The following is a 72089-nucleotide window of genomic DNA, read 5'->3' as shown; positions in this document are numbered from 1 at the left end:
AAAATGTGGGACTAACGGGCTATGGGGGAATGGAAAAATTACAGAAGAGGGTTGTGGAAAATTACTGAAAATGGTTTGGAAATGTGGGTTGGGACAATATACATTTTGCAGTGTGGGAACATTGTGCTTTCTTAGACAAAGACTCAGCATGGGGGCTGGGGTCACCTTTAAAGACATGTCCCAACACAGGTGGAAACTAAGCTAGACTTACATCGAGTCTCTTAGCACAGTGTTTGGACAAGTCCTTTGTGCTGCATGGGACTTCCTAGTTCACAGAGTGACTAATTTAAGGTGGTATCTTTGGTTTTGAATGCTGCAGAGCGGAAGCACATGTTTGGACTGATACAGGACCCACAGCTCACTACTGAACAATCACAGACGGCAATACATAATGGTGAAACATACCAAGTTATTCTCAAGAAAACAGCCAGCCTGGTGGATTGGTTAATATTGTAAAGTCTGAGAAGCAGGACAGTTCAGCTCCCCCCATAAATGCTAAGTGGAACACCCTACGTGAAGCATCTGATATGCTTCACATGTAAGCCATGTGGGACTGGCTTTAGGATAATCAAGATACTCACCCACTATATATGCTGGTTACCCAGGTCATGGTAAATGTTGTGGTTAGGGGGCCCTTTTGCATAGGCATCTCATGTTACAAAATAGAGGGGCAGTCTGAAAAGCCTCATAGAATTTGTAATCTCAGCTTCCCCTCATGGGTCTTGTAGGTGCTAAAAAAAAAAAAATACTAGCAATAAAATGGAGAAAGGCAGAAAGGAGAGTTAGGGGACTTGTCCCATGGTTATTAAGAAGTGACATAAATAGAATGGACATTGATAAGGTTAACAAAAGTCTTAATGCAGCACTATCCAAGGCTGTGTAGACCAATGGGACCTCCTGCTAGTCCTTCAACATCAAAGAGCCTCAAATAAATCTGCTCTATTTACCCCCAGTTTAGAAGCATTTTAAAAGCCTGAAAGTAAAGATTACAATGAGAAACTGAATTGAAATCTCCTGAATTAATGGTCATCCAGATCAATTAAGATAAAGATTGACAAATGGCCTAGGTCCCTGAGCTGGACACGTGCTGGGAGCACAAAGTCTTATGAGTGGATAAATGGTCAGGAGTGGAGTAGTTTCTGGGACTCATAGACAAGGGAACCTCATGCACTAGGGTATCAAAACCCACTGGTGCATCCCTAACAGGAGCTGTAATCAGAATGAAAGAATAAAGAAATGTTAAGGGTTGATAGAGTTGAAATGGAAGTTTGGGTGAAAACTGGAATTTTTACAGAAAGTGATTGGGTCTCTGTGTCTCTTTCAGCTGAATGTATTAAATGGATGGATATTGTGTCTGGTAGGGGAATATTTCCCCTACCTAGTATTGTAAAATACAAGGCATGCCAATCCACCCTTCAAGGAATATTAGACATGCTAAATGAGGACAAATAAGACTGCCCAAACCCACACAGTGTAAAATAAAAACTGGAGTGCTGGTGTGGGAGAATTCTCTGTATGAGAGACCTGTGTGGTGTGTAAACCGGGGTTATGGCAAAAGCCTATGAATGCCCCACAGTAATGACTACTGAGATTTTGGGATAGAGAATTTCCATTTGAGAGGCAGTTACTAGCTTGCTATTGGACATTAATTGAATTGCCTCTATGACTGAAGGTTATATATAATCACATCACCTCACACCCATTAGGATGGTTACTATCAAAGAACCAAAACAAACAAAACCCCACAAAATAACAGATGTTGGCAAGGATGCAGAAAAACTGAAATGCTTGTAGACTGCTGGTAGGAATGTAAAATGGTGCTGCCACTATGGGAAACAGTATGGTGTTTCTTCCAAAAAATCAAAGTAGAATTACCATATGATCCAGCAATCTCTGGGTGTATACATATATCTGGGTATATATCCAAAGACTTGAAAACAGGGTCTCAGATATTTATAAACCCATGTTCACAGCAACATTATTCACAATAGCCAAGAGATGGAAACAACTCAAGTTGCTTCAGATGAATGCACAGATGAATGTATAAACAAAATGTAGCATTTACATACAATTTAACATCAGCCTGAAAAAGGAAAGAAATCCTGACACCTGCTACAACATGGATAAACCTTGAGGACATTATGCCAAGTGAAACATGCCAGTCACAAAAAGACAAATACTGAATGATGGTTCCACTTGTATGGGGTATCTAGAGTGGTCAACTTCATAGGAAGAGAAAGTAGAGCAGTGGCTGCTAGGAGTTGGAGGGAGGAGAAATGAACTGTTGTGTAATTGATATAGAACTTCCATTTTGCAAGATGGAAAAGTTCCAGGGATTGGTTTTGCACAACAATGTAAATATACTTACTACTACTAAACTGTACACTTAAAAATGGTTATGATGCTAAACTTCATGTTATGTGTATTTAACCATAATTTAAAAATTTTAAATAAAAAATAATGACCTTAAAACCTGAAATATCAGTGATATCTTGGGTTTGGTCAGAGAAACATGCCAATGGGGAGAGCAGTGCCCAGAAGTGTTCCATAATAAAATGGAGATGGTTTGTACAGGAATATGCTACCAGAAGAATGCCGAAAGTTACCCAGTGGATTCACAAGCAAGCAACTAGACTTTTCCCCTTGGACTGACTTTGGGACCACATGAGGAGCTCCCAGATTTTATTCTACAGATAGTGCCCTATAAACAGTTTCCCGATTGACCAACAAAAAGCTGCTTGGTTAACGGATAGCAATTCCAAGGTGAACAGACAGCATCTTATTTGAAAGGCTAAAAACTGTGTTGGAGGAAGGTAAAAATAAATCTACTTGGGAGACCGAATCATATGCGGTTTTCTTAGCAGTGACTGAAGAACTGAACAATGATAAAAGCCCCTAGGTTTGAGCTTTTACTGACTCAGGGGTGGCGTCCAATGGCCTGGCCATATGGTCAGGCAGAAGAGCAGTGGAAAACTGGCCAATTAAAGAGATGCCCCTGGGGTACCTAGCTGGCTCAGTCAGTAGAGCATGTGACTCTTGATCTTGGGCTCATGATTTTGAGCTCCACATTGGGCATAGATATTATTTAATAAATAAAAGGGGTTTTTTTGTTTGTTTTTTGTGTTTTTTTGTTTGTTTTTTGTTTGTTTGTTTGTTTGTTGGTAAAGAAAGAGATGTCCCTAGGAGGTATGGCCCTATTGAAATCACTATGAGAATTTGAGAGATGCATTACAAGTAGAATGTGTTGATGCCAATCAGAAGAACCAACTTGCGGGTTCACAAGGTGATTGGAATTCACCAGCAGATAGCCCTGTATTTGTTTGAGGAGGCTACCTGTGTGTATGAAATGAGTGGACATTGGCAGACTCCAGCAATGCAGATAAAGCCTGTATCTAGACATAGTCCTCTTGCACCTCTGAAGCACAAAATGCCATGAACAACTGTTCTGTCTGCCAACAAAAGAGACTACAGATGATATATGGCAGATTCCCTGGGGGCACATAACTGGCAAATGAAACTGATACTGGTAGCCAAGGGGTCTTAATAAGACTAGATACTGTCTTTGAAGTAGACTTTGCTTATCCAGTGGTAGATGCAAATGTTCAGAATACTATAAAAGAACCATAACAGAAGATATTGCACCAATTTGGATCACCAAGTCATATTTCTTCAGACCTAGGAGCATACTTACAGCCCATAATGTCCAACAATGAGTAGAGGGGTATCTTCCTCAGTAATAGTTTGACAGAGAATTGGAATGGGCAATTGAAACATTGGTCATCTGATACAGGGAGATAAAGGCATGAAGGGCTGGCTTACACACCTTCATGAGTATGTGCTCACACTCAACATAAGGAGGGCTAAGGAACGGTCTTCATTAAATACTCGTGTGTGTGTGTGTGTGTGTGTGTGTGTGTGTGTGTGGTGGATCTGGGGATGAGGATTGGAAGAGGATGGTAGAATGACCATGCATCTTCCCAGGGGAAGATGACTAATTACTGTAATTTTTTCTTTCTTCTTCTTATCACCTCAACTTTCTTTCTCTTACTTAATGGGTGCAGGAGCAGGTCTTCAGCTAAGTTCCAGAAGCAAGGATGATTCCTAAGAAATATTTTATTTTTAAAAATATTTTATTTATTAATTTTGAGAGAGAGAAAGAGAGAGGCAGAGTGGGGGGGGGGGAGAGAGAGAGATTGATTGATTGATTACCAAGCATGCCCCACACTGTCAGCACAGAGCCCAATGCAGGGCTCAATCTCACCAACTGCAAGATCATGACCTGAGATCAAGAGTCTGGACACTTAACCGACTGAGCCACCCAGGTGACCCTGTAACTAAATTTTAAACCTTATGTCAGAATTCCTAAGGATCTGATGGGGTATACCTTTACCCTATTTGGGAAAACCATGATTAGCACTGTATGCAGCTATGTCTAATGGTAAAAAATACCCAATAATTCTGTACCTATGTAACCTTACTCTAAATAAATGGGAGTGGACTGAGGAGGAGGTACTTGCTAGACTAATATTGCTGTCTGCAATCTAGAGCTGCACAGTGTGTGAACCTAACATCCCTTCCGAAGGTGGAAAACGTTGGGAATAAATGGAGTGAAAATAAATAAATAAATGGGTTTTATAATGAGGGAAATTCAAAACTACATTAACACGTCAAAAGAGGCTCAAAGCAAGAGATGATATTTTCTCTTAGCTCAGTTAGACCAGATGCCTGAAAAATTAAATATTTTAATAATTAAAATTCCTGAAACTGCAACATTATATTAAATAGATGAGTATTTTATGTGTTTACATCTGTCCCCCATGTATACGTGAAAAAGAATGCTAATGCTATTTTTGACTCCTTTTACAACTACTGGCAGCAAACGGTAGTAGATCTGAACAGTTAATGAAGATGTGAATACTAGTAGAGAAGTGTAGTGTTTAAATGGGGTGTCTCTTGATCAGATAGGGGGCCTCCAAATGTGGGGCAACAATCAGGTGGAAGCCTGTGGCATGGTAGGTGGAAGAATTCACCTGAGGCAGAGCAAAGGAAACCTAAGTTTACACAATACAAAGCAGAGGAACATCAGGCAGAAGAATAGAGAAGAGGCTATCTGCCTAAGGCAGTGGGTGTGGAACACACTGCAAGGGATAGGTGGGCAGGACAGGAGGGGAAAGGCTATCTGCAAGGAGGCAGTGGGTGGGGATGGTTTTTAAAGGGGGAAGGTGAGGGGAGGTATGTCAATGTATGGAATTCTCCTTTTGGTAACTGTGCCTAGTTGTAAATAGCCCATTGGTCAGTTAGGGCCTATGGATATTTTTGAGGTGGGTTGCCTGATGGGCCTGTCTGTATTCAGCCAGGAGGTCATTGTGGGCCCTTTCTACAGTCCTTTGCTCAGGCCTGTTTGCCCAAAAGCCACCTTTACTGGAAGGGTACATTAAAGAAAGGAGAGCTAGGCAAGGGAGTGCAAGGGGATTCCCTATGGAGTATCTCACTGGCTACAGTATCCTCCACGAGAGTAACTGGACCAGGGAACCCTAGATGGGAACCCTAGATGTGGGTAGAGAAGCTCCAAGATGAAAAAAAGAAATCTATCCACTGTCAGGGAATATAGATGACATTTTGAGAAAAAGAATAATCACCTTCCTCCAATAATAATAATCATCTATGCAAAGGGCTATGCCTTGATGAGGAAGAGTTGGAATACAAAGGAACTGCCATGAAGGTCCCCATTTCCTCAGGGTAGAAATAGAGTCAACTGAATGAGATCCCCATCCTTCCTAAGAGGAAGGTCAGGGGAGTATCTCTGGAAACAGCACCAATACCTATGGCCTGAGACCCTAAATTCCTTTCCAGTATTTTCAGGAACTGAATTTTGGTCCAACCATCCAGACACATGGAGTGATCTCATAACTCTATACTATGCCACAGGCTCCTTGACAGTGAAGAGGGAGCTTCCTGGCCACTCTGCAGCTTGGGCACTGCCTTTCTTAAATTTTAATTTTTTTTATTGTGGTAAAATACACCTAACATAAAATTTGCCATCTTAACCATTTTTAGGTATACAGTTCAGTAGTTGTGATGTTGTGGTTTATTATCTATTTTTGTCTTGGTCCATAGTTTCCTGCTCATGCTCCGAAAACCCTTGGCATTTCCTGAGGACCAAGAGCAATAGGACCATCTTTTAATATTTAGTCTTTTGTCACAGATTCTTGAAATAGCTTCAGGATCATAACGGTGAAGAGGGTGTCTTGTTATTCATAACAAGCCCCTTTCAACCACACCTAAGTTTATCATGTTAATGAGATAACTTTTGAAAGGATTTTGGGATGGAGTCTGGTTGCCAAGGGAACCAACCAAAGGATTAGAGGGCTGGAATTTCCAGGCCTACCCCAACCCCAACCTCTCTGGAGGGGAGAGGGACTGGAGTTTGATTAATTCATTGGCTAAGGTGATGGAACTCAATCACACATGTAATGAAGCCTCCACAAAAAAACAAAAGCAGTGGGTTTGGAGAGCTCCCAGGCTGGTGAACAGGAGGAAGTGCTGGGGGAGTGGCACTCTTGCTCAGGGAGAATGTGGAAGCAATGCATCCTTTCCCCATACCTTGCCCTTAGCTTATCTTCCATCTGGTTGTTCCTGAACTCAGGAAGATTTTGTAACAAACTGGTAATCTAGTAAGTAAAATGTTTTCCTCAGTTTTGAGACACTCTAGCAAATTAGTCAAACCTCAAGAGGGGGTTCTGGGAACCCTGCTTCATAGCTGGTGAGTCAGAAGCACAGGTACAATCCGGACTTGTGACTGGTATCTTAAAGAGCAGGGGTGTGGGGCAGTGATGCAGGACTGAGCTTTCAACCCATAGGGTCTGAGACTATCTCCAGGTGGATAGTGTCAGAATTGAGTTGAATTCATTTGGTGAGTGATAGCAGGTATCCAATTTTGGGAAATCCATTTCTGCCCAACTTTAGGAAAGTGGCTTCACAGATTGAGAACTCAGCTTTATTATGAGTGGTCAAATTGCCTAAGCTGAAAAGATGTGGGAACTAAAAAAGTAACGCAAGCTACTTAGGCGCCTGAGCGCTGTCCAGGGTCCTGCTTTCTCTGCCTATGTAGACCAGGGTTGGGGCCGCCTCCTTACCAAGCACGTCCACGCCGCTAACGGCGCCCCAAGCCGAAATCTGAGGGTGCTTGGCTCAGGGACACAAGCTTCGGGAGCAGACTACCCGACCCGCGACTCCCACTCCCCGCAAGCCTGGTCAGAACGGCCCGCGACCCGACGGGTCAAAAGCTTAGGCTCGCCAGCACCTCAGCGCACCCCCCCCCCCCGCGCACCTGTGCACCCTACCCTGGCCTCCCCAACCTGCTGAGCTCGCCTTCCCCCCTCCTACCTAGCCACAACCGCGGACACCCCACACAAATCTTCCGACTCCGTCTCCCTTCCGGGCTTCCTCCCAGGACCTGAGGGCAGATTCGCCAAACTTAATAATTCACAAAAGCCAACTGGAAACGAAGCACTCTCCTCTCCACCAGGGTTGGAATCCAGGGACTACCACGCAATGGGGAGAATGCAAATTCAGGAGTTTCCTAAGAGCAGGGCGTTCCCAAGTTGTGAGAGTCTGCGGTTTTCCCCAGGATAACAGTATCACCAACTTCACGGGGTTGCTAGTAAGTTGGATAGTAATACAGATGTCCTCAGGAGGAGTGGGATATTTTTGCTTTCATTCATTCATAGCCCACATTGCCAAGACACCGCGCTGTGGGCTGGAAATAGAACAGTAAAGAGCTGTGGTCCTGCCCTCGCTGAAATTACACTGTGTTGACAAAACAGACAATAAGGAAATCTTTGTGAAGTCTTAGGAAATAAACATCAATGCTTTGTTAGAAAAGGGGGGCAAGCAGTGGTACTTCCGATTATAGTGCCCAACCTTTCTGACAAGTGATATTTAAACTGCAGTGTAACTGAAAAACAGTATGGAGGTTCCTCAAAAAATTAAAAATAGAACTACCCTACAACCCAGCAACTTCACTACTTGGTATTTATCCAAGGGATCCAGGTATGCTGTTTCAAAGGGACACATGCTTCCCAATGTTTATAGCAGCACTATCAACAATAGCCAAAGTATGGAAAGAGCCCAAATGTCCATCGACTGATGAATGGATAAAGAAGATGTGGTGTGTATATATACAATGGAACATTACTCAGAGATTAGAAAGAATGAAATCTTGCCATTTGCAACAACATGGATTGAACTATAGGGTATTATGCTAAGTGAAATAAGCCAGGCAGAGAAAGACAAATATATGTTTTCACTCATATGTGGAATTTAAGAAAACAGATGAACATAGGGGAAGAGGAGCAAAAATAAGATAAAAACAAAGAGGGAGACAAACCATAAGAGCCTCTTAAATACAGAGAACTAACAGGGTTGCTGACAGGGTGATGGGTATTAAGGAGGGCACTTGCTGGGATGAGCACTGGATGTTATATGTAAATGATGAATCACTAAATATCCCTGAAATCATTATTACACTATGTTAACTAACTTGGATTTAAATTTAAAAAAAAACAATAATAAATAAACTTCAGTGTAAAGGATGGTCCAGAGTTAGGTGCGTTGAAGAGTGGAAGAGCACAGTGGACAGACAGGATCACCAATGCAAAGGACCAGTGGTGAAAAACTTGGGACAAAGAATTGAGAAGAAATCACTAGGTTCTTTAGTGAGAGGAAAGAGGAACCAAATTATGCTGCCTTTTAAATAAGGAGAATTTGGCCCAACTCTCACATAATTCACTTACTCATTCATTCATTCAACAAATATTTATTGGGCACCCACTATCGTGCAGGCACTGTACTGGGTGTTGGAGATTCTGAGGTGAAGACAAATAGGAAAGAGGGATGTTTAATTAAACAACTAATTACATCTGAAAGACAAAAATTATTAACAATATGTGAATTCATAGTCTTTCTTCCTTCTATTTCTATAAAGGAATCTGCTAATTTCCACCCTTTAATCTGCTCTTAAAGGTAACTTATCTTCTGGGAGAGTATGATCAAAAAAAATAAAGGAGTGAAGACTGAAGAGTGAAGAGGAAAAAATTAGAGGGAACATTATGTGCAAAAAAAGAGACAAAATGATAAGCTGAACACAGTATTACGTTTGAAAGTAATGTTAATTGTCAATGGTTTACACTGTGTTTGGAGGTCAAGAGATAAAGCCGAATGTAAACTATCAGAGGCGGAAGAAGAGGGAAAAGACTTGAATATAGTTTTCTGTTTTGCTTTTAAAGAGAACTAGTTTGAGAGTGGTGCAGAGGACAGAGGAGAACACAAGCCAGGAGACAAAACAGGAAATGATGACCTAAAATAAACTGTACTAAGACTAGAAAGAAGAAATATTTTTAACCTGGTTTTCTTATAATTTTTCTCTTTCACTCTTAAAGAAGTGTATTGACAACATAAGGTGATATGAAAATGTTGGGTTTCGGGAGTGAACGGTCAAAAAAGAATTCTTGAGAGGGCTTCAGTACAAAAAAGGTGGTCCCATTAAAGCACAAAGACAGGACCTGTGGGCAGAAACAGCTGCACAGGGGTTGTGATGGATAACTGATTATATACCTATATAACTTCAAGGGATAGCACAAGTCTCTAAGGAATTTGGAAGCAAGGTTTCCAGAAACTTGAGGTGCTATTATTAGGAAAAGGTCATTTATTCCTATCTAGTAAAACCTAGTGAACTATATGCTTGAAGGATGATTGCTAACATATACCTTGGGGGGGTAGAGATAAAACAAGTTTCCAAAGGAATTTTTTATTTTTGAGAGACAGCATGAGCAAGGGAGGGGCAGAGAAAGAGGGAGACAGGGCATACCAAGCAGGCTCCTCACTGTTAGTGCAGCCCAACTTGGGGCCAGAACCCACAAACCTTAAGATCATGCATGACCTGAGTGGAAATCAAGAGTCAATGCCTACCAGACTAACCCAACCAGGTGCCCCTCCAAAGGAATTTTTACATGTTAAAGTAGATTTACATGATCCTGGAGGGGTCAGGATAATGTTAAGCTAAGGGTATTAACAGCGAGGAGGTTGAATTCCTAAAGGAGGGTCACTCTGCCTGTCTCAAGAACTTGTCAATGGGTTGTAAGTTGTAAGGAACTTTTTCTTCTTTTGCCTTTGTTCTACACTTCATAAGGTACCATGTGTTTTTCCCCACACCACCAAATAATTCTCCTCAGACACTGACTGGATATCCTACAAATTCACTCAATACAAACACTACCTAGAGATAGCATCAGATCCCATCAGTTAAGGATGGAGTCCCACAAGACTACCCCCACATCAGATGCTAATTGAAAGTCCAGGTTGTTAACCTGTGCATCAGACTGGCTATAGATAAATCAGTCTGTCAATGACCCCTCCTGCTCAACTATAGACCTCCAATGGTTATTTCTTATTGCATTTTCCTGAGGCATGGATGATAACTGGAACATGCCAACAGCCAGACCAGAAGAGCCTGGATAGTAACTGAATACCTGAAAAAACATACCCCTTCCCTGCCCATGATCATGGGCTGAACATATACCGACCCCCACCTGTGATCACATGTCCTCTGCCCGTTCTTTTGCACATAACCCCCCCCCCAAACCTCTCTCAACAAAGCTCTAAGTGTCCATCTTGCTGTTGGAGAGGTCAGTTGTTAAGGCTTGAGCTCCCATCTGCTGTCACCCAAAATAAAGCTCTCCTGTCTCTTGAGTTATTGGCTTCTCTTATGACTCTTATCAGAATTTGTTTGGCAACAGTGTTGGCACACCCAGCCATAAGCTATGCTTTCCATTTGTGCAGCCCCCTTGGGATTCCCTGGAAGGGAGGAGTTGGCCATGGCAGCATGCCAGGGCTCACCCATTCTTTCCCGAGCAAGTGGCTGTGACAGATCTTTGGTAACACCAAGGCCCCTCCTTGGGTTCGATTAACTCGTTAGAGTGGCTCATAGACTCAGGAAACCAGTATACTTATCATATAGGTCACTTTTAGGCAAACAGGCTAGAGTGATGGTGTGCGGAAAGGGCCCAAAGAGACCACCTGGCTGAATACAGACAGTCTCATCAGGCAACCCACCTCAAAAATATCCAAAGGCCCTAATTAAACCAATGGTCTACTTAAAACTAGGCAGTTACCAAAAAAAGGGAAGATTCCATACATCCCCATATCTCATCTCCCCCCTTTAAAAACAGCCCCCACCCACTGCCTTCTTGCAGAGGGCTTTTCCTTTGCTGTCCCTGCCCACCTATCCCTTGCGGTGTATTGAGTAAATCTTTGTCCTGCCTCAGGTTAATTCTTTCACCTCCTGTGCCACCAGCTTCTATAGATTGCCATCCCACATTTGGGGGCCTCCATTCAAACAAGAGACACCCCATTTAGACATCACACTTACCATTACTGGTCTATTACAATACAAGTGATATATGAACAGCCCAATGGAGTCTGCTCTTAGGGAGCAAGGTCCCTAAGAGCAGGAGCTTCTGGTCCCATGAAGTTTGGGGACTAGGAGGTTGACACATTTGGGTTCACCATCCTGGAAGTTCTTCAAACATTCTCTTGGGTTTTTATGGACGCTCCATTACATAGGCATGACTGATGGAATCACTGGCTATTTCGCTATTGGTGATTCAACCTCCAACACTCCCCCATGCAGTTGAGCTATTACTGAAAACTCCAACCCTCAAATCCTGATTGGTTCCCCTGGCAACCAGCCCATCATCCTCAGGAGATTTCCAGAGATCACCTTATTAACATAAATTCTTGTAGTTGGATAAAAGACACCTGTTTCACCTTTTGGCTCTGAGGCAATTTCAGGAACTGAGGACAAAAGACCAAATATTATAACAAAAGATGTTCCCATTGCTCTTCTGGTTTAGGAAATTCCAAGGGTTTTGGGAGCTGTGAGCCAGGAAACTTGAAGACAAGAATGTATTTATCATAAATCACAGTAGCACAGTTGGGTAAAGACAGTTGTCCTGCCTTCTCCTACTTCCCTCACCTTAAAGTTCATTCCCTCGTAGGCTAATATTCAAGGTCATTAGACCAATATTTTTAGCCTCCATTTTACAGATAACTCAAAGTATGAAAATAGTAAGTATCTGCCAACATTACAGAGCTTGCAACTGGTAGTAACAGGACTAAAATCTTTTGATCCCAGGATCACTTGACATTTGGAAAACCACTTGATACCAGTGGCAACCCTCAGTTAAAACAACCAAAAATCACTCGTTGATAGCCAAATCATCACAGTTGAGATCCACTATTTTTTTTTTAATGTTCATTTATTTTTGAGGGAGAGAGACAGAGCATGAGCAGGGGAGGGCAGAGAGGGAGACAAAGAATCCAAAGCAGGCTCCAGGCTCTGAGCTGTCAGCACAGAGCTCAACATGGGGCTCGAACTCATGGACCATGAGATCCACTGTTATTAGAGGTGAGCATTAAGAAAACTTATCCAAGGGGCGCCTGGGTGGCTCAGTCGGTTGAGCATCCGACTTCGACTCAGGTCATGATCTCACACTCACGGGTTTGCCCTGCGTAGGACTTTGTGCTGACAGCTCAGAGCCTAAAGCTTTGCTGCCTTGCTTCAGATTCTGTGTCTCCCTCTCAGTCCCTCCTCCACTGGCACTCTGTCTCTCTCGCTCGCTCTCTCAAAATAAACATAATAAAAAAATTTATAAAGAAAAATTATCCAAAATCTTAAAGCAGGCAAAAGGGATTACTGGGTATCCTTTTATTGCAGTGCTAGGCATGGTCTACCAGGCTGGGAATTATCTGATTTTCTAGGGCTGTGTATTTCTGTTACATTAAACAAGGTGGCTAAGGGAGTTTTGGCGTGGTGGTAGGGGTCCAGAGCCAATGGCCAAGAAAGAATTCTTGAGACATCTTTGGTGCAAAAAGGTGATTTTATGAAAGCACTCAGACAGGACCCATGGACAGAAAAAGTTGCACTAGGGTTGTAAGGAGTGACTGATTATATATGGGAGTTGGGGGAGGTAAAGTGAAGGGGAAATTTCTAAAGGGATTTTCTTATGCTAAAGAAGAGTCCCAGGATACTGAAGGCCTAGCTATTGTCAATCTAAGGTTGTTTATTCCCTCTAGCAGAGCATTAACATTAAGACAGTAGGGAGTTCCTGGAGAAATGTTATACTCTGCCGGCCTCAAGTATTTGTCAATGGGCTGCAGGTTGTAAGGAAATTTAATTTTATCTGCTATTTCCTTCTGCCTTTGTTTCTCACATCAGTGCCATTAGACTGAGGTGGTTCTAATATGTTAGCAGCAGGTTAGGGAGAGCAAGATGGCATCTCTCTTATCAAGCAATGGCCTGTGTTAAGCAATGACCCAAACAGTTAGGGCATTTCAGTTGAGACCAGATATTGCCAAGACCAGCACCGGCTGATGACACATTCAGAACTTATAACCAGCAGAAACAGAGGAAGTTTGCAGGGGCCCAAGACTGACTAAACACCTTTAAAAAGGTAGGATTTTTGCAGCAAACTGTCAGACTCTCCAAACACTGACCTCCTCATGTCTGGTCATTTCAAAAAGGCAGCTGCTGCTGAAGGCTCTCCCTGACGTATCTCTGAAGAGAACAGAGATCCTTCATTGCTTGAACATAATAAGCAGTTAAGTGCTGAGAGCTGACTCCCATGGGGCTGAGGACATAAGTATGCACTGGCTTCGCATTTGGTTAACTTCCTACCCGCTGGTCTATCTTGTTTGCTCTAGAACTTGTTTTGTGCATTGCTTTGTGTGCTGTGTAAGAAGCCCAATTAATCAGAGTGAAAGGTCATGGAGTTTGGAATTCTGAACCTGCTTCATAATTACGTTAACTTTATGATTGAATACAACTGGCATTGTGGTATCATGACACCTATCCAAGCAAATCAAAATATAAGCCTGTAACAGCCTCAAGGTTAAATGGAAACCTAAGGACAACCAACCTCAAATAGCCTAACCGAGGCTTTTCCAAATAAGGAATGTAATACTTCCACTGTACCCAAATAATTTCTTTGTATTGCTCTCACATTTCTCCCATTAAAAGACTTTCTCCTGTCTTCTGGAGCCCTTCTTGCCACTTCCAGTCTGGTGCTGCACAGTTCAAATTAATTTCCCCTCAAACTCTTAAATGTTTTAATAAGCCTCATTTCTTTGACTCTCAATTAGCTATTTGATGAAGAGATTCACAACTAAGCGTACAGATTCTATGTAGAAACCTGACAGCAGTGCAAATAATTCTTGTCAGCTAGCAATGCAAATGATTGCTGTAAGATTGAAAAGATAACCCCAAAGGTTCTTTATTACCTTGTTGGACATTAACCAGTTTTATATTTCCCTTGAAATGTTATTCTAACTTTTTTTAAAAATGCTATTTCTGGTGGATATATAAACCTTTGTTCCTTAAATGCTTTTCAAATCAACACCTCACTGGTTCTCTTACTACCGCATTGATGAGTCTTTGGACAAGTGCTCATTCTGCATTTAAGTAAGAACCATGATTTTAAATTCTTGAAAATGATATTTTACTGCATCACTGGATACATGCTGGACCAATTAGTCTTTGGAAGACATTTTAAACCAAAGCAGTGGAATACAAGAACTCTTTTTTCATTGGTTGCTAAGCTGACAACAGGGGAGTTCAAATCTCCCTGTGACATAGTTCTATCACATTTACCCCATAACCACGGCTGCAAAATATCTAAAGCAAAAAGTTTAAGCTATGGCGGGGGGGGGGGGGGAATTCCATCATATTAGAAGACTTATTCTTCTAATACTAGGAAAAAATATATTTTTTAATTTTTTTAATTTGAGAGAACAAGCGAGCACACCAGCAGGGGAGAGGGGCAGAGGGTAAGCAGGCTCCATCCTCAGCATGGTGCCCAACGCAGGGCTTGATCCCATGACCCTGGGATCATGACCCGAGCCGAAATCAAGAGTCAGACGCTCAACCGACGGAACTACCCAGAGGCCTCTAGAAGAAAATATTCTTAATAATTGATAGTTAAACAAAGATTAGTATAGGAAGATTTGAACTGCAAAATGAAAAGATTAATGGATGTATATGTGTATATATATATATGTACAGGCACTCAGTTATGGGAAGGTGTACATTCTTTTCAAGCACACATAGAAAACTGATTATATAATAGGCTATAAAATCTATTTTAACTAATTTCAAAAAAATATTTTCAAACAGAACACACTATCTGATCATAACTCAATTAGGTTAAAAATAACAAAAAGATAACTTTAAAAACCCTTAAGTCCAGAAATTATAATCACACTTCTATTGAGAAGGAAAGCTGGTAAATGCAGATAAAAAGGGCCAGCCAGATGTCCAAGGTTGGATACTGCCTTGGCATGCTTTTAGCTTCTGCAATCTTGCTTGCCTCTTGTATCAGCCAGCAGCCAGTAGTTTGACTATGCTAGTCCCGCCCAACCCGGAAGCACATTATGTATAAAAGATCAGTAAAACCCGAGCCAGATGCTTAGCCTAGAGGTGACTCTGCTGGGCTGGCACTGGTGTGAAATAAATAGTCTTTTCTGATTCCCCGAGTGCCTGTTGCTTGTCTCTTCCTGGATGCTGAGTACTTGCTGTAACACTATATGACATATGGGTCACAGAAAAAAAAATTCCAGTGTAAGTCAAAATAGTTGGACATGAATGCTAATGAAAATACTCCATATTCAAGCATCGGAATTCAGCTAAAATATAAATTGAGGGAAATTTACAGCCTTAATGCTTGTAATAAAAAAGCTAGAAATCAGTAAGAATCTAACTTAAGAAGTTAGCATTCTGACAGAACAAATTAACAGAAAAATTTACAAAATAAATTTACATAAAATACAAAATGTACATGGGTACCCAGGCAGCTCAGTGGGTTAAGCATCTGACTCTTGATTTGGGCTCAGGCCATGATCTCACAGTTCATGAGGTGGAGCCCTGTGTCAGTCTCTGTGCTAACAGCTTGCAGCCTGCTTGGGATCCCAACTCCTCTCTGCCCCTCCCCTGCTTGTGTGCATGTGTTTTCTCATAATAAATAAACTTAAAAAAAAATAAAAATACAAAAATGTTAAAGTATAAAAAATAAAGAACCAACAAAGCTAAAGTTTGTTTTGGTCACCCTATTTGATTCTTGGACTATCCTTTTTGACTCCTTAACTATACTATTTGAAATTTCAAGCCCTTCCTTCTCCAGGGCTCGACTTAGGATGAGGGCAGTGACTTGGGTGATACACAAAATTTAAGGAGATACGGAAATTCAATCAAGGTAAACATTTAAGTGGAAAGGCGCCTGGGTGACTCAGTTGTTAAGTATCTGACTTTCGCTCAGGTCATGGTCTCACGGTTCTTGAGTTCAAGTCCCACATCCCTGTTTTAGGTCAGCTCAAACCCACTTCGGGTAAAAACACAAGCCCCAAGTGAGCCCCACTTCTCTCTCTCTCTGCCCCTCACTCACTTGAGCCCTCTCTCAAAAAAAAAAAAAAAATTAGTGGAATATTCTGTAAATCAAAATTAATACAAAATACCCATGATAACCAAATACCAAAAATTTAGAGACTGTGTCTGACCCTGCACTTGTACTACACCCATCCTAGTCCCCTCCACCCCCCAGTAAGTGCCTCCCATCACCCTAATCCTGACTGATGGGTTATCTGATAGCAGTGACACACAAGCTGTGTTTCCAAAATTTAGTTATGTCAGTGTTTCTAATATACGGTTATAGTTCAGGGTAAAAATTCTTTATCATGTTATGAAAGTACCTGACAACATAAGACTGAATGTTATTAAATGCCTTATCAACATATACTGAAGTGATTATTTGGTCTTTCTCCATCAACCAACTGATATCATAAATTATAACATCCCTCCTAATATTTGTCCTCTCTTGCACTTCTGTTGTAAATCATAATATTCGTGGTGTGTATATATATATATACATATATGTGTATATATACATATATATATATACACTTTTAAAGTATATATATACATATATATATACACTTTTAAAGTATATATATATATATATATATATATATATATATATATATACTTTTAAAGCTTTTACTTTTAAATAATCTCTACACCCAATGTGGGGCTCAAACTCATGAGCTGGAGATCAAGGGTCACATGCTCTACCAAATGAGCCAGCCAGGAGCCCCATTCATTGTATCTTTAAGGTGAATTTTGGAATTTTCAAATATTTATATTTAGTCTTTGCATATGTATTCATAAGTTACATCCAACTGTGAATTTCCTTCTGGTGTTATCTTTTTTGAGGCTCTGCTATCAAAGTTTTGTAGCTTAATAAAGAAAATGGTAAAGTTACCCTCCTCAATGATGCTCTGAAATGGTTTTAAAAACACAGGAATTTTCCTTTGCCTGAAAGTTTGATAGAAATCACCTTGATAAGAAGCATTTAGGGGCGCCTGGGTGGCGCAGTCGGTTAAGCGTCTGACTTCAGCCAGGTCATGATCTCGCGGTCCGTGAGTTCGAGCCCCGCGTCAGGCTCTGGGCTGATGGCTCGGAGCCTGGAGCCTGTTTCCGATTCTGTGTCTCCCTCTCTCTCTGCCCCTCCCCCGTTCATGCTCTGTCTCTCTCTGTCCCAAAATAAATAAAAAACGTTGAGAAAAAAATTAAAAAAAAAAAAGAAGCATTTATTAACTCCTTTGTTAGAGTTTTACTTGGGAAGCTTGGAAATCTTATTTTCTACGAAGGATAAGATGCTCACTGCAACCCAAGACTGCCTTGTGATGGGAGTGCCACTTGTTCACTGCAGACTTTCTTTTGTTTGTTATGATGGCCCCAGGCGAGCTCTCTCTAGCCAGCATGACTGTCAACACTGAGAATCAGCCTCAGCAGTGACCTCCCTCTAGGCATCATAGGTGTACATACCAGTCCCAGTAACACTACCTGCGAATTTTCCCATGGCTGCCACTTGCCCCCTTCTAACTGCCATGGTTCACTCTCACCTCCAGCTCTGCCACGTTGACTCAAGGGGCTATTGTACCACCTAAAAGGCTTTCTTATCTCCTATAGACAGGGAGAAAAAATTGATAGTCTGTGGTAGACTAAGGAAAGCCACAAATTCTCTGACACTATGCCCATCAAGAAGTGACTACCCTTGCATCTGGGCTGGCCTGGACTGTTCCAACCAATGGAGTATGACAGAAGTGACTTCATGTCAGTGCTGGGCCTAACTTTCAAGAAAACAGGCAGCTTCCACTTGGCCCTTCAAGCCCTAAAGCCCCATGAGAGAACTCCATCTTCCCTGCTGGAAAGATCATGTGGAAAGTCCTTAAGACTAGAGAGAAGAGGTGCCCAGTCAAACCTAACCTTCCAGCCATCCTTGCCCAGGCACCAGGCATGTGAGTGAAGTCACCTTGGAGCCCCCACTACAACCTGGCTACCAGCTGAATACCACCAAGGGACTCCAAGTGATGTGTGGAGCATAAAAAATGCTTAGCTGAGCCCTTTCTGAATTCTAATCTACCAAGTCATGAGACAGAACATAGTAGTCACTCCTTTAAGCCAATAAATTTAGGGATGATTTTTCACATAGCAATAGATAATTAAAAGTCTTTCACAGAAAATGTTACTGTGTTGGATTTCTGTCAAATGGAGGAACATGTTTTTAGCTCTAATCCCAATAATCTTAGATCTATTTACATCTTTACAACAGGCTGCAGAAAATGTTCATGGAGGAAGTGGACTCCCATTTTGACTGAGACCATCAATTCTCACATAGTAACATACCTAAAAGTTGCCTGGGAAATTATTTAAAATACCAGTTCCTAGGACCTTTAGATAATTCTGATTCAGTAAGTCCGATATGGGCTCTAGGAAACCGCATTTTAAGAAACACCCAAGTGATTTAGACGCCAGTTGTCCCAAGAACATACATGGAGAAGCATTCCGTAAAGCAAGCCAGAGATGGTGAGGCTGTGAAGTAAGCCATCTGTGGGAGGGAGAGAAAGGGAAACAGGTGCTCTAACATAATCTTCCCTAGGCTCGTCCTCCACTTTCATTTCTAGGCTTCTCACATCAGAATTCTTGAGCTCTGCATTCAATTAAAAACATGTCATACCTTTCACCGAGGTTTAGGTTTTTCATTTTATTTTAGCTTCTCAACCCCCATGTGAAGTAGAACAGAGCTTTCACAGAGAAGTGACTCACCTACATCTAACAGACATCAAACACAGTACGTCTGGGCATAAAGCATCTAAAGCTAAGATTCCCTCATCACACTGAGGCATTTTACTTTTGAAAAGTACATCAGGTTCTTCAAATCAGGGACACCGCCACCAGGAAACATCTTCATCACTGTGATCATTACAATCCCGCTCAATGATGAGCTGTGGATTGCTAACTCGCACAGCTTCCAGCAGTTTCTGGGCTTCCTCATCAAATGCCTCTTTGCACACCCTGAGAAAATAAGGGAACACCTCTTCTCACACTCAGTTTTCCCACTGAAGAATTCATTTCTCAGAGAAAAACTGTTAGAGACAGAAGTGAACATGGCTGGGGAGTGGGGCAAGGGGAATGTGAGGTATAGACTCAGGGAGTGTGGCAGAGGAAGGAAAATGGAACACAGAGTAGAAATAAAAAAAGATTAAAATTGAAGAGGATCCTCCAAGAGCCTTTTTCTACTCAAGCAAAATATTACTTCTAATGATGACAACCGCTAAAATAGAAAACGGTTAGGTGTTATATGCTAGGCACAGTTCTAAGTACAGGTATCCTTTGCTTTTCCAAAGGTCATGGCTGTACCACTTCACCTTTTTGAGAGACCGACATTAGTACGTGTTTTTTTTTAATTTTTAATTTTTTTTTTAACGTTTATTTATTTTTGAGACAGAGAGAGACAGAGTATGAACAGGGGAGGGTCAGAGAGAGGGAGACACAGAATCTGAAACAGGCTCCAGGCTCTGAGCTGTCAGCACAGAGCCCGACGCGGGGCCTGAACTCACTGACCGTGAGATCATGACCTGAGCCGAAGTTGGCCGCTTAACCGACTGAGCCACCCAGGCGCCCCAGTACGTGTTTTTGATAACTGAAAGAAGTCCAAAGATTTTGCTTTTACCACACAAAAAAGTTAAAAAGCAAAACCAGTGTTCAGCATTTGGGATGCAGTGAGCCATTATAGAGGCAGCATGAACCCAGGCAGCAAGAGCAGCCCTGCCCAGCTCCTTCCCCAGGGCCTGCGCTGCACCTCAGCACCCAGCTGCTACAGCTCTGAACTGTGTCTATGAGCATCTGGGCCTCGTACCCATTTATTTTGTGCATGTGTTAACAAGATGTGTCCTAAGGTATCAGAAAAGCCTAAAAGAGAGGATGTTTTTGGGGGCCCAGGAATGCTCAAAATTTTTTCCATATAAATAATGGTAATTGCTTCTTTGCTTTATATCATTTGGCTTATGAAAGCTTTCACGGGAACACTCTACCTTCAGATAGCAGAGGGACACCTGTACTGCCTATACTGACTCAGTCGATCAGTCCTCATAATAAACCATGAGTACATATCATTTCACCCATTTATAGACAAAGAAACCAAAACACAGAGACTGGAGACTAGTGCAAGTTCAAATATCTAGTAAGTTCCAGGGCTACATTTCAAACTCAGGTAGTCTGGCTTTAGAGTTCTCAGCTGTTAACCAGTATGCTACAGTATGTCTCTTAAAATTCAGTGTCCTACGGGAGGAAAAGAAGGGCCTCAAGAATATGCACAGATCCACAATCAGGTTGATTCTTAGGCCTGCAGTGAACAAGTAGCTTCCCAAATCCCTTGTTCCAGTAAACTTACGTCCTGAGAAGCCAACAAAGACTTACCCCAGAACTTTCAGTTTACATTCAGGAGATCTCAGGACTTCACATAACTTCATAATTCCTTCATACCCTAAAGTGTTCTGTGTCAGGTTTATTTTTATCAGGTTTTGGTTCCTTCTAAGAGTAGAGGAGAGATCCTGACAACACAGGGAGGTCAAACCACAATATTCCAACCTGCAGGGAAGAGAGACTAATGCTAAAATTCATTTAACCCCGGGACAGAGAGCAAGCATGTAAGAGATCTGTGAGCTGAGAGTGCAGGAGGGCTCCAGGAGCTTTAAAAAAAAAAAACAAACAAGAAACAAAAAACAAACAAACAAAAAGGCAAGCACAATTAGGGAAGATTCAAAGAATGTAAGTACTTATAATAATCATCATTACTAGATATTTATTGACTGAATTTATCTCTTCCTAAATCATAAATTACAAGTTCAAAATTATAGTCCAGGGAATAAACAAAACAGGTAAGCACACCAAGGAAAGCCAAAGCAGTTGAATCTTTGATCATCATTAAAAATACAGACACATAAGTAAACTTTTGAAATATGGTATTGACTATTTTAAAAGCAAGGTATATAATAAGGTCTCTAACACCATGCCTTTATGCAAATAAAAGTGCATACACCAAAAGTCAACATTACATCTTTTACAAGGATACTCACAACTCCATGGCATATTTCAAACACACTAGGCCAGCTGCCTATACAGGGGAAGAATGATTAAAAGATAAATTAACCAACTAACCAACCAATAGTCAATAGAGGGCCCTTGCATAAACCAATGATAATACCATGAACTGAAGTAGTATGTTACACTTAACTTTCTACACCTGATGATGCCCCCAACCAATTGTAATTTTCACCTATGTTTACCTAGCCATTCCACCATTGAGTGCCTACATAGGTGCTGAGTATATAGAAACATTTAGGGGCACCTAGGTGGCTCAGTTGGTTAAGTGTCCAACTCTTGATTTCAGTTCAAGTCATGATCTCACGGTCAGGAGACTGAGCCCCGGGCTGCGCTCAGCACTGGGTACAGAGCCTGCTTGGGATTCTCTCTCTTCCCCTCCCTTTTTCCCTCCCCAACTTGTACTCTATCTCTCAAAATAAACAAACTTAAAAAAATTTTAAGTTACTGCCCACATGAAACTGGCATTAATGTGGTGGAGCAACAGTCCCATTATTTATGACACAAGGTAAATAAACATAATATAAAATACACTGTAGGGTAAAAACACTAGGAGACAAAGGTTATCAAGAATTTATCAGGAAACAATCATCCTGTTTTTAGTCCTTAATAATAGTCTCAAAATCTAGAGGGGTGCCTGGGTGGCTCAGTTGGTTGAGCATCTGACTCTTGATTTCGGCTCAGGTCATGATCTCAGGGTCATGGGACTGAGCCCTGCATCAGGCTCCGTGCTGAGCATGGAACCTCCTTAAGATTCTCTCTCTCTCTCTCTCTCTCTCTCTCTCTCTCCCTCCTGCCCGCCCGCCCTCCCTCCGCCTCTCTCCCCCACTCACACACTCTCTCTAAAGAAAAAAATTTTTAAATCTTAAAAATATATATAGAGAAAACTAAAACTAACAGAACTACAAAGTGAAAGACACAAATCTACAATTATAATGGAGATTTTAACATACTTTTCACAGCAAGTGATTGAAGTATCTGGAAAAAAATCACTAAAAATATAGATGATTTGAATAACAGAATTAATGATCTTAATGAAAGTCATATACAATACTGCAGCCAACAATTCTTCATCTTTTTAAGCACACCATGGTAGACATATGAAAACTATATACTAGGGCAAATGTCAACAAATTTCAAAGAAATGCAATCACACACAGTATGTTCTCAGACCACAATGCTAGAGATTAAATATAAAAAGATAAGAAACTCCTCTTATATGTTTGAAAATTAAGAAATACTGGGGTGCCTGGGTGGCTAAGTTGGTTAAGCATCCAACTCTTGGTTTTGGCTCAGGTCATGAGCTCATGGTTTCATGAGTTCTAGCCCCATGTTGGGCTTTGTGCTGGCAGTGCAGAACCTGCTTGGGATTTTCTCTCTCCCTCTCTCTCTGCCCCTTCCCCACTCACTCTGTCTCTCTCAAAATAAAAAAAAAAAGAAAATTACGGAATACAGTTTAAAATAATCCATGAAGAAAAAAGCATAAGGAACTTAAATTTATTTTAGACTCAAAAATAACAAATGCTGCATATAATATTATAGAATGAAGTTAATGCAATGATTTCAAGGAAAAATTAAGTGTTGGAAAAGGAGGAAATATTTATGAGCTACACATTCAACTCAAGTATTTAAGAACGGTATTAAAAAGAAGACAAGGGGGCACTTGGGTGGCTCAGTTGGTTAAGTGTCCAACTCTTGGTTTCAGCTCAGGTCATGACCTCATGGTTTCATGAGTCTGAGCCCAGCACTGGGCTTTGTGCTAGCAGCACGGAGCCTGCCTGAGATTCTCTCTCTCTCCCTCTCTCAGCACCTCCCCTGCTTGCATGCTCTCACAAAAATAAATGAACAAACTTAAAAAAAGAAAAAAATTTAAGAACAATCAAATAAACTCAACAAAAGTAGAAGATAAAAAATTAGATCAATGTTGTGTTCTTTAAAAAGTAAAATGAGAAAAAGCTCAAATTGCCAATATCAGGAAAAGAAAGGAGACATTAACAGATGTCTAAATCACTGGAGATGATTAGAAGCTGAGCAGATAATAAATTAGACACTTGCCAATAAATTTTAAAATTTAGATGAAATGGATAAAATCATAGGAGTAATCTTACCAAAAATTACTCAATAAAACATACATAAATGTATAATTATCTTAAAAATGAATCAGAAGTCAAATCTTCACACAAAGCAAATTCCAGATCATACAGCTTCACCAGAAATTTCTACAAAGTTCAAGGAAGAAATAATTCTAATCTTACACAAATCTCCCCAGGAAACAAAGAAGGATCACTCCTGAACTCATTTATTAAAATACTGTAATGTGGATGCCAAAACTTAATAGGGATTATACAAGAAAATTATAACCTAATCTCCATTATAAACAAAGATGTTAAAATATTTACATATCAACAAAATAAAGTGCACAATGTATATAAGACATATCATGACCAAGTTGGTTTTGAGCCCAAAAAAGTAAGGTTGATATAATAATAGATATAATACATATATAATAAAATCCATGTTATTGACCACATTCGGCACATTTCATAGAAGTTCAACATATACTCATAATCTAAAAAGAAGAAAAATTCTTAGTAAGCTAAAGATAGGAACCTTTTAAATTAATAAATGAGACAAACACTGAAATTTTGCTTTTGACAATGAAAATAACATAGGGAAACCCACTATCTCAAGACATATTAACACTCTATCGCACATCTTATAAGTTACTAAGGCAATAAAAAGAAAAAAGAAAAAAGAAACAGAAAAGGAAAAGACAACTATCATTCCCAAGAGAGAGGACTGTGTACCTAGAAAATCCAAGTGATAAAGCAATTCTAATCAACCAGAGGATGTGCCAAGCTACTGGGTATGAAGTTAACACACAAAACCCAACTGTGTTTCTATGTATAAGGAATAAACAAAATGAAAAATAACAAGAATACCCATTTACAATAGTATTGCAATATAGCAAGTACTTAGGAATAAAGTCAAACAGCAAAATAAAGGGCTACCACAGGAAAAATTACTAAGCTTTATTGATAGAGCTAAGCTAAGGAGATCTATCATAATTGATAGATTCAATGCAATTCTAATCAAAATGCCAACATATGGGTAGGCATGGGAATATAGGGAGATGCACATGTCTGTGTGTGTTAACTTGATAAGCTGATATTTAAAATTTTGTTTGGAAACGCAAAGGAAGAACCCAGTAATAGACCCATGCACCAATGAAGACTTGATTTATAACAAAGATGGCCCTGCCAGACAGTGGGGAAAGAAAAACAGTCAATAAGTTTTGCTGGAAAGGAGGAGTATCCACATAGGAAATATATTAAATTGGATTGACCTCAAACCATATATTTTTGGGGGTGGGGGGTGGAGAGAACGTGCATGCACACAATTTGGGGAGGGTCCAATGGGAGGACAGAGAGAGAGAGAGAGAGAGAGAGAGAGAGAGAGAGAGAGAGAGAGAGAATATCTCAAGCAGGTTCTACTCCCAGCACAGAGCTCAGTCTCACCACTATGAGATTATGACCTGAGCCAAAATCAAGCATCAGATGCTCAACTGAGCCACCCAGGCACCCTACTAACCATATTTTTAAATTAAAGTTTCAAATGCTTCATAAGCTGCCTTTACATTTAGAAAATAATAGAATGTCTTCATAATCCCAGAGTTGGGAAAAATTTTCCTAACCAATTACAAAAAGGACTAATAAAGGAATAATCTGACGTTACAATTAAGTTCTTTGGTTCTATAAAAGACACCATAAAGAGTGAAAAGAAAAGCCCAAGTTATTGTCACGTATCTAAGTCACAATGGCTCGTAACCAGAATATATTGGAGGAAAAAAAAAAACAAAACCCTACATATCAAAAAGGGGAAAATGGCTCACCCAATGGAAAAATGAACAAAATAAGTGAAAAAGCAACTTTACAAAATAGGAAATCCAAATGGCTATTAAGCATCTCAAAAGGTGTTGAACCTCTCTTTAACCAGACAATTCTAAATTAAAACCATAAAGAGATGCCAAAACACACACCCGATTCACTAACACTTTAAAAATTAAGTCAGACAAAATTGGCAAGAATAGAGAACAGGAACTATCACACACTACTAGGGGCAGAATCAATTAGTACAATCTTTTTTTTTTTTTTTTTTTAAGTTTATTTATTTATTTTGAGAGAGAGATAGCTGGGGAAGGGCAAAGGGAGAGGAAGAGAATCCCAGGCAGGCTCTGCATTGGCAGTGCAAAGCCCAATGCAGAGCTCAAACTCATGAAATGCGAGATCATGACCTGAACCGAAACTCAGAGTCAGACGCTTAACTGACTGAGCCACCCAGGCACCCCAGAACAATCTTTTTGACAGTATCTAATAAATTTGAAGACCCATTCCCAATGATGTAATAAATAGCTATTTTTCCTAAATATATACGTATGTGCCTCAATTCATGTAGTAAAATATTCATCAGCAGCATTAGTCATAAAATAAATGAAAAACGTCCACCTACAATAGAATGGTTACATAGTTTGTGATATCGTCATTCACTAGAATACTTCACTGTGGTAAAAATGAACTAACTACAACTACATGAAATGACTGGATGACAAATTCCTAACAATGAGCAAAAAAAAAACCTAATACAAAAGAATATACTGAGTATGATTATATATAAGGTTCAAAACCTAGCAAAATTTAACAATACATTGCTTAGGACTATATACACTCACACTCTACAGATAAATAAATGATGACCACAAAATTCAGGATAATAGTTTTACTTCTTAGGGAGGAGGGAAGAGATTTATAAAGGAGGAGTAGGGGAATTTAATTTCCTGGGAAAATTCAATTTCTGACCCCGGTGAGATTACACACATTTGACATTTATTTATTTATTCATTCATTCATTCATTCATGCATTTATTTTTTAACTTATTTTCTCAAAAATAAATAACAAATTAAGTAAAAAATAAATAAATGCAGGGGAGGGGCAGAGAGAGAGGAAGAATCTCAAGCATGCTCAGTGCTGTCAGCACAAAGCCTGATGTGGGGCTTGAATTCATGAAACCATGAAAGTTGATATCAAGTTGATGCTTAACCAACTGAGCCACCCAGGCAATCCCTAACTTTTAAATAGTTTTATTCACTTATTTCTATGTATTTTATATTTCATAGTGAAAATGTTTAAAATATGACTTGGTAGATCTTTTTTTTTTTCTGTGTATAAACATTCCTTTTCTTCCCCCAAGTTTTTATTCAAATTCCAGTTAGTTAACATACAGTGTAATATTTGTTTCAGGTGTAGAATTTAGTGATTCATCACTTACATACAACACCCAGTGCTCATCACAAGTGTCCTCCTTAATACCATTACCCATTTAATCCACCCCCCCACCTACCTCCCCTCCAGCAACCCCCAGTTTGTTTTCTATAGTTAAGAATCTGTTTTATGGTTTTCTTTTTTTTCCAATGATCCAGAAATTCTACTACGTACTAGGTATTTACTCAAAGGACACAAATATACGGATTCAAAGAAATATATGCACCCTGATGTTTATAGCAGCATTATCTACAATAGCCAAAGTATGGAAAGAGCCCAGATGTCCACTGACTGATGAATGGATAAAGAAGATGTGGTGTAAACACACAATGGAATATTACTCAGCCATAAAAAAGAATGAAATCTTGCCATTTGCAACAACGTCGATGGAGCTACAGAATATGCCAAGCAAAATAAGTCAGTCAGAGAGATACCATATGATTTCACTCATATGTGAAATTTAAGAAACAAAACATATGAATACAGGCAGATCTTTAAAATATCAGAAGAGAAAAATAAAAATTATGGACTGTAGATGACATTGGAAGAAGCAGAAAGGGGGTCATCACTGCTGAAAATGAACTTAAAATTATGGGTTAGAGAAAAGTGAAAGGAAAATGAGTTTTAAAAGATTAGAACAAAATTATAAAGACAAAAGAGATCCAACATAAGTGTAATTAGTGACCCTGAAAACAAATTAGATAAGCAGAAATTAAAACACAGGAAACCCTATAAAAAAATACAATCTACATGTTGAAATGGCAGACCATTTCCCCAGGAAAATATTAATGAGGAAAATTCTACACAGGACAAATTATTGTTCCTAAAGAGCAATTCTACGGACATTCAAGCCAAAAAAAAAAAAAAAAAAACTTACTGTTTAACCAGTAAGGACACTAAAAGGGAAGAATCAGTTGGCTTCAGACTTTTTTCTAACTAGATTCAATGCTAGCAGGCAGTGGACTTTCTGTAAAACTCTCAGAGGAAGGATGACCAAAATACGAACACAACCAAGCTGCCACTCAACGTCATAGAAAACTGAGACATTTCCAGATATACAAAAAGTCAAGGATAATAGTACTTAGATCTCTCATTTTGAAGAAACAATGCGCCAATAGTCAAGGTATTCAATGAACATTCCATGGTCCCTACCATCCACAGGCATCTGGTATTACTGAGCTCTGGAATGATCTTTCAAAATTACAAAGATCTGTGACCCTACCTCTCTCACCACCTCCTGGTCAACATAGTATAGTGGGGCATTTGGTCACTAAATATGGCTATCCCCTGAAATGGTTCATCTCTGTCTGGCCACTTCCTGAGTAATGATTACGTTGAAAGGGACAGAAAGTCATATAAAACCTTTGAAATTTCAGGATTCCATCTTGATTATTCCTGGGCATGATACTTTTCTTTCCATAACAGCAACTCCAGGCCAGCCTAACTGGGGTACCCTCCAGGTGACAGGCCAGCCACAAAGGACCTGTGGGGTTCAAACTTAATTTGGCTTCAGACACCTGGAGTCACCTTTGGATCATGAGGATAATGACCATTTGGTTGAGTATACTGCTTGAGAAGTCCCCCTACAAGCAAAGATGTAGAACAGAATGGGTTTATAGAAATATTATAAAAAATGCTTTATTTTTCTCCTGCCAGATCCCTCTGGACTGAAAGCCTGGGTACGAGCAGGGGATGACTGGAGAAAAGGCAAAGTTACAGGCACTAAGATGAGACACACTGATTTCAGGACTGTGGGGAAGAACAGCCACACCAATACCTGGGGAAGTAACATCTCAGAACCTGTAAGGTGCTGGGAGTGGGAAGAACAATTCATTATTTCTTTTCCTTCCCTAGACCCAACACAGCTGCCTGGAAAAATTATGTGGTCTGCTGAAGTAGCAGCTATGGCTGGCAAAGTGACCCACTGCCCAGTCTGTCCACATGGCATGGAAACAGAAAATTCCACATGGATACGGCAGGTCCTAACTGTTCTGCTGCACCTGATGTCATCAGCGGCAGCCCCCCAGATCTGGACCTCTGTCACGGGTGTACAAACACAACTGGTACAAACCTTGTTTCAGTCTGTTATAAATTCATAAGCTTCTCTTGATGCCAGTGCAGCCTTGAGTTATACGATTTATGTCTAACACTGTAACTACTCAGTGACACATAACCAAACCACTGTAATGGTGACCCAGATCAATAGAAAACATCCCACATTGAAGTGAATTGTGTTCCTTCAGGTTATATGTTTTTTATGTGTGGAGGTGTGGACCACTGAATATCTCTTTATTGGGTATGGGACTACTTTTGGCCAGATTTTGTTCCCTGTATTTATTGCCAATGATACCAAGATCAGCAGGTCAACCTAAACTCCCTTTCACGAGTTATAATGAATAACAAGACTTTTTGGTCCTCCCTTGGTCTCATTCAGTTGGCCGGTCCAGGATGCTGAGGACATAGTTGAAATCAATACTGCAATCTGACCTCCTCCCATGCTTGGAGTCCTAATTATGGTGGCCTTAATTAAATGGCGTAGGAGACAAATTGAGCAGATTTGGCCTCAGCCTCTGTTGGTGAGATTAGTGAGCGTGGCATATCCATGTGAAAATTAACCAAGACTGTATTGTGCAGAAAAAGGGGGCAGATATTTCTGGGAGACATTCTTCTGTGAGTCTTTTGCTCTCCTATTTATTGACAAAAATTTAAGACCCTGACAACTCTACATGGCCACTTCCTAGGGGGTGTGTGCAGTGAGCAGTCTTGAGGGATGTCTTCCTCTGGGGCACAGAGCAGCCTTGCTTCGTGCTTGCTATAAAGTGGTGAGTCCCCCAAGCTCCATGGGATGCAACCCACTCCATGTGCAGGTGTCCATCTGGGCTATCCATATCCACCCTGGGGGACTTGGGGGACAAAGAAAACTGACACACATACACTAGTGCATATGCTGCTATGCTAGGAGTAATAAAGTCCTCTGTCTCCAATGGGACTCTGGGTTTCCTGCCAGCATCCATGAAACAGTGATAGGCTAACTTATTAGGTTATAAGCAGGATAAAATTAAATTTCAGATCCAATCATTACAACATCATCATTGTTGTCATAAAAATATATGAATAGTTAACGGAAACATAGGTAAAATAGCACTTTCTTGGAAGAGTCAGGGAAACATATCATAGTATTTGGGTTTCCCACACATAGAGCAAAATTCTTGACCCAAAGGTCAATAATTCATGCTATGTAAGAATGTACTAGTCAATATCAGTTCAAGATTCAAAAAGAAAATAAACACCTAAACAATACATGATTAAACACAAAAAGTACTCAGAACACAGGATAAGACGTTATTAGATTGCAGGCTCCTTAAGAGCCTAGATAGCATTTTTTGAGAGAAGACAATTAGCAAAATCTTCAATTTAATAAGAAAAATTAATTCAAAGACAGAATATCTGAAGGATGACAGAACATGAAAGACCTTAAAGCAAGGACCTTTTACTTCATACATACCCCATCTAAGGCACTAAAGGGAACAGAAAGAAATGTGAACTATAGCTTTAATACTAACAACACATAATACACACTGATGCATATATTTGAAATTCAGATTCTCATTTCTGAGAGTAACTTACCTTCGAGCCCCATTTACTTTTCATCCTCTCTCATGTACTAAATTTCTGGCCACATTAGCTACCAAATAGGTATCACTTTCCTGATGGAAAACTGAACTCACCCAAGCCTCTGAATATTGCAGTTTGGATGTCTCAAAGCTTCGTACAGAATTTTGACTCCATCATCCTGCAGGTCATTGTTCCCAAGGTCCAGGCTCTGCAGGTGTGGGTTGTTCAGAATAGCAGAAGCCAAATCCAGACAACACATACTAGTGAGTGCACAGCCCATCAATCTGCAAGAAATATAAGAGACAAGTGAGACCTTCAGTTGTGAGGCTTAATTAGTTTATTCCTAGGAGAGAAGCCCAGGTATCTAAACCCTTTTCCTGACTCTTTTCTATCCACAATACAAGACGCACATAGGAATGTCTAACATTATCAGTAGAAACCAACGGGGTTTCTTAATGAGAAAAAAAAAACCATTGGGTAAAACTGCTTTCTCCCACAAACAGGCTGTTATCCACCAAGCTTCCCAAATCAAGGGTATAAACACATTTCTATCAATACTAAAAAATGGATATAAGTTTACCCAAGGAACCCAAAGATTTCTGTGCTTTCAGTTTCCAATAGAATTTTGAAATAAAAATACTTTAAAAAAAATGTTAAGGTGTTACCTTCCAAGAGGAAGCAGCCTACATATAAAAAGATATGTCTTTCAGTCTTTCGTAGGGCATTCAAGAGCATTCACAACCTGGCCTCAAACGTTCTCTTTCCATACTTTGTCCCTAACCTATTTGCCAACCATACACCTCTGTGTTTCTGTTTTTTATTTTGTTTTTTTCCCAAATTTACCACACCTATCTTCATTCCCCTTCTTTTCGCTCTTCCTACCTTCTGCCAAGGATATCTGCACACAACAAAATCCTCTTCGTCTTTCAAGGCTAAGGTAACTCAATCCCCTCTGTCCCACTCCTTGCTCCTTGGGACTTTTGTCATTTTTTTTTTCAATGTATTTATTTTGAGAGAGAGAGCAAGCTAGCAGAGGAAGGACAGAGAGAGGGAGAGAGAGAGAATCCCAAGCAGGCTCTGTACTGACCGTGTGTAGCCTGACACAGGGCTTGAACTCATGAACCACGAGATCATGACCTGAGCCAAGATCAAGAGTGAAGATGCTTAAATGACTGAGCCACCCAGGCATCCCTGTCATATCTTTATGACAAATGGGATATATTATGATTGGCTGTATATTCATTTCCCTGCCATCAGCATTTTGTAAGTTACCAGAGGCAAGAGCATCACCTTAGTAATAATCTTTAATGCCCTCAGAATGTATTTTATATTTGTTGTAAATTTTGGTGGAGAGAACTGGCATGGCCTGCATAGAAGCTATGAAGGTAGCTACGAAAGCACAAATTTGTCTGTTTATAGCAAAGCTAAGGAGAGAAAGTGGACTAACCAAACATCTTGTGTATGTAGGTCACTTAGAAATTATAGCTGAAATAAAAGGTATTGGGTTTAAACATAATTTCCATGAAGTAAAATTTTGCCTTCTAGTTGAATAATAGTCAAGGAAACTTCAGAGAATTAGATCATATATATTTTCCTAAAGAAGGTAGAGATATGGGGCACCAGGGTGGCTCAGTCAGTTGAGTGTCTGACTCTTGATTTCAGCTCAGGTCATGATCCTAGGGTCATGGGATTGAGCCTCGTGTCGTGCTCTGTGCTGACAGTGTGGAGCCTGCTTGAGATTCACCCTCCCCACCCCCCCGCCCTTCCCCTGCTCTCACTCTCTTGCTTTCAAAATAAATAAAAACATTTAAATAAACAACAACAGAATGACTGGATTATTGGATATTTTTTAAAATTCCCTTCCCAGTTTAAAAGTTGACCTAATTATAAACATGAATTGAAGAAAGAAAAACTAGTGGAGCACAGTTTCTGCTTCAGGGATGTAGAGCAGAGGACACACAGTAGACTCAGTGAGGTACAACAGGTTGATTACAATTACTGTAGTAACTAAGAAAAATCTGATGAGCATACTTCCTCAGCTTGTCTCCAGCAGGAGGAGAGAGAGAGAATCAGCTGTGTATTCTTTTCTCTGACAGATACTCAGCTCAGCCCTTCTTTACTCATCTGTTAAAGCATGGAAGGTCAGGTCACAGAAAACCTACCCCAGGTCCTGAAGGTTACAGCTGGGATGCCGAAAGACATCGCACAGAAGCTTTACTCCATCATCTTGTAGCCAGTTGGACCCCAGATCCAGATGTGTCAGGCTCTTGTTGCGTAGGAGAGAAGAGGAGAGATGTTGACCGCTCAGTGAGGTGAAGTGGCAATGCCTCAGCCTATAGGAAGGACAGTATGAGGACACATGGAATCACTGCTTTACTGCCCAGAGATTTTGCAAAGGTTTCATCCTGTGCTCCCTCACCTACTTGCCAACACTCATCTCAGATCAAATACCCTCTCCCCTATTACCTCTTTGCCTGTCTCACTTGGGATATTCTTCAGAATATCCTTCAGAATATTCACTTGAGATATCCATGTTCTTCAGAATTTTTCTTTTCAAATGCTAGATTTTAAAATTTATTTTGAAAGAGAGAGAGAGAATCTCAAGCAGGCTCCATGCTGTCAGTGCAGAGCCTGATACAGGGCTCAACCTCATGAACTGTGAGATCATGACCTGAGCTGAAACCAACTCAGATGCCCAACTGACTGAGCCACCCAGACGCCCCCAGAATTCTTCTTTACTATAAATGAAATGTTAACCTCTTCACACTGTGCATAAATACAGTACCTAATTGCAAAAGCAGCTACATGGAGAGGAGTAGGCATATGGAATAGAAGGGGAGTAATCATAATAAAGTACTTTTTTACCTAATAAAAGTGGCATTTCCAATCAGTAGGGAAAAGATCTATTATACTATAAGTCATTTGGGAAAGCAGACCTGACATATGGGAGAAAATAAGTTTTAAGCCTTATAACAAAGTAGGAATAATTTAACACTTACATGTTAAAAATTAAACCATAAAGAATAGACATAAGTAGGGTTTTTTAAATAAAGGTATTTCCAATTATGACAAAACTTCTAAAAGTCATGAGGAGGAAGATAATGTTACTTCACAAGAATTTTAAACTTCCGTATTCTAAAAATGGCCACGAGAAAACATACAGAAACATGCTAGGTAAATTATTTGCAAAACAGAAAAAATAATGGCTATAATGTATGTCATATTAATAACCATAACATATGTAACAGAAAACATCCAGAGGAAAATGGAGCCTATGAAGAGGCAATTCCTAGAATATTAATTGCCAAAAACATTTGAAAAGATGCTCAACATTAAATTATTTTTATTTATTTATTTTGTTATTTTTTTAAGAAGGCTCCATGCCCAAGGTGGGGCTTGAACTCATGACCCCAAGATCAAGAGTCACATGCTCTACCAGCTGAGGCAGCAAGGCGCCCCTCAACATCAAATCATTTTTAAAGTTATTTTCAATTATCTAATCAATACTGATAAAAAAAAACAACCAGTAGATACTCGATGAGGATGCTAAAATGCAGGCTTCTAGATTGCCAAGGAATTATGAACAATCTATTGGAGAAAATGTAACCACGTCTGACAAAATAAAAATTTTGGCTCATCAATTCCACATCTGGGAATTCATCTAAGGGCAATGAACAGAATAATCACACTGTGATCCAGCCATACCATGGGATGCTACATTCCTGTTTAGTGGTGTTCATATACATTTACCTGTTCTAGACCCAGAATATGGAGTTGGACAGGCAGACTTTAGTCCTGAATCCACCATGTTCTCATGAACATGAGGCAAACTATATAATCTTTCTAAGCCTCACATTTCTCACCTGGGGCTGAGAACTCAGTGGCCAGTTTGACACCAACAGGTACATTTGTGCAGATTAAATAAATTTAGCAGAGGGCCCAGCACAGAGTAAGGACACAACAAATGGCAATCATTAATACCATCATCCTCATCATCTGCATTATCATTATTGATAACAGTAGGGAAAATGCAAGGGACAGATTATATTTATAACACTGTCCCTTCTAAAATATATTTCAAAATGTATACATCAGCAGGATGAAAACTAGTGCTCACTTACACAAGGCTCTGGAGATTGCACTGTGGATGTTTCAAGGCATCACTCACAAGCTTTACTCCATCATCTCCCAAGATGTTGTCTGCCAAGCACAAATGTGTCAACCTTTTGTTGCTGATGAGAGCCAAAGAAAGATCCTCACAACCAGCTACTGTGAGGCCACAGCTTTCTAAGCTGAAGGAGAAACACAGTTGGGAAGGGACCAGTCAAATCCCAAAGTTCATGTTTCTCATCCTCAGGGACACTAGCTGGTACTTACAGTCCTTATATCTCTACTATAGAATCAACCTTTCAAACCTACTAAAATTACAAATGCCCTTGCAGCTACATACAAGGGAGAGGAGGAGGAAAATAGTAATAAAAATAAGCATTCATGAAGAAAAGCAGCAGTTAAAAGTCTAATGAGAGAGAAAGCAAAAGAGGACTTCATGTAGAGCTCATCCAGGATTGACAAATGAGCCAAGTGGTGTCCAGACCCAAACAGTTTGCCCATACAGCTCTTAACTAAGTCACACAAGACTGCCCAAAAGGACTGCAGGGAAAACAAACCAGCAAGACTCACGACAGTCTCTCTAGGTGACACTTGGGATGTCCTAAGGCCTCACACAACAGCTTGACTCCGTCATCTAATAGGTGATTGGTTGACAGATTCAGAAATACCAGGCTCCGGCTTCTAAGGAGAGCCTTAGAGATATTTAGACAACAATCTGTAGTTAGATCGCAGGATTCCAAGCTGAAAAACAACACAGGAAACCAGAGATGACCCTCCTCAGAGAAGAGTTACGACCACCACTCATCCAGCCAGATGGTGTGGGCTCCCAGACTTTGTGACCCCTTCTGAAAACCAGCTTCCCTACTTGCAATGAGTTATTTAGCTAAAGCACAAGGATCTGCTAGGGAGCTAGGAAGGGGAGAGCAGAAAGCTTGTCTTTTCCATCCCCATCTCCCCAATTCCCTATGAAAATATGTATGGAAGTCCTAAAGAAGTATTTTTATATGATACTTTTTTTTTTTCTCTAGGAGGAATTTCCTCCAACTACAACATGGAAGAAGGTGGACTGAAGGGTGTAGAGTCCTTGCACTCTGACTTCTGAAAAACATGGGGCAGGAAGTCAGGATGAAAAGCTGTGATTCCCACAGCTGTCTACCAAGAACTCACCTATTCATGGGAGTCAATCCATGTTTTCTGAGGAACCCAGTCCTTAAGAGTAAAAACTAGGAGTAAATCAGAAATAGGGGCGCCTGGGTGGCTCAGTTGGTTAAGACTCTGACTTCGGCTCAGGTCATAATCTCACAGTTCATGAGTTCAAGTCCTGAGTCAGGTTCCGTGCTGACAGCTTGGAGCCTGGAGCCTGCTTCAGATTCAGTGTCTCTCTCTGTCCTGCCCCCACTCTCACTCTGTCTCTCAAAAATAAATAAAGATTAAAAAAAAATTTTTTTTAAATAAAAAGTAAATCAGAAATAAAACAGTCTCTAAAAATAAAGCAAAAGAAGAAGGGAACCAAAAGAAGAAAGGAAGAAGTACATGAAGAGACCATATTTGTAGAGACTCCTATTTAGAGACAGCTTGTGCTTGGAGAAGCCTGCGCCTGGTACCAGCTCTTCGTAAGATGAGGAAGGTGACGCCAGTGTTCCGGGAACTTGGGAGTCACTCTAGTTACTCCTTTGAATCAAGCACTTATCAACCCAGTCCCTCAGGAATTGTTTGTCTTCATCAGAATAAGGGTGTATATAGGTAAGAACAAGAGAAGCTCCCTCCTCAATCCAGAATTAGACCTCAGTGGATCACCTAAGGCTGGAAACCTCAACTTGCCCTGAAAAGGTGTTATGGACTGAACTGTGTTCCCCAAAATTCAGATGTTGAAGCCCATGCCTGCAATGTGACTATATTTGGGGCAAGGCCTTTAAGGAAGTAATTAAGGTTATATGAGGTCTTAAGAGGGGACCCCGAATCCGAAAGGACCGGTGCCCTTATAAGAAGGGAAGAGGTACCAGGACTGCACACGCATGAAAGAGGCACATGAAGGCACCAGGAGAAGGCGGCTCTCTACAAGCCTAGGAGCGAAGCCTCATCAGAAACATACCCTGCCGGCACCCTGATCTTCAACTTCCAGGCTCCAAAACTGTGACAAATAAATTTCCTTTGTTTAAACCACCCAGTCTGTGGTATTTGTTACGGCTGAACAGGGTGATACAAAAGGGTATTACAGCAACAGCCAAGCAGGCAGTTAGAGAAACAAGGGAAGCGTCATACACTGGGTTCCAGCTCTTCTAGCAGACGAAGATTCCAATATTATGGGGCCTGTGGATAAAATGTTAAAGTTTAACTAAAGGACAGAAAATATGTACATGTATGAAAAACAGAAAATGGGGAAACAGAAGAAAATGTTTAGAAAAGCTTGCTTTACATCTTAAATGTATAAGGTGCACATTCTCTGAACAAGAGCACATCCTAAGAAGAGGTAACACTGAGAAAGGGAGCGGGTTTAAGATAAAGAGTCCAACGAGTTTAAAAACAGGAGAAAACTGGAATCCATATTTGAAGCAATAAAGAACAAAAGCAGTGAAAATATGTGAGAAACTCCTCAAGGAGGAAGGATGAAAAAAGATTAAAGTGACAAAAAGTAAGTAAGAGTTAATAGGAAAGGAGCTACAACCAATGACTATGAGATGCTCTTGAAGAAAGAGAGCAAGAGAAACAAACCCATTTTTAAAAATCCAATTGAAAGAAAGAATTCCTGGGCAGAAAAAAAGGTGGCTAGCAGATCAAACGGTACTTTCATGCCAAAGTAAGGAAAACTACCTGTACAACACCAATGAGAGAAAACTAACACGTATGAACCAGGAAGGTGGGCAGGAAGGTGAGGTGTTCAAGGGTCAGGTTATCCTCAGACTTTAGAACACCAAATGCTGCAGAGCAATGTACCAAAGTCAAAGTGCTAAGAAGGAAAATAGAGCCCTCAGACCCAGGTAAGAGGTCAATCATCAGGATTCCAGGGTGGCTCAGTTGGTTAAGTGTCTGATTTCGGCTCAGATCATGATCTCATGGTTTGTGAGTTCCACCCCACATCGGGCTGTGCACTGACAGTGTGGAACATGCTTGGGATCCTCTTTTTCTCTCTCTCTCTCTGCCCCTACCCTGCTCTCTCTCTCTCAAAATAAATAAACTTTATAAATAAACAAGAAGTTAATCATCTGTGAGGGCAATTGAGGGATATAAATGAAGTCCTAAAATATATCATTCATATACATTTAATGAAAATGGTAATTTAAAATTATACAGCCAATAATGCAATGAATGAAATGTAAGATTTTATACAGTAAGAAATGAAAGTTTAACAAAAAAAATACACATATACATTGATAAAAAGTATATAAAATTAAATTTGAATAATTGTTGTATTCATGTGCATCGCCATGACAAAAAGTCAGAAAAGTTCTGAAAGAGTTCAAAATGTAAAATGTGTAGCCCCCATAATCCTGATTAAATTAACATGCTGGAAATTGTATGACAGAGGTACATTAAATGCAACGCCTTACATAAGGGTATTTTAAATGCTTTAATCCTTTTAAATTTGGTAATTCAAACACATTTGGAGGGAAAAACCCTGAAGGGTGATAATAATCCAATAAAAACAGGCAATATCCTACTTGCAAATTTCCAGACACACATACACATAGATCAAAAATGAAACACAATGTAATGCATTCAGGAAGCAAAGAACAGAAATGGTAAACACTAAAAAAAGGTTTTCAGCTGGGGATGTAAATATTACACGGCTCACGTTCTTTTGTTCATGATCTGTTTCGTTCTTATCCTTTCCATATTACAAGTTTGAGCTTCTCAAGCTTTCTTCTTTTCCCTTAGCACTAAGGGAATTTCAGCTATGGACTTCCTAATTCCTGACAAATGAAATCTCAGCCTCATAAGAAAATGTTCCCTCTTTCCCTTATAGCTACAAAGAAAAGCAGATGGTATTACAAGTCTGAAAATATTTTATTGTAAAAAAGAAGTCTTATAAGAAGACATCTGGACTTTAGAAATTGCTACTGTGTCTTGTGAAAACAACCCTTAAGTTCTAGTAAGTCTATAATTTTGACCAAGTGTCTTATTTAATAATGTGTCATTCCTGTAATATTCAAATTGCTACTTCTGAGTTTCTAAATGTTACAAACATGGAACAGATTATGTCAAATCAGAAAGATCATCAAGGCTCTCCTCTTCTCTCACATGCATAAGGAAATAAAAAAATGTAACTCTGGTCTCTTGTTTTTGAGAGTTTGAAGGTCTTGTCTCAGTTATGTTAATACAAAACATCAATCACCAGTAATTCAATCAAAAGCTGAGCTGAGACGGTGGCTCTAAGCTAACCCCTACATATGGGCCAGTGAAACAGAGGAGACACATTAACTTGCATTTGGGTTCTGGTGGGGAACTGACCCAACTCTCTCTCTCTATAGTGCCCCTACAAGGAGGCCCTTGACTGAAAATTTCCAAGCAAATTATAATTTTTAATATTTGTTACAGATCTGTAATCATCAAGGCAGTATGGTACTGGCACAAAAACAGATACTTTTATCAATGGAACAGAACAGAGAATCCAGAAATGGACCCACAAATGTATGGCCAGCTAATTTTTGACAAAGCAGGAAAGAATATCCAATGGAAAAAAAAGGCAGTCTCTTCAGCCATTGGTACCGGGAAAACTGGACAGCAACATGCAGAAGAATGAACCTGAACCACTTTCTTACACCATACACAAAAATAAACTCAAAATGGATGAAAGACCTAAACATAAGATAGGAAGCCATCAAAATCCTAGAGGAGAAAACAGGCAATAACCTCTTTGACTTCAGCTGCAGCAACTTATTACTTGACGTGTCTCTGGAGGCAAGGTAAACAAAAGCAAAAATGAACTATTGGGACCTCATCAAGATAAAAAGTTTCTGCACAGCAAAGGAAACCATCAGCAAAACTAAAAGGCAACCAACAGAATGGGAGAAGATGTTTGCAAACGCCGTATCAGATAAAGGGTTAGTATCCAAAATCTATAAAGAACTTATCCAACTCCACACCCAAAAAACAAATAATCCAGTGAAGAAATGGGCAAAAGACATGAATAGACACTTTTCCAAAGAAGACGTCTAGATAGCTAACAGACACATGAAAACATGCTTAACACCACTCATCATCAGGGAAATACAAATCAAAACCACAATGAGATACTACCTCATACCAGTCAGAATGGCTAACATTAACAACACAGGAAACAATAGATTTGGTGAGGATGCGGAGAAACTCTTTTGCACTGCTGGTGAGAACGTAAACTGGTGCAACCACTCTGGAAAACAGCATGGAGGTTCCTCAAAAAATTAAAAATAGAACTACCCTATGACCCAGTAATAGCACTACTAGGTATTTATCCAAAGGATTCAAAAAAGTTGACTCACAGGGGCACCCGCACCCCAATGTTTATAGAAGCACTATCAACAATAGCCAAAATATGGAAAGAGCCCAAATATCCACTGACTGATGAATGGATAAATAAGATGTGGTATGTATATACAATGGAGTATTACTTGGTGATCAAAAAGAATGAAATCTCGCCATATGCAACAACGTGGATGGAACTAGAGTGCATTATGCTAAGCAAAATAAGTCAGAGAAAGACAAATATTATATGATTTCACTTATATGTAGGATTTAAGAAACAGATGAACACAAGGGAAGGGAAGCAAAAATAAGATAAAAACAGAAAGGGAGACAAACCATAAGAGACTCTTAAGCACAAAGAAAATGAGGGTTGCTGGAGGGGTGCTGGGTGGGGGATGGGCTAAATGGGCAATGGCATTAAGGAGGGCACTTGTAATGAGCACTGGATGTTACATGTAAGTGATGAATCACTAAATTCTACTCCTAAAATCATTATTACAATATATGTTAACCAGCTTGGATATAAATTTTAAAAAGCAAGCAAATTATAAACTTGTTCTCATTGTTTTTGTTCTCATTGATTGCAGTCTGTGGCTCTGACCAGCTGTGACTGGGTACAGGTCCATTAGGTGGTCCTTGATGCAGCTCACTCAGAAGGAATCCACGTGTCAAGAATAAGCATCTCCTGGTGTGAGACACAGTCAGGGTAGGACTTTATCTGATGCATGATGCCAGTTTTCTCTAGGAGCTGAGGCTCAGTGGAATAAGCTCTTTTGTGCTTCTGGCAGCACAGGATTAGAAAATTGCCACTCAAGAGGCATTGCTCAAGAGAAAGTGGCCCTTCCTCAGTTAGAAGTGTCTGCTGCCCTGGAGGATGAACCCTCCAGGACCTCAGAACAGCTATGTGAATGTTCTTTTGTGAAAATGTCTGCTATGTGGTCTCTAGGTTGCCCGAGAATTTTGTAACTTTTTATTTGAATGCGAGATTATTTTTTTTTTTTACTGTATTTATTTTAAGAGCAAGCAGGCATGTGCACAAGCTCCCTGTCTGAGCGGGGGAGGGGCAGAGAGAGAGGGAGAAGACAATATCCCAATCTCTGCGCTGAAAGCATGGAGCCCCACACGGGGCTTCATCTCACTAACCAAAAACCTGACCTGAGCCAAAAATCAAGATTTGGATGCTTAACCAACTGAGCCACCCAAGCACCCCTATTTTTCTGACAGGCATGAGAAATTGAGAAACGGCAGAAGAGTTGTTTCTAAAGGGATATGGTTGCAGAAATTGTTCACTGCAAGAGAAGGTCTTTGGATGAACAAGATAGGCTTCATGGACCTATTACAAATCAAGCTAAATCATTAGATTAACTTAATTTGTTCTGTAACTTGAAACTTAAAAGATGGTTTTGGGACTCATTCCTGAATTTACCACAGTGAGAAATAAAAATGCAAACATAGATTTTAAGATCACATATGGCTTTGTATTTCTTTAACAAAAAAGTCTTTATTATTTACTAATTTTTTTAAGTTAATTTATTTATTTTGAGATAGCACAAACAGGGGTGGGACAGAGAGGATAGACAGAATCCGAAGCAGGCTCCACGCTGTCAGTACAGAGCCCAGATATGGGGCTCGAACCCATGGACCATGAGTACATGACCTGAGCTGAAATCAAGAGTCGGACACTTAAGCAAATGAGCCACCCAGGCGCCCCTAACCAAAAAAAAAAAAAAAAAATCTTAAAGAACTTTCTAAATCTCTCACATTTCCCCTGTAGGTTAAATATTATTTATATTAATATTTAAAAGCATATAAATATAAATCTCAGTACATAATTAAAATGAGTTGCATAAATGACCAACATATTTATAAACTGGAATCTTACAAATCTTGGAATCAGACAATATTGCAAATATTATGCTTTTTGAATCAACTTTTGAGGTGTACTGTGTTACAATATTCTTAGCAGTGGTTATACTATCTTTAATGTTGACTTAAATATAGTTTCCAAATTTACTGATTTTGGAAACTTAGATTAATAGAATATTTTAGAAATTAGTTATTTATCTAAAAATTTCTAAAAATGCTAAACTTCAAAACAAGAACATAAATTACTTTCTTACCAATTTGTTACAGTTTATTCTTCATATTATTCAAATTAAGATGGCAAAATCAATTATTGTCTTATATTCCTATTTATGTTTGAACTTAGGGCTTAAATCTTTAAATTACATTTCATTTAAAACCCTGTTTGGGGGGTGCCCGGGTAGCTCATTCAGTTAAACATCCAACTCTCCATTTTGGCCAGGTCATGATCTCATGGTTCATGACTTTAAGCCCTGCATCAGGCTCTGTGCTGATGGTGCAGAGCCTGCTTGTGATTCTCTCTCTGCCCCTTCAGCATGCTCTCTCTCAAAAATAAACTTAAAAAAAAAAAAAAGCACTTGTTTGGTATGATTATGAGGCTGTGGATATATATCAGGGTTTATGAAAGTTAATGACTAAAACAGACGTTTTTGTAATAGAGAAAACAGGACTAGTAGTTCAGTTTCCAACTCAAGTCTCTGCCTGCTGGGTCATCTGTGCAGGTGGCAGAAATTCTGATTTCAAAGTATATACACTCTCACTTTTCCAAAGTCTTTTCATATTTATGAGGACCCATTATACTTTTGAACTCTTTATGGTTGTCAACAATTATAATACACTAGAACGATTCTCAACTCCTGGAAAAGCAAAAATTTTCCACTGGTCCATATGCTATCTACATCTTATAAACTATTTTATTCTAGTTAATAATACATTCAAGGCTGTGGTTGTTATTCCCAGGCACCTTCCTCTTATCTGTTTTGTTTTAAAGTTCTTTGTTGGTTTTTTTTGTTTTTTTTTTTGTTTTGTTTTGTTTTTTTTTAAATTTTTTTTTCAACGTTTTTTATTTATTTTTGGGACAGAGAGAGACAGAGCATGAACGGGGGAGGGGCAGAGAGAGAGGGAGACACAGAATCGGAAACAGGCTCCAGGCTCCGAGCCATCAGCCCAGAGCCCGACGCGGGGCTCGAACTCACGGACCGCGAGATCGTGACCTGGCTGAAGTCGGACGCTTAACCGACTGCGCCACCCAGGCGCCCCTTTGTTTTTTTTTTTAATTTGAGAGAGAGAGAGAACAAGCAGGGGAGGGACAGAGAGCGGGAGACAGAATCCCAATCCCGATGTGGGGCTCATACTCACAAACTTGACCTGAGCTGAAGTCAAGAGTCACACGCTTAACTGACTGAGCCACCTGGGTGCCCCATCTTCCTCTTATCTTGTCAACTAATCAGTTTGTTCTTGCAACTGTTTTAGATGGTACCCTTCTGGAATATTCTCTAATTCAAAATCTTTGAAGATGTAGGGAGTGTTTTACGTTAATACTGTTTTGGTACTCTTCATGTGGCTGTTTGGTGGAATCAACTGCTCCCTCACCTTGCTATTAACCCCCAATTGCAGAGCACAGGCAAAATAAGAAAGGATTCTGGGCACAATGAGGCATTATTAGTTTGCCCAAGGTTTTTGTTTTTCCCCTTATTTGCTCAACATACTTTAAGAACTACCCTATCATCAGGCCCACAATGTGGAAAAAATTATCAGGACAAGGAGAGTAGATACTTCTCCCCCTTCTGGAGGGGAACCTTTAGTACACAGTAAAGTGAAATCTTCACATGAAATTAGTGATTGTATGTACCTTTCCACCAGTACGCTCACATATAAGGGCTGACAGGAGTCTCTCAGGAATTTAAAGTTTTCTTAAATACTTTATATTTGCAAAGTTCCTACAGTAATTGGGGATCTTCTGTGAGGTAGCCTGGCAGAGGTCTACTGATTTATCAATGCTTTCACTGCTTACATCAACTAGAATCAGTGGGAATAGTAAAACAGCAAAATGCAATTTGACAATGTTAAGCTCAGCATGAACTATGCTTAAACCAGACTACCGTAGCCAGTCAACTGTCCACAGCTGTTAGGACATGAGGTCTAAAGTAAACGTAAAATTGAAACTTTCTCCAGAGCGTTAATATGAAGTCTATAAGACTATCGATTACTTCCAGGAGTTACCCACTATGGGAGAGCATCCAATCCTACGTAAGGCAGTGCTCAATTATTACAAAGCTCTGGTGAGTTCTGCCACCAAAACATTTTATTTACTGATATAAGGAGCCCCACTAGTTGACACAGACAGATGGCTTCCTATTTGAAAGCCTAGTAACTGGGTCTACCTTAAGGCTTATCAGTGGAAAACATTGTTCAAATCTCAGCTGATGAAAAAGATCTTACCCCAGTCCTGCTGCTCTGTCAAGTGCCAAGGCATTTTTGTCTTGGACCCATGGCTCCCACTGTAAGAAAACATATTTCCTTCCATTTAACAGCTTTTTGCTACTAACATGTTTCACTTGTAGACAGAAGAACCAATGACCTACTTCTCACTTGGGTTCCATACTAGAAGCTGCAGGTTACTGAAAATTCCTCACCATGTCCTAAAACTACTTCACAGATGGTAATACTAATACCCCCCCAACCTGGCCTGCCGACAATTGAACTCAACCCATGTTCAAGAAGCATCCAACAACTTTCTGGATATGCTACAAGTAAATTTCATCCTACAAAAACTGGGGAGACTTAAGAATTCCCAATGTTAATATAGTTCACCTGCCTATGGTCAAAAAGAAGGTCTTGTTCCACATTTTACTTGTGATTTCTACATATAGATTATAATTTGCTTCTAACAAATACAGGCCTATCCTGGCCTTTCATGCATCAAGGTTCTGCCTTATTTCCCCACCCCACCCCACCCCTCAAATGAGTCCAGGGATAAAAACTTCTAAGGTAAAATTTATTGCAATGATTTTTTATTTTGCTCTGGTTTGGTTTTATCTTGTCAAAACTGAATTAAAAACCCTTCACTGGAAAATAATATCTCCCTTGAAACCAGTCACACAAATGTGGGGACCTAGTAGGATTGCCAACCCTCTCACTTTCAGAGAAAATCAGACCCAGCACTAGGATCCACAGTGTGTGAGAATGAACAAACACCTTGACAGTTGACAGTCACTGTGCTCTTCTTCCTCAGCTTTCTGTACTGGTCACCGAGTTGCAATTATAAGGGGAGGGTGATTTGTTATCAAAACTTAAGTAAAACTGAGCCTGCTTAACACTGGCCCCAGTTAGCATTAGTACATTCTTTTCTGTAAGCGTTCAAAGATACAATAAATACACATATGGCTGCACTTAAATATAAATAATTTTAAATTCTGGGTCTGGTTTTTTTTTTTTTTTAATTTAGGAAATGTTGACATGGAACCATACAATGAGGGGTCTTTAGTGGGGGGGATGGAAGCAATTAAAAGTCCTGTCAGGAGAAAATCACCCTGAATCTGGGGATTCCTGCCATTCTATATCATGAAAATAGATTTAAGCTGGCCCTATGAATAGTAAATCCAGGCTGTAAAGTCTGTTTGGACAGACAAAAGTCTCAGTTATAACAAAAAAAAACCTCACAACTTACCTCAGATTCTGTAGTTTACACTCTGGGTTTTTCAAGGCTTCACACAAGGACTTTACTCCATTGTCCCCTACATCACTCCCTTTCAGGTCGAGATGCATCAGATTCTGGTTGTGAGTCAAGGAACTAGCAATATCCCGACAACCATCAGGGAAAGAAAGAAATCTCATCCTTCAGAATAAAAATAGGCAGGGGGGAATTACAAAATTATTCGTATCCTGGTTATAGCACTCACTTTCTTTTCAAAACCAACTCTTAGATAACTAAATATTCCTGCCGTTTCTTATTTTACTGTGGATTTCTCAGATTTCACGATTTCTCAGAAATCTGAGTTTCAGGATGTTGCTTAGAAAAATAATTGGGTTACTACTTAGATAGCCATTACATCCTGACAACTGATATCCTCAACTTTTTTTTGACCTTGAAGGAAAAGAAGGTAATAACATCAGGAAAAGCAGAAGAGGAGGTTTTGAACTCTTAATCCTAGGAATGACTACCAGAAATAATGGGGAATATTCCAAATACTTCATTACAGCATTAATTCACATTTAATCCTTTAAATAACCCCAGGTGAGTTTATAATTAATATCAACTGTTTGATGTGCAACATTAACAAAACATATCACTGCAAAAGACGCTGTCATCTTGTGGACTTTAAGTGTACAGAGACAGCCCAAAGCTAAATATGGGAAGAAGTTAAATATGCCCCTTTTTATTCCTAGCTATTATCTGCTATTCAGTCACTGTTAGCTATATCTGATTCTTCTGTAAGTGTCTCTGGTAGTCCCAAATGCCTAATATGCTTACACTGCTCACTAACTGTTCAAAACATCCCTGTGTAACATCACCTCTCCTCCCTTTCATCCACCACCTAACCTTCACCCTCACCCCCCTTCTAGCCAAGCACAGGAAAATAAAACTTTCACCTGTTTATAGCATTAACTATCATCATCCAGTAAAAGTGCCTAATGCACTCACTAAAAATAAATTGGAAGTACAATTTCACGTGTTAAGGAAAAAGGACTTGAGGAAGTAAGACCACATTGAGGTGAGAAAGACTAAGAGCTACTTTCATGGTGTCACCCCCTAAGGGACCCTTGCACTGTAAAAGAGGGGGAGCCACTTAACCCCAGAGAAGGCAGTAGCAATTTCAGGGCTTTAGATTGGTGACTTTCAGTAAAAGGAAAATGTAGGGGAGATGCCTGGGGGTGAATGAAAAGGATTTCCAGGAACCCCTTAATCATGACATCTATGCAGTTGACTACCCCATCTATGGTGCAAAACCAGACCAAATCTGGTACTTTAAATCTAAGGTCAGATCTCACTGAAAACATGGAGATTCCAAGGGAAATATTTAGGGAGAAGCCTGTCCCCCTCCCCTAAAAAAAGAACATCAATCTCCAGTGCTAATCGTTTGTTCAGTATTCAATACATATTACTGAGCACCAATTAGGCCTTGAGCACATGGATGGGCATTGAATACAGTACTAAATAGCATCAGTTCCAGCTCTTAGTAGAACCAGTAGACAAAAGGGGGAAAGCCATGTAAACCAGCAAATGTAAAAAAATGATAGGGTCTGTAGAATCAAATTAGGATATAATAAAGTAGCAAATGTTGGCCAGGATGAGGAGCAGCCGGAACTTTCATATATTGTCAGTAGGACTACAAAATGGCACAACCACTCTAAAGGGCTGGCTGGCAATTTATTAACAGGTTAAACATCCATCTGTAAACTGGCAGTTCCATTCCTAAATATTAGCCCAAGAGATGAGAACATAGATCACACACATACAAAATTCGTGCAAGAATAGTCATAGCAGCCTTATTCATTATAGCCAAAAACTGGAAACAACACAGGAGTCTATTCAAAAGAGAATGAATGAGCTGCAGTAGGTCAAACAATGGAATACTCACATCAGCAATAAGAAGAAACAGGCTACTAAAACATACAACTACATAGGTAAATTTTTAAAACATTTTGTTGAGCAGAAGAATACAGACACAACACATACACACTACATGAAGCAATCAAAACTATTTACAAGAACAGACAAAGCTAATCTATAGTTATAAATTTAGAAAGTGGTTGCCTTTGAGACTGGATAGGGTAAGAAAACTAATAGAAGGGGGTAGAAGGAAACTTCCAGAGGTGATGGAATTATTCTCTAGCTTGTTTTGGGTATTGGTTACATAGGTATATGCAATCATCAAGCTTACTAGACACTTACTATCTGTGCCTTTTATTAAATGTAAATTATTCTTCAAGAGAAAGAAATTAAAAAGAAAAGTAGTGTACTCCAGAACCTATCTTTGAAAATGCTATTGAGCTGCCTAGAATGCCTTAGATCTGTGTCCTTCCTCACGTACAAAATTCCTTATTGGGCCTCAAAAAACACATGTCAATAGCTGCTACACTCCCAGAACAAGTTAGTTATGCTTCCACATCCCCAGAGGTTTCCACTGGTGGTGTTCTTAAAGTAGTTTACACGGTGGATTTTAAATATTTGTTTACTATTGGATCCCCTAATAAGTAGTAGCCAATGGGACAAAGAAAGAAGGTGGAATAACTCCATTAGACTTTCTGATGCCAAACTTACAATAGCTTTTGTAGTTTACAGCTTGGATGCCTCAGTTCCTGATAAAAAGTCTTCATGGCTAATTCATTGAGGTTGCTATGACACAGGTCCAATTCTCTCAAGTGTTCATTTGTATGAAGCACTGAACAGAGATCTTGCCAGCAATGAGTAATATGACCACCATCCCTTCGCCTAGATAATTGAGAAAAAGAAAAGATGGATTTATCTGTTTCAACCAGGGCACCTGTCAGAAGATGGTGTTGGGTGAAAGGAAGTATACCCCAGAAATGGTGAGTACATCAGTGCAGGTCTGTTGTGGGCACAGTCCACCCGAAAATCTTCCTCTTGGCACCCCAAAGGCTTTGTTTGCCTAGTAACTCTCTCACCCCCTCAACATATTTCTTCAACACACAAAACTACACTAGAGACTTCAATTTGGAGGAAGAGACTTAGGAAGGACAATCCGGAGGTCTTCAAATACCCAAAGAGCCAGTATCAAGAAGAAAAATAAGACTACAAAGAGTAAGAATAGGAGTAATAGGGAGACATCTGGGGACAGGGTGGAGACTAAGAAGCCCGGGTTTTGAGCTCCAGTTCTCCCGTTGACTAGCTACATCACTTTAGGTAAGTCACATCAGTTCTAGGAGCTCTGAGCTCTCTTCATGTACGAAATGGAAATTCTATCTCCCTTCACAGGACTGTGGGGATTTAATAGTCAAATTTAGTACATACACAAAGGCACTCTGTAAATTTGTAACTGTTGTATAATTTAACTAATAGGCATACTATTGACAAACTCATTATAAACAAAGGTTAGTAAGGAATAAAGCAGAGGACATCCTTATGATTATAAGCAAAAGCTCTACAACAAAACAGTCCTGAGTCCCAACTCTGCCTTTCACTAAACTGGCTGATCTGGCAACATCACTAGCCTAGGCGAGCCTCAGTTTCCTCATCTTAAACAATGAAGATAATAGTATCTATTTCTTAGGATTACTGTGAAGATTCAGTAAGAATCTATACAAAATACTTAACAAATGTTTCCCATTGTAAATGCTAACAATCGGTAGCTGTTTTATTTATATTAAAATACATAAAAGTCTAGCATGTTGCCTTATACAAATAGCTGCTATAGGAGAGGGAAAAAAAGCATCTTTTTCCCTGTGGCCTCCTAGGTTCTCGCTGGGGCCCTCTAAATTGGATGGGCAAAAGACAGATTAACAAGAGAAAAGCATACAAATTGTATTAGCATGTGCATTGTGGACCTACATGGGAGGAATTCAGTGATGAGTAACTCAGAGATGTAGGCATTATTTGGGTTTATATAGCTAATTTAGTGGGGGAAAGGCAGAGGGAGAAAAGGCACTTGTGGAAAAACAAAGGACTTGTTGGAAAGATAAATGGACCCTTAAGAGAACAGAGAAGAGACAGGATAGTTTGTGACAACATCCACCTGGGTGTGGTGCCAACTTGCCTCCAAGAAGAAATTAGAGAAATTGCTTGCAGGGAGGGGATTCATGACAGTCGAGTTCTTTTTAGAGTCTCTGCTTGTAGGCAGGTAAGGAGTTTCAGGAACTCAAATGCTTTCAGCTCAGAATACTTCTAATGGAAAAGTGGCATATTTTAGGGTGGCATATCCTGATCTCCTTCACTACCCAATAAATATTGGTTTCCCCATACCTTACTTAAAAATTGGATTGAATAACATTGCAGAGTGCTGGCCTCTGTTATCACCTGAGGTCTTAAATTTGAGAAAACTAGGTAATACATCATTCATTCAAACATTTAAGTGCCTACTATGTGGAAATGCTGTGGAAAGGGTGTGTGGGTGGCTTAGTAGGTTAAGTGTATGACACTTGATTTCAGATCAGTTCATAATCTCACAGTTTGTGAGTTTGGGCCCCAATTCAGGTTCTGCGCTGACAGTGCAGAGCCTGCTTGGGATTCTCTCTCTCCTTCTCTCTTTCTGCCCCTCCCCCACTCATGTGCATGCTCTGTGTCCAAAAAAAAAAAAAAAAATATATATATATATATATTAAAAAAAAAGAAATGTTATGGGATATAATGGTGAACAAGACAGCAATGCTATTAAATTTACAACATTGTTTTGTTGTGGAAGACACTGACCCACCTATAATGTGCCTCTTAGAACACTGGGTTTCTCAGACTCTTATTTTAGCAACAAGGCCAACTCTAGTATTATATAACACTAGAACACAGATAAAGGGAAGGTAGCCTGAGAACTAGCAATATAATGGCCAGAATGTCTTCTTAATGTTTACTCTTGGGCATAAAATACATTCTAATGCCCTGGGTTCAATCACATCTTTAAACAGAACCACTAAGTCAGAATTGAGAAGACAGACTGAATGAGATTACTTACAACACCCCGAGAACAGTAAAGGTCATGGCATCCGAGCCTAGAATTTTCTCTCTCACAGCTAAGGAGAAATGAAATGTATGTCCTTACAAGGGAGATGGTTCTGTGATTGTACCTAATGGCAACAAGGCAGTGTGGGTTAAGCTGGAAAACCAAGGACTCACAATCCTATGTAGGACCTCAGTCAAATTAATACCTTTTGATACCTCAGGGTTTTTACTAGTAGGCTTTTACTAGGATTGTTGAGAGCCTAAATGAGCTGGGACTTAGAAGACTGTCAGCATATGGTCAAGCAGATGCTAGCTATTATCTGATGTGTGTTGAACCGACAATTGTGCACTTACTATCCAGGCAAACTTCTCTGAATCAAAGTTTTGTAATCTGAAAAATAAACTGAGATATGCTTTTGACCAGCATCGAACTGGGTAAGAGATTAAATTTCCCATGCACTAGATAACTATATACCACATACTTTGCCCTCAAGTTTAGTTAAATCTGGAGCTAATCCCATAGTTGAATTCTTCCCCCAGGCATAGATGGAGTCAGAAAAGGCAATTCAAGGAAGAGAAGAGGATAAAATAATAGGCATAAAACTTTAAAGACTCATTATTTCAAAATACTCATTCAGCCCCTACTATTTCTTACCCACATCGGACTCTCTCCAGTTAGGTGTTAAAGGGCTGAGACCTTTCATGAACTACAAAGCAAAGACTGACCTATGTCTAGGCTACAGGGAAGGTGAGCTAGGTCAGCAGCTTATAGAGGAACAGATAGATGCCCTATATAAACGAGCTTCAGCAAGAAATTCCCATTCCCTTGTTCTTCTGGAGGGCATTCTTTTTAAAAGTTAAACATGTACCATACTGGATGCAACTTTGTGCTAGGATGTGACCTGAAGATTATTTCTAGTTAAGGGTGTTGACAGGTGATAGCTCTCAGCTAAGCCCCTTTCTTGGCATTGCCCTCAGGCCAAGAGAGCCACTTCAGGCATATTTTTGTCCTTTCCTCACCAGTAGCCACGACTGGTCAATAAGGGGTTTCAGTGCTTCCCCTCCTTGCCTCAAGGTAGGACAAGGCTGAAGGGTTATCCTGGCTCTGGGACCTCAGCTCAACAATTCCTCCCCTCCTACCAATGAAATCTATTTCCCTCACTCCCTGACAGGGCACTTCCATGCTTACCAAATTTCAGCTAGGGGGCTTGAGTTTAACATCTTCTCAAATACCATGGTTATCGACAGTTTCATGGTCCGTAAACCTTGGCAGTGCTTAAGGCAGAATGAAGATACAAGCAAATGGATTTTCCCACAAATATTAATGACAATCTTTTGGAAATAGCTCATTGCCTGGCTTATATAAGCTTCATCTTGAGTCTCATACAGATAGAAAAACAACTCCAGAAATTCCACCTGCGCTGGAAAATCTTCACTGTTCCCCATCATCTCCAGCCACTGAAGTATCTTCCATTTTATCTCTAGTGACATTTTACAGTTAAAAGTTTTCTCCAATTGTTTTACTCGATCTTCATTCAAAAGGCCAAACAAAAAGCATTTCATCTGTGTCAGATGGGGGTCTTTATAACTGTTGCTTTCAAGCAACAGCTTCAAGTCTTCAAAAGACTGAAAGGAACTGTTCTTGGTTCCCCAGCTGTCTTGCAACATATAGAACATAGCTGCAAGAAACTCCTGAACGTGCAGGTGGGTGAACATGTAGCAATTTTCATACTCCATGTCCTTTTGAAGAATATTGAGGTCCAGGAAAATTGACACATCCGATTTAGATAAGCCATGCTTTCTGAGATTCTCCCTGTAAAATACAGATGTCATGGTCCACACTCCTTTGGCAGCCAAGTGGCACAGGCTGCTCAGTTGGGTTTGGCTGGGTAGACTAGGACTGTTTCCATCTACTGGTGAGAACAAGCTAGAGATATAGCAGATAAACAGAGCTGTTGTTGTTTTGCAGGTTAACGTGATGTCACCACCCTTCTCCATTTGCTGCTTCAGACAGGTACAAAGAAGCCAGCACACTAGGGGGACTTTACACATGCTAAAAACCATCTCATTGCTTCTTAGTGAATTGAATACTTGCAAAGCTCTCTTCCGGTCTTCAAAACATTGGTAAATATACTCCTCTCTTACACCCTTAGACATACCTAGCAGCTCTACAGAATGCGGATTCTTCAACAGAGGCTTCAGTTTCTTACAAGCTGTGAGTCTTGTTGTCACCAATAAGGATGACTCAGGGAGCATCACTTTCCTCAGCAGACTACTGAGAAGGAAGGACACTGGGTGTACCTGGGTCCAATCCTCACACAGCACAGATTCAGGTTCCTCAAAGGCGAAGTTCAGCTCATCAAAACTATCAATAATAAAAAGGAGACTGCTGGGCTGGGACATGATCCTTTCAATGGGGCCTTCTGTGCTGGGCCAGTCCTTTGATATCATTTGAACAAAACTTCGTTCTCTCAACTGGTTGATTTCTCTTGCATTGAGATAAAAAACATAGCTAAACCTCTGCTGGTAGAGATTTCCCTGGGCCCAATCTACCACTGCTTTTCTCACCAAGGTTGTTTTCCCAACTCCAGCAGGCCCCTGGAGCACCACTGTCTGTGGCTGCTCACCGGTTTTCACATCCACGTCAAACAGATGTTCCAACAGTTCTTGATCTTTCTGAGCAACTCCAGGATGGAAATCTTCAGGTTCTCCAAATAAACACTTCTTATCCCACGTGATACAATATTTTTCTGTTACTTGGGTTCTGTATTCTGTTCCATCACCTAAGTTAGTGAGAATAGAGCAGGAAAAAAAAAAAACACAGAAACACATGATCAAAGCGAATTCTGTCAATTGCCGCGTCAAGAACACTGGACTTGAAGTCAAGAACAAGCAATAATGTGCACTCAAATCAAAGTGCAGCTGGTTTAGGTAAGAATATAAGTAAAACTAAAACATGTTGCTATAGATTTAAAACATGCATAAGAAACTGACAAAACAAGAATGAATTTATGGTGGAAAGTAAAAATTAGATTTGCTCTAAAAATGTGTTCTCTTTGGGGCATCTGGCTGCGTCAGTCAGTAGAGCTTCCAGCTCTTGATCCTGGGGTTGTGAATTCAAGCCCCAAATTGGGCATGGAGCCTACTTAAAACAAAAAAAGAGAAATATGTTCTCTTTGTACTCTTCCTCTATAGAGGAAAAAAAAGATGCCTTATGTGGAGAGCACAGTCATCATCCAGATGAAAAAAGAACACAGGTCAATTAACAGTGATAGCCAGGGAAGACCTGAAGACATATCTGAATCTATAGATCGAAATAATCTGCCTTTTAGTAAACTATGAAGAATAATGAACATTGAAACATAGCCTGAAGAATATTTAAAGAAAAGAAAAATATTCCCTTTTCTAGATGTGTCTCCTTAGGTAAGGGAAACAAAAGCAAACCATTGGTTTGCTGCACAGCAAAATAAAAATCTTCTGCACAGTAAAGGAAACAATCAACAAAACTAAAAGACAACCTACTGAATGAGAAGATATTTGCAAATGATATATCTGATAAAGGGTTAGTACTCAAAATATATAAACAACTTCTACAACCCGGGGTGCTTGGCTGGCTCAGTTGGTAGAACATGCGACTCTTGGTCTTGGGGTTGTAAGCTCAAGCCCCATGTTGGGTGCAGAGATTCCTTTTTAAACATTTTTTAAGTTTATTTATTTATTTTGAGAGAGAGAGAGAGAGAGAGAGAGAGAGAGAGAGAGAGAGTGTGTGTGTGTGTGCACAAGCAGGGGATAGGCAGAGAGAAGGTGAGACAGAATCCTAAGCAGGCTCCACACTATCAGCACAGAGCCTGACATGATGCTTAAACTCACAAACCGTGAGATCATGACCTAAGCCAAGATCAAGAGTTAGATGCTTAACCGACTGAGCCATCCAGGCACCCCAATAAATATTTTTTTAAAGAACTTCTACAACTCAATGCCAAAAAACCCAAATAATCCAATTAAAAATGGGCAAAAGACATGAATAGACATTTCTCTAAAGAAAACACCCAGACGGCCAACAGACACAAGATTTTCATCATCACTCATCATCAGGGAAATAAAATCAAAACCATAATGAGATATCACCTCACACCTGTCAGAATGGCTAAAATCAACAACAATAGAAACAACAAGTGTTGGAGAAGATGTGGAGAAAAAGGAACCCTTGTGCACTGTTAGTGGGAATGCAAACTGGTACAGCCATTACGGAAAACAGTATGGAGATTCCTCACAAAGTTAAAAATAGAACTACTATACAATCCAGTAATCCCACTACTGGGTATTTACTCAAAGAATATGAAAACACCAATTCAAAAAGATATATGCACCCTATGTTTATTGCAGTATTACTTAAAAGAGCTAAGAAATGGAAGCAGCCTAAGTGTTTACTGATAGATGAATGGATAAATAAAAAGTGGTATATACATATGATGGAATATTACTCAGCCATAAAAAAGAATGAAATCTTGCCATCTGCAACAACATGGATGGAGCTAGAGAGTATAATGCTAAGCAGAATAAGTCAGAGAAAGACAAACATCACATGATCTCACTCATGTGAAATTTAAGAAACAAAATAAATGGACAAAAGGAAAAAAAAAAAAAAACAAAGAGACAAACCAAAAACTAGATTCTCAACTACAGAGAACCGATGGTTACCAGAGGAGAGGTGGGGTGGGGGATGGGTGAAATAAGTGATGGGGATTAAGAGTACACTTATCATGATGAGCACTTGAGTAATGTACAGAATTGTTGAATTACTATATTGCATGCCTGAAACTACTATAACACTGTGCATTAACTATACTGGAATTAAAATTAAAAATATATTCCAGTGTCCAAGCAAAGTGAAAACATAGTTTCACCCTTACCTAGTTAAGTCCAATTCCTTCTTTAGATCTTAAATGTCACTGTTCAGAGAAGCTGTCTCTGAACCCCAATGCTAGAATAGTTCTCTTTCATTTTTCTCAAAACATGCTATATTTTCATTCACAGTACATCTCACAAGCTACAATTATTTTTAAACGTAAGTAATTCTTTTCTTTATTCTACCAGGGCATTCAGTACAAACATCTAACACAATTCATGTCCCACTAGATTATGCTTAGATCTCCTCCAGAAGAAGGTAGGTATTGCAAGGCAGATACACTCTACTAAATATTATACCATAAAAAGAGTAACACTTAAAAGAAAATTGGGATTATGAGGATGATTGGTTCTTTTCTTGTTTTTTTTTTTTTTTTTTTTTTTTAATTTTTGGGACAGAGAGAGATAGAGCATGAACAGGGGAGGGGCAGAGAGAGAGGGAGACACAGAATCGGAAACAGGCTCCAGGCTCTGAGCCATCAGCCCAGAGCCCGATGCGGGGCTCGAACTCACGGACCGCGAGATCGTGACCTGGCTGAAGTCGGACGCTTTAACCGACTGCGCCACCCAGGTGCCCCGAGGATGATTGGTTCTTAATTTTTAATGTTTATTTATTTTTGAGAGACAAAGTGTGAGTGGGGGATGGGCAGAGAGAGAGGGGGACAGAGGATCCAAAGAGGGCTCTGTGCTGATAGCAGCGAGCCCAATGTGGGGCTCAAACCCACAAACCATGAGATCATGACCTGAGCCAAAGTTGGACACTGAACTGACTGAGCCATCCAGGTGCACCTATGAGGATGACTTACTTTCTTCATGGTACTTTTATCTATCTTCCAAATTTTCTAACAGTTAATTTCTATGAGAAGGAATCCTAATTTCCTAAATTTATGGCCAGTAATAAATACCATAAGAATAAACTTCCTTACACTGAATCAGAAATTAAGCTCAAAGCAAAAAGTTATCTTCAAGATCACTTAACACAGGAAGCATTTTTTATTTATTAGTGCTTGGAATAAAGCAGGTGTCAATTACTTCTTGAGTGAAGTAATGTGGCTCAGGAGCACCTGGGTGGCTCAGTTGGTTAAATTGGCTCAGGTGGTGGCTCAGTTGGTCCAATTCTTGGTTTTGGCTCAGGTCATGATCTCATGGTTCGTGGGCTTGCACCCCACATTGGGCAGCATCGAGACTGCTTGGGATTCTCTCTCTGCCTCTCTCTGCAGTCCCCCTGCTTGCTCTCTCTCAAATAAACATTAAAAAAAAAAAGAATAATAACATGGCCCATCAGAAAGCAGCATAGCTGGGTTAAGAATGATTTCTTACTTGATCAAGTTTATTTCTACTGTAATTCCATTTACACGAACTAGAATTCAACTACATGGAATTTAAAGCTAAGCAGGGGGGATGGAAATGGTATTGAACGAAGACTAAGAAGACCTGGTTCTAGAAACTACATGCTGTATGGACTAGCTGGTCACCACTCTTGGAACTCAATTACAGCATCATTTCTAAAGGAAGGAAGTAGATATGATAAGCCAAATAGTCCCTGCCAAACTCAGGGACTCTCTAACTTGTAAATGAGACGCGAATATACCTTTCTTCATCAGACTGTGAACTTCTGACTGGGCATTTCCAAATACTATGCTCACTGAGGCCCTGAATTAACATGGCCCAGATTTTGACCTCAGCCAGAGAGCCAGTTTTGTTGACTCTTTTTGAATAATCATCAACAGGTAGTATATTAGAAGTTAAGAAGAGGTGAACAACTGTCTCCTGGGGCATAACCCCCCATCACATTTCAAACACTCAACCTCCTCCCAAATCTGACAACAAAACAAAAACCCAAACATCTGCTCACCCTGCACTGCCTCCTGCTCATCTTGTTCCTCTTGTGTCCTGGCATCCTCTGGTCCCAGGGAATGGGCTGTCCCTGCAACAGGTTCCAACAGGATTGTGAGATTCACCAAAAACAAGGAGAGCTTTACTGACAGCCATAACAGGGGCCAGAATGGCCCTCAGTGGTCCAATTCTAGGACACCTGGGCTTAAGAAAAGCAGAGCCAACAGAGCCTCAGACTCCACCAGCTTAGCTGGGGGAGAAGTGATGTGTCAGCACCACTGTAGCAGGGACCTCTTGCAAGGCCCTCCATCCTGTAGTTAGGGCAAGTGGTCTAGCCTAAGCCTGGTCTACACTGACCTCGCAGGGATATGGTGAGGTTCCTAGAAAATAATGAATACACACTTTGTAGCTGTTAAAGCCTTGTAAAGCATACGAGTAAGGAAGTTTTGACGTCTATAATATTTCATACTTAGGAATGACCAGAAATATTGGCTTGGTTTATGCCCCTTAACAAAATTTTGCCCATTCCTCCTATGTTAGCAAAGATTTTAAATCATATTCGAAATTACTTAAAATTTAGTGCAACCTAGGACTATCTGCAGCAGTTCAGGCACAGGAACACCAGATGGGACAATTATTATCACTCAGTTCCTTTAATCATCATAATTGGTACAAGATGGATGAATTACCCCCAATTAAGGAGCCAGGCTGAGTAACAATACTCAAAATGCTCTTGCCTCTTCAGTGTTTCTCAAATTACCCAACAATGGTTCAATCCCCAAGTCCCTTTCATAGAATCATCCCAATGGGCCTCAGGAAGCACATCCTTCTCCCACCCCCAGATAGGTCCCCAGCATCACTCACAGTTGATCTCTGCTCTTGCTCTCTCACACAGATCCTTCAGGTTCATCTTGCCAAAGATTTTGAGAGCCACATCCCAGGCTTGTTCCCCCGGATAATATTTGTTCATCAAATTAGCCAAGTCCTCTCGCTTGGCCTTCTTCACCTCAGCCCAGGGTATCTGGCAGCACCCGGATTCCATGGTCTCATTCTTTAGAAGTAACTTGAATTTATTCAATTCCTCTTTGTTTAGCTCCTCCAAATACAAGAGCAGCCCAAAATCAGGAAAGAAGGAAGACGATGACCCATCTGTCATCTTGTCCACGGATCAATACTCAGGCTTCAGTGGGGGAAACAAAAGAATGTGAATAAACAGGACTGATGGAAAAGATTAGAAAAACAAAATCCCTATAAAAATACAAATTCAACAAATGTGTTGAAGCCCAGTGTATTAGGCTCAGTACTGACCTAGTGCCTCCTGGAACACATTTGCTGTCATAAAAACATGCCTTTAACACAGACAACTGTATGTTTCTTCCACTTTCCCAGAGTTACTCCCAGTCCTACCACTTATGAGCTGTTAGGAAATAGGGGCACCTGGGTGGCTCAGTCGGTTAAGCGTCTGATTTCAGCTCAGGTCATGATCTCTCACTCAGTTCAGGAGTTCGAGCCCCATGTCGGGCTCTGTGCTGACAGCTCAGAGCCTGGAGCCCGCTTCCGATTCTGTGTCTCCCTCCCCCTCTGCCCCTCCCCTGCTTATGTGCTCTGTCTCTCAAAAATTAATAAATGTTAAAAAAAATAAATAAAGGCAATTCATCTCTCTGAGCCTCAGTTTACTCTCCTGCAAAGTGAGAAGATCAGAATCACCCTCAGAGAACCATGGTATGGATTAAATGAGGTAGAGTTCATATATCACCTGGCACAGAACAAGCTCCTACTAAGTACTGGCAACTCTCCTCATCCCTTCTCTCCCCCACCAACACCCAACATAGATCTCAGCTCCTGAAACACTGTTATTGCACCCCAGCAATGTATCATTATTCCTGAAGCTCATACAGTTGAGATATGCCACCACCTCCCTCTTCTGGTCATATTATCACTGGTCACACATCCGTACACAGCCAATGAGGGTCTGTTCACACCCACTCCCCAACACCACACATACTCTGGGTGTGTTCCAAATTAAAGCCCACCCAAAACAGTGCTCTCTCATTTCCCATACCTCAACTCCCATGACCATATTCCACTCTGGCATTTATCAGCAAAGACTACTCACACTTAAACCGCAGGCTCCTATAACCCAGTCTCTCCTAATACCTTCCAGGTAACTGAGCAATTTCATGCTCTCACTCCCACTAGGACAGCTCTTCAAAAACTATCAAATCCTCCTCTTCTGAGCCCGGTTTTCCTCTTATTTATCAGCCACTTAAGAGCCTTATTCAGTTTTTTATTCAGCACAGGCACCTGCAGGTAATCGCTTAACCCAGGTCTCCAAGTGCCTTATATCCTTTTCAGCAGTTGGCTAGAGAGTCAGAACTAGTAAGTGGTACAGACAGAATTGCCTAGAAATTCAGAAAACCTAGATCTTTCCCGTCTTCCATAATACCTACCCCTATTCTTGCTAATGGGCCTGGAAAAGAAGGATGGGGGAAAATGGAGAAGGGGATTTTACTTCTTAAGCAAAAATTGAATTACCTCAAAATTACATAGTAAATCAGGACTTTATCCTACAGTAATGAGGGAGCCATCAGCTGTTTTAGGGTCTCGCCTTTTGTGTGTGTGTGTGTGTGTGTGTGTGTGTGTGTGTGTGTACTGCAGAGAATATTCTAGTTTACAGATTAGGATGGTACCAAAACAGTTTCCAACAATAATTTTTTTTAAAGAAGCAAAAAAAAAAAAAAAAAAAAAGAGTAAATTTGAGGAAACTTCAAAGGATAAATGAGATTTCTCCAAGACAGGAAAGCTATGGTAGGGGAGGGGAAATGAGGCACAGAACACACACTAGGGTCCTGCCTAGAAATTTCCAGATTTCACTGTGCCTGGGCCAATCTTTTTCTTTTTGTAACAAAGGGGCTCTTTCTCCTTTTGTAGAGCTCTTGGCTCCACCGGTGATCTGAACCTCATCAGCTTCTAATTGTTAAAGGACTTAATTCATTAGTGATCTCCTGTCTTAACGTCTCCCTGACCTCTCAGCCCTTCTCACTAACATTTAAACATGCCCAAGTCTAGCCTTACACAAATGTTCCCTTTACTCCACATCCCCTTCATCTTCACGCTCAAGCTTCTTCAGAGTCTTCTATACTTTACCTATAATTCCTCCTCAATCCACTGCGATCTCACTTTTGCCACCAGAATTCCACTGAGATAACTCCTACCAATTACCATCTTGCTACAAAACCCAACAGGTATTTTCGGATTCAACTTTCATGTCTAGAAGAAAAATGACAGTACCTACCTCTGCAAAGATTAGAAGTTACTGTGTGCACCTAACTTACAGGGTGCCATACATATAATAAAAACCTTCTTGGTATTCTCTTTCCCCTTAACTTTCACAATCTGATACTTTTTTTTCCTCTTGCCTTTCCAGGTGTCTCTGTGAGCCAAGATCTAGATGGTTCTGAATCCTATTGGATTTATACTCCTACAAGATATGTGCAATTCTGACAGAAAGTACCATACACTGTGGCCTCCTTCCCAAAGGTTTTATGCTGTTCTTGAAGGAATTGTTCTTTTTCCTTGTTTTGTGGTCTTCCTTTGTTTGGAAAACAGATGCTGTCTGGTGTTGCTCCTCTTGTGTGAAGGCATTCATAAATTCCAACATGTTCTGAACTAAAATGGGAATCCATGGTCTAAGAGGATTTCAATTTGCAAATTTATTGATATAAATTTTTGCTCTTTATAATTAAAGCCTGTTGTTCAAAATATTCATTCCTCACATGTTAACAATGACATTTATTGAGGATCTATAGCGTATAGGTTATGAAAATTTTCTTTACTCTTAAAAATAGTCCTGAAGGTTTGGCTTTTATCCACATTTTATAGAATCAAGGATTCAGAAACTAAGAAACTTGCCCAGGTTAAAGAGTTGACAAGTAGCCAATCAAACTACAAAGGTCATTCTCCTTCTACTAGGTAGCCCTTCCTTTTAATTTCACTCTATTTTTCTAGGCATGGGGGATTCAGGGTTAAATGCCATCTGTGTGGCCATATTCTGTGATACTGGATCCTGTGAACACTGGGCTACAGGAAGAGGAACCTCTAAATATGCAGTGGCAATCTTCTGAGCTCTTATAGGACTCTAGAACACAAAGGAAGGAGGGATTCTTTTCTAGAAAGGGTAGAGATGAGAAGGTCTGGGGGAAGTGACACTTCATCTAGAAAATAGGATATTCCCACCCTTTTCATATACTCTGGCCTGATTTTCTTTCTTGGTTGCCCTTATGGAATCGCCATAAGGAATGGAGTTTCTCAATCTCACCACTACTAACATTGTTGGCTAGATAATTCTTCACTGAGTGACACTTAGGTGCACTATATAATGTTTAGCAGCACTGCAGGACTCTAGATGTTATTAGAACCTTCAATCTCCCATAGTTGTGACAAAGTGTCTTCAGACATTGCCAAAGGTCCTCAGGGCAGCAAACTGCCCCCAGCTGAAACCATTTCCAAAGCCTTACCCTCTACTGCTGAGTATGTAACTCAATCAGTCCTTCTCTAGGATGCTACCATAATAAACACATCAAAGAAGCAGAGTAGATAACTCAGGAAAAGACAATCTCAAAAGATTTTAATGTATAATAGAAGGAATACTGTAATTGAAAAGGGAAGCATTCCAGTGCAGATTATTAGGACAACTGATAAACCATTCAGAAAAGATTAATTAGCATCCTCACAGAATTAATCTAGAGTAAATCAGTAAGCCATTAATACTTCAGACCAGAGGAGGAAAAATAGCAGAGAATATTCATTATAGCTTAGGAGAAGGGGGACTTACCAGCTTGGGCACAATAAGGGAAATGATTGAGAACCAGCATGAGTATTAGGAGATATAGTTAACTATGTTGAAGTTAAAACCTCTTGTCCATAAGAATTCAAATACAAATGGCAAATGAAAAAACAAGCAAAAAAGAGAGTGAGAACGCAAGCAGGAGAGGGGCAGAGAGAGAGGGAGAGAGAGAATCTCAAGCAGGCTTCACGCCAAGTGCAGAGCCAGACACGGGGCTCAGTCTCATGATTGTGAGATCATGACCTGAGCCAAAATCGAGTCCCGTGCTTAACCAATTGAACCACCCAGGCACCCCAACAGCAAAAACTTTATAGGAAATTCAGCAAATAGAGTTGGAGTGTAAATCAGTAAAACCACTTCAGAACTGTTGACATGAACTATTAAAATTGTAGCTATGCACCCAGACTCAGATCTTGGTTCTAATACTGTTCTCCAATAAAAGGAATCAGGGCTCCTTGAAGAAACTGCAGGTTCTAGGGTTGGGGCTGGGAATATATAAAAGAAGCCTAGAGCTCATAGTGCCAGAAAGGAAAAAAGGATGGAGTAGATCAAAAGGACATAGAAGCCAACTGGAAAGAGCTCCCACTGGCCAAAATAACATACTATATTATTATAACCCAAAGTAGAAAGCAAATATCCAGGAGTCCATATGGCTATACATGAATGAATGAATGAAGGGAAAGAGACAAATCTCTCTTAAAGAATTCAAAATTTAATATTTTATGTAGATATTCCCTCCTCCAGGAAGTAGATCTTAACCCCGTTCCCCTCCTACCCAGGAGTGTGGACTACACTTAGTGATTTGCTAAGTGGGGAAACCTGATAAACACTGTCTCAGCCTGGTGATCAAGGTTAATACAATCTGTCATAGGTCATTGTTAATAGTTTGTACCACTGATAATGATGTGAGGAAAATGGTACATCACCACTGTCATATTCCTCCCCTAAACCCCAAATCCCAGTCTACACATGAGGCAAACATCGGACAAACCCAAAATGACATGTTACAAAATACCTGATCGGTAGTTCTCAAAACTGTCAAGGTTATCAAAAAAAAAAAAAAAAAAAAAAAAAAAAAAAAAAAAAAAAAAAAAAAAAAAGGCATGGGGAGGGGGGGAGACTTAGAAACTGTCACAGACCAAAGGAGACAAGATGACCATATGTAATACAATATCCTGGAAAAGACCCAAGAAAAGAAAAAGTACTATGAAACAGTAGTGAAATCTGAATTCAGTGTGACTTAGTTGATAGTCTTCATTGATTGCCTTAGTGGTTTCAAATACACAATAGTAACACAAGACGTTAAAATAGGGGAAATTGGGTGAGGAGTATGTAAGAACTCTTTCTGTAAATCTAAAACTATTTCTAAATAAAATGGTTATATTTTTTTAATTGGAGATCTGCATCCCCTATGGCCTATAATTACTGTCCTCAGAATACACCCAACAGAAACATGGGTGCACAAACACTAAAAGATATTTAAGAATAGCCACAGCAGCATTGATTGTAATTCCCAAGTACTAGAAAGATCCAGGAGCCCATCTATAGAACCAATAAATAAACTGTGGTAAATTCATACCATGAAATCCTATACAGCAATGAACATATATGATATGCAGCTCCCTGTCACTAGGATGAATCTCACAAATATCATCAATGAATGAAGCCAGTCCCAGAAAGATTAAGTACCATATAATTCCATTTATAGAAAATCAAAACTAGGGGCGCCTGGGTGGCTCAGTCAGTTAAGCGTCCGACTTCAGCTCAGGTCACGATCTCACGGTCCGTGAGTTCGAGCCCCGCATCGGGCTCTGGGCTGATGATGGCCCAGAGCCTGGAGCCTGCTTCCGATTCTGTGTCTCCCTCTCTCTCTGACCCTCCCCCGTTCATGCTCTGCCTCTCTCTGTCTCAAAAATAAATAAACGTTAAAAAAAAAATTAAACAAAAAAGAAAATCAAAACAACAAAAAAAGAGAAAACTATACTGTTTATGGTTGCACGTATAGGTGTTAAAACCATACTTTTTACATAGGCTGGGGTAAGGAGGTAACTACCTATAAAAGTAGATCTAACACTACCTCTTCAGTTAGGGAGGTGTTAGTGATCAGGGATATGCCCTCGAGGTGTTTAGATTCTGGTAAGTTCTTTTCCTTGGCTTCCTATGGGTCTACATGGATGATCACTTGGCAATCACTCACTAAGCTGCACACTTATGTTTAATGCTGTCTTCTATGTGAACTACAGTTCACACTAAAATATGGTTACTTTTAAAAGGTTCAGGGGTTCCTGGGTAGCTCAGTTGGTTAAGCATCTGACTCTTGATTTCCGCTCGGGTCATGATCTCCAGGTTTGTGAGTCTGAGCCCCAGATAGGGCTCCGCACTGACAGCGTGGGATTCTCTCTCTCTGCCCCTACCCTGCTTTCATAGGTACATATGCACTTTCTCTAAATAAACAAACTTAAAAAAGAAATACTTTACATAAAAAGGTTAATATTACCAGAAAGACATAAGACAAATAGGTTAGAAAAGCACTAAAAACAAATTATTGCTAATGGGCTATTCATACAGGGGGGAAAGAGGTAAATAGCTAACAAGTATTTCAGAAAATGTTCAAACTTAAGCAGATATCAAAACTAATACATACCAATGACATTTCACAATCAAAATGGCAAAAATATTTAACTTTAAAAAACCAATACAACATGATGATGAGAATCAACTGCAGCTGATACTGTCAGCATGTTAATAGCTATACCCTTGGAAAGCTCCATGTCCACAACTAGGAAGAACTTTAAAAACACTGCATGAGTTTTCAATCAGTAACCTCTCTCTGGGAAATTCTCCAATGGAAAGAATCCCAATTATAGAAATAAGGTTTTATGCATAAAGATATTTTTTAAAAAAGTAAATAATTGTCAAATTAAAATTATGATTAATGAAACAAATGCGTTAAAAATATGGCACACACTTGATTTTTCAGTCCTTAAAATGACCTCTTTGTGCAGCAACAAGCAACACGTGCTGGGTTAAAAGCATATGGTAAGACAATCAGCATTAGATCTAAGTAATTCAAACAAAACCTCTGCATAAAAACAAAGAAAATATGCCGAAATATTAACCATGGTTGCGTTTTGGGTTTAAGGCAATTTGTGACAATTTTAATCAGAATACATTCCTTAAATAAATCGAAAGGTAAAAGGAAGGCAACATCAATTTGTCAAATCCCAAAGAGATGAAGAAATTAATGCCCATCGGCTGCACTTGAATTTGGCAGGTGGAAGCTCACTGGTAACCACTGTAGAGAGGGCAATTTTAGGTCACTGCTAGGGGACAAGGGTTGGGAGTTATTTAAAATCTCACTACTATGGGTAGATGTGACTGGTACAGGGAGCAAGCATGCACTATTCTTTCTAGAATTTTGCTAGTAAGGAGGAGAGAGAGAAACCGGTAGCGTGGAGCACAGGGTCTGTAAAGTTTTTGGCTGTTTCACCTTCAGTAGGATGAAGGGCTGAGAGTGGGCACAAAGTAGAGGAAAAACGGCAGAGCTCAGGTGGAGATTATTTCCAGATTGAAGGCTAAACACCTGCTCCCGGGATGGGATGTGAGAGGAGTGCCTTTATTTACCAGGTATGACGAAAGTGAGCATAATCCTACCACCTGACCTGTTAAGAAAACAGGTGCTGCACGCGAGTTAAGGACCACACAAGGTCCCCACCCGAAGCGGACTCCTTACCCACGTACCCACTGGGGTCGGGGTGACCGCGGCCTCGCAAAGGGCAGGTGGTCTCTCTCGGCGGTCCGGCCCGCGTCCATAGGCCCACCGCGTTCTCTACCCGAGGGGTCTGATGGTTCCTCCTCCTGGACCACGGGTCGGGGTCTCCATTCCCTTCCCTGTCTTCCCTAAGAATATGGGCGCTGAAAAGGCCCTCACAGGACCTAACATGCTAGTTTAGAACGGGCAATACACCGCCGGAGAAGAGGAGGGTCATTCCATACCTTGGGTCACAGAGGGGGTCAAGAGCGAGTTAAATCCCAGTGCTGAAAGCCACGAGCCAAAGAGGGAAGGCGAAAAGTGAAAAAAACGCCTCAACAGGTACCTGCGGCTTGATGTGAAATGGGAGCTCACTCGGACTTTTTATGCGCGAGGTCCCTACGCAGCTGCGCGCTGGAGCAAACACGTGGAGGACTGCGCCAGGCACTGACACTTCTCCACCGGGCCAGTGAACCCCTTTTCCCATTGGCTGGCGGAGGGGGCACTGCGCCCACGCGCCCACGCCCCACAGGAGCCTCAGACTCGCCTGGTAGGCACAGCTCCTCCCAGAGGATAGTGTGCGATTAGTGTCCTCTGAGCGCAGCACCCGTGCGGGCGCGTGACTCCTTCCCTTTCTGGTTAACCAAGAACACGTGCGCCAGGGGGGTCTGAGAGTTGGACCCTGGCTGCAGATGACCTTTCCCAGATAGGATGACCCCCAATAGGCAGCATCACTTTACTCACCCATCCAGTAAACCATATAATTACTGAGCACCTGCTTCGTGCCTCACGGTTTTCTGGACCTTTTCTAGATGGGAATAAAACATCCAAAGTTCGCAAGTACGTACATCTTAGGAGAAGCTAGCAGTGTTAACAGGTTTGGGTTCCAAAACCATTTCCAACATGCTTATAAAACCATTAAATAGAACACATTTATTACATGGAAAATAAACTGAGATGGTTAAAATAAGTTTCAGAAGCTGAGGGTCCCAAACTGTGCCTTAGTAAAAGTGAATTCGACTTTTTCCCCCATTTTCATTTAATTTACATATACCTGATATATTTAATTTTACATAAGCACTTAAGTATAATATACATACATTTTAAAGATTTTTTTAAAGTTAATTTATTTATTTTGAGAGGTGGGTGGAGCATAGAGAGAGGGAAAGAGAGAATCCCAAGCAGGCTCTGCACTGTCAGTGCAGAGACCCATTTGGGGCTCGAACTCACAAACCATGAGATCATGACCTGAGGTGAAATCAGGAGTCCCATGCTTAACCGACTGAGCCACACAGGCACCCCAGTGTCATACATTTCAGTGCAACCCTTTTTGTTTCTTTTCCCTTTTGGTTTAGCCTTGTCATGAAAAGCCACCTTTGTGAGGAAGAGCATCACTTGCCTTTATTGCATTATCATTAAAGATAATTCGGCTTTGTTGTTTCTCTATTTTGCTACAGTTTAATTTTTTGGGGCTTCTTTGTCTTAAAGTGCACAATAATAAAATGGAAAATGCAGAACTTCTTAATAACTACTAGCAAAAAAGCATCTTAGAAAAAATGTTAACATGTCTCCTCATGCCCCTGGAGCTGGAAGCAGAGACACTATTCTTAGTAAAACTGCACTAATAAGGTGGGAAAATAATAAAGGCAATTAAAAGCACATGCATCATCTATGGATGAGGACGACAAAGCTCATAATTCATTTTTGTTAATTTTCTATGGACACAAAAATATGTTCTTTATTCTAGGGATAGAAGTTTCTATATGCCTCTTAAATCAAGATTTTTAATTATACCACTCAATTTCTGTAGGACCTTATCTTTTCTCTCCTAGATCTAATTCTGACACAAATGTGCTGAATTTTCCCACAGAATTGTATTTATCAAGTCCTCAGAATTTATAAATTTTTGCCTTATGTATTTAGCAGGTTTGATACTATTATGCTTCCTCGTAAATTGTGCCTTTTATCAATGTATAAGATCCATCTCTTTGATTCTGAACTTTCAATTAGTTTTCTGTAATACTGAAATTTCTGCTTTTTGTTTGCCTGGTAGCTTTTCGGCCAACCTCACAGGTGTTTATTGTAAACAGCATATGCCTGGATTTTGTTGCTTGACCCAGTCTGTCTCTCCCTTTATATAAGAAAATTCAGTCCATTCACCTTAAGCACATGGGTTGATAATATATTGCATTATATGCCACTTTAGGTTCATATTTATTTTACATCATGAATTCCTCTGCTTCCTTTCCCATAATTTTTCTGATTTATTTCCATCTTTATTTGCTATTTGTTTAGAATGCTTTCTTGAACTGTTTCTTCAGATGGAGGGGGCCTGAGTGATACAGACTCTGAATCCTTTTGTTTTTTCAATTGTTTAATGTTTATTTATTTTTGAGAGAGAGACACACACACACAGAATGTGAGCAGGGGAAGGGCGGAGAGTGGGAGATACAGAATCTGAAGCAGGCTCCAGGATCTGAGCTGTCAGTACAGAGCCCAACACAGGGCTTGAACACATGAATTGTGAAATCATGACCTGAGCCAAAGTCAAACCCTTAACCGACTGAGCCACCCGGGTGCCCCTAAAAGTGCATTTTAAAAATGAGACTATAAAGAGTGACATTGCCAGCTAACATTTGATGTTTTTATGTGCCAGGAATGCTAAAAAGCAAATTGCATGGATTATCCCACTATTCCTTAACAATCAGGACTAATACTCTACCAGTTGGAAGCAGTGTGGGAGAGCAGCCCACCTCAGTGCTCGCTCTTACTGGTCAATGTCTATGCATTCAGGATCTTAACTAAAATCTTATTAAAATTTTCATCTTACACACGAGAAAACTGGGGGTGAAAGATTAAATAACTTGCCCAACATCACTTAATGGGTAACACCACGGGGTTTAAAGTCAGTTCTTTTAGACAGCAAAACCCAAGCTCTTAAGCTCTGTGCCATATAACTTCTGAATGTGTAAGCCAGAGGGGGTCCACACAATGATTTTCAAAAGGTGATCTTGGGAGTCATAAGAAATTCAGGTGTTCATTTCCTAGTGGAGGCCAGACGGGTAGGCCCTGGACCACCCACTTCTGCTAAACGTTGAACTGTAAATACATAGTTTAACATTTATAGAGTACTTCCTATGTGCCAGGGACCAGTTTAAGCATTTTGACGACACTAACTCAGTTAATTCTAACAACAAGCCGGTAAAAAAAAATTATTATGCTGCCTATTTTAATGATGACACAAAAAGGTTGTTATTCAGCCAAGATCACATCCTGAGTGGGTGGTGTGGTCAGAATAGAATCCAACGAGTCCCTTGCTTTTAAAGACTACCCTAAAAAACGTTCCTTGACCAATATTTGAATACTACTGATCCAGCCCAAGCTTGAGGAGAAGCGCCTAAGGAAATGAAAATATTTTCCTAAGATAACATTGAACAAGATAATAGAAGAGCAGCAGGTGATTGGATCTCTTTCTAGAACTCCTTCCCACGGCTCCACCTCGGTCCCCACCTTGTCTTTCTCCTCTCTGCCAAGACTCTCCAGAGAGCCCGGGACTTGGCAGAAAGAGAAGAGGGAGGAAGGAGGAAAGCGCGACCCCTCTACCGAGTCAGCAGAAGCCAAGCGGGTCCTGGGCAACCGTAACCTGGAATTTAAAAGGTCCTCTTTGTGGCTGCGCGACTCCAACCTGGAGTTTAAGGACAATGCTCGGGCCAGAGCTAGTGGGGTGCCTATTCTGCCGAGGGCTCAGGACAGCGGGAGCAACCACCTCTCTCCCCCCAAAGGCGAAGTGACAGCAAGGGTTTCCCCAGGTTCCTGTTGGGGAGTTCCGCACTGGCGGGTTGTGAGGGTCCCAGAATTCTTCGAGGCTGGCCGCTCCATTCCCTGAATCCCCAGCCACCCACCCCCCCCCCGCCTTTCCAGAGTCCCTAAAAGCACCTGGAGTAGCCCTATTTCGTTAGCATAGGGGCGGGGGGGCGGGCGGTGACTCGGTCTTATTCTCCACTCAGAGTTCGGAGAACTCAGCTCTCCGGTGCCCGAACGCCGGCGATGGACCGCCGAACTGAGTCCCGGGCCTTCTGTCCAATCAGGAGCCACGTTCTCCGGCGCTTTCCTTTCCTTTCCCGCCCCGCCCCTCCCGTCTCCATGGAAACACTCCGAGTGTCTATTTGGAGGCCCGGGGCTTCCTTTTCGGTCTAGCGGGGCTGCGGCCATTGTTTGTGTAGACGGACTGTTTTGGCCGGTCCTGTGCCCCCTCCGAGGTTCCACTAGTGACGCGGATTGTCGGGAGCACCGAGCCAGAAGCGGGGAGAGCTGTGGCTGAAGAAAAAGTGGCAGAAAAGGGAGGGTGTGGGGCCGAGAAGCTCCCGGCTTAGAAATCCCGAAGACACCAGTGTAGGTGGGTCCTTCACAGTCGCCCTCCCCAAATTAAAACCGACTAAGGGGAAGGAGAGAGGAGGACAGAGGCAGCTTTGACCCCGGGACCGGGGTGCTTGGGACTGGAAGGTGTTGGGGCGGAGCTCGGGTCGGGGGTCTGGACGTGGAACGGAGGCCGCGCGCATCTGCGCTGCAGGAGCAGAGGCCACGCAGATCCGTGGCCCTGATGCGAGCAGATCCCTCTCCTTGAGAACCATTTGTGTGTCTGAATCCAAAAACACTCGGGCAGCCCGTGGCGCGTTGGGAGAGCCCAAAGCTATGCTGCTCTCGGGCCGTCCACGAATCGTTTTTTTTTTTTCTTTCTAGAGAAAGAGGGCTCTTAACTGTTTATCATTTTCCCCAGGGACCTGTGATCACCAAGGCAGGACCCGGGTAGCAAAGGCTCATGCCCCCATTTTGCAGGTGAGGAAAGTGAGGCCCTGGGAGGTCTAGAAGTTTGGTCATTTTCAAAGTTCTACAAGTGGTTAGTGACAGAGACTGATGAGGTCCAGGGAACGCTAGATCTGGGACCATTCTGTAAGATTCTAGGAACTCTGATAGTAAATCCAGTATTTCTGTGTATTAAGTAGAGAAGAGCAATGGAATTATCTTTCTAGTTTACTGATTGAACAAAATAAGAAAAATACTTTAAGAATAGAAAATATGTGCCCTATTTCTATTATTTTACTATTTTTGTTAATAATTAATTAGGAAAGCCTTGGGGCTCAGAGAGGTTAAATTACATTAGAGAGCATCTGCATCCCTGGAGGGACTGTGAGATCAAATTCTGTTTTCATGCCCAAACAAGAATTGTACGTTTGAAATTTTTAAAGGTTCAGAAATTAAGTCCTGGTTCCAATTCTCATAACTCTCCTATCTGGCCCTTGAAAAGGAACAGAAACGTTCTTTCTGGCCTCTTTCTAGGAGGTTTGGGGGTCACACCCAGTTAGTATGTGGGGATGATTGCAAGGCATGCCCAGTCTTTCATTCCTCCTTTCTTCTCCCTCAGCTCAGACTCCTCAAAACTCCACCCTTCCCTAAAAGAGGAGCATAAAGGAGGAAGCAATGTTCACTATTTTCTTCATAGTCTGATCCCAGGTGAGTAGGAATGTCTTTTCTTATTTATAAAATACCCCTGGAATTATCCATAGGTGGTGGGAATAGTGGAAGTGGCAGTGGGGATGGATGAACCAGAGTAGAAAATGTTCCTCACTTGGCTGAGAAACTTCCAAACCTCCTATTCCCACCCGGTGTCTTTTCCCAACATTTACTCATTTATTCAGCCAGTCATTCATGTCTGCTGTAAAATTTGTACCATTCTTGATGCTCTGAGATCAAGAAATATAAGAATTTTTTTCTGAACACTGAGGAGATAAACCATATGTCAATAATAATTTCTCAAGTTAGCAAACATTAACGTGTTAGAATGAGTGGCACTTAAAAGACAGGAATAGTAACTCAGGTTTGAAAAAATCATGAACAGGAAGGTAGTATTCTAGATGGGAAGATCATTAGTCTCAGGCAGAAATTGAGAGGAAAACTAAGAAAACAGAGCTAGTTACAGTAGAACCTAAGCATGCATGTATAAGGTGAGGTCACATTGTGGAAAGCTATGCTATTTATGTTTAATTGGTTACTTATTCTTGTGCACCACTCAGTCCCCTGCACATCAACCAGAGGCAGCCATTACTGACATTTGGATCTATTTACTTATAGTCTTTTATCTAATATTCGATACAAATACATACTAACCTGTAAAAACACTAATATGTACACATACGTACAAAAGTAGACACATAGGTAATCTAACATGCATATATGT

At 40.5% G+C, this 72089-nt stretch overlaps 2 protein-coding genes across 2 annotated transcripts in view; one reads left to right on the top strand and one right to left on the bottom strand.

Moving 5' to 3' along the window:
• Nucleotides 1-19326: 19326 nt before the first annotated feature.
• NLRP14 (NLR family pyrin domain containing 14) lies at nucleotides 19327-58413 on the bottom strand. Its single transcript, XM_030333757.1, has 11 exons — nucleotides 58122-58413; nucleotides 57277-57348; nucleotides 51703-53296; nucleotides 48165-48329; nucleotides 45570-45737; nucleotides 35165-35335; nucleotides 34606-34776; nucleotides 32647-32817; nucleotides 30598-30768; nucleotides 20867-21037; nucleotides 19327-19462 (listed from the first exon to the last, which is right to left on the bottom strand). The coding sequence occupies exons 1-11, from the start codon at nucleotides 58411-58413 to the stop codon at nucleotides 19327-19329; spliced, it is 3282 nt and encodes a 1093-aa protein (XP_030189617.1).
• An 11622-nt stretch (nucleotides 58414-70035) lies between these two features.
• ZNF214 (zinc finger protein 214) overlaps nucleotides 70036-72089 on the top strand; it is a 16649-nt gene continuing 14595 nt past the window's right edge. Inside the window, exons 1-2 of the mRNA XM_032595117.1 lie at nucleotides 70036-70250; nucleotides 71277-71365. The gene's annotated coding sequence lies outside the window, so the exon portion shown is untranslated. The remainder of the gene's footprint in view (nucleotides 70251-71276; nucleotides 71366-72089) is intronic.

This window comes from Lynx canadensis, chromosome D1 (genome assembly GCF_007474595.2).
Source record: "Lynx canadensis isolate LIC74 chromosome D1, mLynCan4.pri.v2, whole genome shotgun sequence".
Classification (NCBI taxonomy): domain Eukaryota; kingdom Metazoa; phylum Chordata; class Mammalia; order Carnivora; family Felidae; genus Lynx; species Lynx canadensis.
This window is presented reverse-complemented; position numbering and strand designations above follow the sequence as displayed.

Excerpts from the sequence above, each read along its gene's own strand:
- NLRP14 (XM_030333757.1), bottom strand. The coding sequence starts at position 58,413 with ATGACAGATGGGTCATCGTCTTCCTTCTTTCCTGATTTTGGGCTGCTC. Across the intron at positions 45,738-48,164 it reads TGTAAACTACAAAAGCTATT|GATGAGATTTCTTTCTTTCC; the intron begins GTAAGTTTGGCA and ends TTTATTCTGAAG. Across the intron at positions 32,818-34,605 it reads TGCAATCTCCAGAGCCTTGT|GCTGAGGCATTGCCACTTCA; the intron begins GTAAGTGAGCAC and ends TCCTTCCTATAG.